General features: G+C 32.4%; 3 protein-coding genes and 1 pseudogene across 4 annotated transcripts; all 4 read left to right on the top strand.

Moving 5' to 3' along the window:
• Positions 1 to 100: 100 nt before the first annotated feature.
• On the top strand, positions 101 to 2,824 carry LOC100925376 (olfactory receptor 140-like). Of its 2 annotated transcripts, XM_023506393.1 has the most exons (2): positions 101 to 1,002; positions 2,794 to 2,824. In XM_023506393.1, exons 1-2 carry the CDS (start codon positions 101 to 103, stop codon positions 2,822 to 2,824), a joined length of 933 nt encoding a protein of 310 aa, XP_023362161.1. The 2 variants fall into 2 exon arrangements, with proteins under 2 accessions (XP_023362161.1, XP_023362162.1); XM_023506394.1 differs by lacking the exon at positions 2,794 to 2,824 and having other exon boundaries at positions 101 to 1,006.
• A 20,123-nt stretch (positions 2,825 to 22,947) lies between these two features.
• On the top strand, positions 22,948 to 30,746 carry LOC100927712 (olfactory receptor 4C15-like). Its single transcript, XM_012552637.1, has 3 exons — positions 22,948 to 23,848; positions 29,723 to 29,788; positions 30,643 to 30,746. The coding sequence occupies exons 1-3, from the start codon at positions 22,948 to 22,950 to the stop codon at positions 30,744 to 30,746; spliced, it is 1,071 nt and encodes a 356-aa protein (XP_012408091.1).
• A 6,699-nt stretch (positions 30,747 to 37,445) lies between these two features.
• On the top strand, positions 37,446 to 41,354 carry LOC100925637 (annotated as a pseudogene).
• Positions 41,355 to 49,650: 8,296 nt separating this feature from the next.
• On the top strand, positions 49,651 to 57,375 carry LOC100927965 (olfactory receptor 4C11-like). Its single transcript, XM_012552638.2, has 3 exons — positions 49,651 to 50,111; positions 50,221 to 50,338; positions 56,081 to 57,375. The coding sequence occupies exon 3, from the start codon at positions 56,117 to 56,119 to the stop codon at positions 57,038 to 57,040; it is 924 nt and encodes a 307-aa protein (XP_012408092.1). The 5' UTR covers positions 49,651 to 50,111; positions 50,221 to 50,338; positions 56,081 to 56,116; the 3' UTR covers positions 57,041 to 57,375.
• The last annotated feature ends 14,714 nt before the right edge of the window (positions 57,376 to 72,089 follow it).

The following is a 72,089-nucleotide window of genomic DNA, read 5'->3' as shown; positions in this document are numbered from 1 at the left end:
GTTTACATTTCAGAATTTCATCTGGCCATGGTCCTTGAGTTGATAATACTTCTTTCTTTGGACTACAGGTAACTCTATTACCACTGGTCCCTTCATTTACATGGAACAACAGAGAAATGTTACAGAATTTATTCTTTTGGGACTCTCAGAGATTCCAGAGGTACAAAAAATGTTGTTCCTCATGTTCATTGTTATATATGTCATTACCATAGCAGGTAACCTCCTCATTGTGGTCACCATTGTCAGTAGCCAGACATTAACTTCACCTATGTATTTTTTCCTGGCTTATCTATCTTTTGTTGACACTTGCTATTCCACCTCAGTGGCCCCCAAACTCATTGCAGATTGCCTGTATGACAAGAAAACTATCTCCTTCAATGGCTGCATGACCCAGCTCTTTGCAGAGCATTTCTTTGGTGGCACAGAGATCATCCTGCTCACAGTAATGGCCTATGACCGCTATGTGGCCATCTGTAAGCCTTTGCACTATGTTACAATAATGAATCAACGTCTATGTGGACTTTTGGTACTGGTGGCATGGGTGGGTGGCTTCTTACATTCCACAATTCAGATTCTCCTTGTCTTTCAGTTACCCTTCTGTGGTCCCAACTTGATGGATCACTTTGTTTGTGATTTTTACCCACTGCTGGAGCTTGCCTGTACGGACACCTATGTTACTGCTCTTTTGGTGATGGCCAACAGTGGGGTAATCTGCCTGCTGAACTTCTTCATGCTAGCTGCTTCCTATGTCATCATTTTGCGTTCTTTGAGGTTTCACAGTGTGGAAGGAAGAAGCAGAGCCCTCTCTACCTGCAGTACCCATTTTACTGTGGTCGTCTTGTTTTTTGTCCCTTGCATATTCACATATGTGCGACCCTTGTGTACTCTGCCTATTGATAAAATTGTGGCCATATTCTATGGCATTCTCACTCCCATGCTTAACCCCATGATCTACACCTTGAGAAACTCAGATGTAAAAAATGCCATAAGGAAATTATGGGGATAATATTTTAGAAAGACATCAGAAAGTAAAGAAAAATTAATATTTTTTATTGATTTAGAAGATTAAGGGTCTAGGCTTAATTCTTCATATGCTTCCTCATCCACATGTAAGTAGGCTGAACTATTTGATTTTTGAGATGCCCTTCTGCTCTGCAAACTGTATACCTCCTAGAATTATTTTAAATAAAGAAGTGATATAGCTGGAATATGAACATAGAGTTATGTTCTAACTCTATTTTTGCTAGTAATTTGGATTGCAAATAGATTCAAATGGATATATGCTTAGAACATGAGGGATTCTTCTGTTTTTCTCTTTTTGTCTCCATGCCCAAGCATAATGACCGATTTGTGGTGCTTAATATACGTTTGGTCATTAATTTTTTGGCAAAGAGTGGATCAGATGTGTGGTATTCCAAGCCAAGGAGATGTTCATTCTATATTTTAAAAGCAAATAAATGAAAACTGATTCTAAGTAAGAAAAAATTCTAATATTTTGGCCTAAAACTGGAATGAACCTTATATATTGTCTATTTTTTAAAATCCTCATTTCCTAGATGAAATAATACTGGTAAGTTGTTTTATAATGTCATAACTACTTACTAACATAACCAGGATAGAGTGGCTCAGTAAAATGATTGCTGAATTTGGAATCATTAAAATTGGATTTGAATCCTTCATCTGTGGCTTTCTAAATATGTGAAATTGGACAAGACACAACTGAGCCTCAGTGTTCTCAATAGTAAAATATGAGATTCTGGATACAGCAATATAACCATGATATGGTTATATTATTAGAACTTAAAAATCAGCATCACAAATAAATTTAGAAGAGCAAGAAAGAAATTATCTTTTATATCTATGGATAGGAAAAAGATTCATTACTAAACAAGTAATAGGAAGGCTTAAAGAATATAAAATGAATACTTTTGGTTATATGTGTGTGTAATATGTATAGATATAAACACATATTTTCATATATATATGTATATGTACATATTTGTGTATATGTATGTATACACATATATATGTTATATATATATACATACATACATTTCCCTAAAATATAAAGCAGTTTAACTTACAAGGTAATCAGGTAACTAGGAAAAATATTTTCAAGAAACCTCTGTGATGATGATTTATATCCAAGATATATAGACTGCTTCATGTATATGAAATTTAGAGCTATCTTCCAACAAATGAATCGTCAAAACAAATATACAGCAAGTTACTAAAAGAAGAGAACTACACTATCAATAACTACTTGAACAATGCTCCAAAGCAATATATATATATATATATATATATAAAATTCAAATGACAGTTTTCTTTATTCTAAGTAAATTGAAAGTTATTATAAACATAAAAATAAAGTAAATGATGCAGTGAGTGTGGGAAAATAGTCACACTTTGCATTATCACTGTAGCTATAAATTTGTCCAGACATTCCATAAAAAAGTACAGAAATCTATTCTGAATTACACTAAAATGTGCATGTATGCCCAGTTATGCCATTCCTAAATTTATGCCCCTAAGTATCCTAAAGAAAAGGATATATCTATACTTATAAAAAAACTTTTTAAAATAATAAACCCTAACTAGAAAGCAAGAGGGTATCCATCTATTAGAAAACCACTAAACAAATTATGGTATTTGAATATAATGAATATTACAGTGCTGGTAGAAATTATACAATAGTTTCAAAACAAATTGGATAAACCTCCATGGATTGAAGCAGAATTAAATGAGCACAATCTAAACAACATTAACTGCATTTTAGAGAAAAATAACTTTGAGGAAAAAAAAAAACTCTAATAAAGCATGAAATCAGATAACTAAAGGTGAAATATCCTACAATCTTATGCCAGAAATAGAAACAATTTAATGTGAAGAATGAGACACCTATTTACTTGTCTTGTGTAAGCAATTATTTTTTTGTTGAGCTGTGTATATTTCTTTTAAAATAACATTAGCCTTTTCTTTTTCAAGAGACATGCAAATATAATTTTCAACATCCTGAGTTATGTATATGTATAATGAAGTTTTTCTTTTTCTCCCATATTTCAATTTTGAGGAGACAGTGGGAAGGAGGATTAATAAATGCTTATAGAAATACTTAGACAAACCAAATGATGTATAAATATAATATATTTATATGTATATAAATATATTTAGATAGATAAAAATAGATAAGCCAAATGATAAATAAAAACATGAATGAACCAAATAGGAAGGAAGTGTTTTATCATCTCTAGAGTCCATTTCAACTTTAAATCTCTAATCCCATGTTCCTGTAATTCTATTTTAATTAATCTGACATCACTTTCATTTCCAGCCTTTCCCTGCCTCCCCTCCAATTACATGTCACATAAGTCAATAGGAACCATTCCCAATAAAATCAAGGGTGAAATAAGGTTGCCCACTTTCACCATTACTATTCAATATTGTATTAAAAATGTTACCTTTGGCAATAAGAGAAGAAAAAGAGATTAAAGGAATTAGAGTAGGTAATGATGAAACCAGATTATCACTCTTTGCAGATGATATCATGGTATACTTAGAAAATTCTAGAAAATCAACTAAAAATATTGGAAATAATCTACAATTTAGCAAAGTTGCAGGATACAAAATAAGTCAACATAAATCATCAGCATTTTTAAATCATTGCTAACTAAATCCAACAGCAAGTGATACAAAGATAAATTCAATTTAAAATAACTATGGATAGTATAAAATATTTGGGAATCTATCTGCCAAGACAAAGTCAGGAACTATATAAGCAAAACTACAAAACACTTTCCACACAAAGTCAGTTCTAAAGAATTGGGTAAATATCAAGTGCTCTTGGATAGATTGAATGATTATAATAAATATGACAATACTACCTAAACTATTTATTTAGTGTTATACCAATCAAACACCCAAGAAACTATTTTACTAACCTAGAAAAAATAACAATAAAATTCATCTGGAAGAACCAAAAGTCAAGAATTTCAAAGGAATTATTGAAAACAAAAAAGCAAATGAAGGTAGCCTAACTGTACTAGATCCAAAATTATATTATAAAGTAGTGGTCATAAAACCATTTGGTACTGGCTAAGAATTAGAAGATTTGATCAGTGGAACAGGTTAGGTTCAGAGAACAAAATAATCAATGGCTATAGTAATATAGTTTTTGACAAACCCAAAGACCCCAGTTTTTGGGATAACAATTCACTAGTCAATAAAACTGCTGGGAAAATTGAAACTAGTAAGGCAGAAACTAGACATTGATCCACACCTAACATTGTATACAGAGATGAGTTGAAATGTGTTCATGATCTAGACATGAATGACATTATGAAGAAATTGGAAGAACATAGAATGGTTTAATTCTCAGCTCTGTGGAGGAGGAAGGAATTTGTGACCAAAGAAAAACTAGAGATCAGTACTGATCACAAAATAGATAATTTTGATTATATTAAGTTAAAAATGTTTTCTACAAGCAAAAGTGATGCAGACAAGATTGGAAGGGAAGCAATAAACTGGGAAAATATTTTTACATTCAAAGGTTATGGTATTTCTAAATATATACAGAATTTCTAAAATATATAGAGATTTGACTCAAATTGATAAGAAGTTAAGCCATTTTCCATTTGACAAATGGTCAAAAGATATGAACAATTTTTAGATGAAGAAATTGAAACAATTTCTATTCATATGAAAAGAGGTACTCTAAATCACTATTGATCAGAGAAATGCAAAGTTAGGTAACTCTGAGTTACTACTACACAACTCTCACTGGCTAAGAAAACAGGAAAAGATAATGGTAAACTTCAGAGGGAATATGAGAAAACTGGTTAACTGATACATTGTTGGTGGAACTGTGAATGTGTCCAACCATTCTGGAAAACAATTTGAAAATATGCTCAAAAAGTTATCAAACTGTGTGTACCCTTTGATCCAGCAGTGTTTCTACTGGGTTTATATCCCAAAGAAATCTTAAAGGAGGGAAAGGTACCAACATGTGCAAAAATGTTTGTAGCAGCCCTTTTTGTAATGGCAAGAAACTGGAAATTGAATGCATGCCCATCAATTGGAGAATGGCTGAATAAGTTATGGTATATGAATGTTATGGAATATTATTGTTCTGTAAGAAATGATGAGCAAGATGATTTTAGAGAAGTCTGCAAAGACTTACATGAACAGATGCTAAGTGAAATGAGCAGAACCAGAATTTGATTGGATACAGCAACAGCAAGATTATATGATGATGACTTCTAATGGTTATGGCTCTTTTCAACAATGAGATGATTTAGGCCAGTTCCAATAATTTTGTGATGATAAGATTCATCTGTATCCATAGAGAGGACTCTGGGAAATGAACCTGGATCACTTACAGTATTTTCATTTCTTTTAATTGTTTGCTTGAATTTTATTTTCTTTCTAATTTTTTTCCTTTTTGATCTGATTCCTTTTGTGCAGCAAGATAATTGTATAAATACATATGTATATATTGCATTTACATATTTTTACCGTGTTTAACATATATTGGATTACTTGCCATCTAGGAGAGGTGATGGGGAAAGGGAGGGAAATTGGAACACAAGGTTCTGTGAGGTGTAATAGTGAAAAATTATTCTTGTGTATGTTTTGAAAATAAAAAGCTTCAATAATTAATTAATTAAAGAAAACACATCAACCTTTTTATGATACAACATTACCTGTTCCAGACTCATTCTTTAATTTATTCAAAGAAAAAGGAAAGACTTTAATATATCATACAAAAATATTTATAGTAGCTCTTTTTTTATGAAGACAAAGTATACACTTTTGAAGAAGTGCCCACAATGGGGGATGACTAAAAAATTTTGGAGTGGAATAGTATTATAATGTACTAAATGACAAAATGAATAGCATTAGAAAAAACTTGCTGAGAAATTAATGATCTTTTTTAGAGTGAGCTGATCAGAAAATAAAATTCCCTACAATAAAAATAATTTTTTCTCTCTTTTTTTAATTATAGCTTTTTATTTACAAGTTATATGCATGGGTAATTTTGCAGCATTGACAATTGCCAAAGCTTTTGTTCCAATTTTCCCCCTCCTTTCCCCCATACTCTTCTCCGCCATCTTGGCTCTGCCCCCCAATAAAATAACTTTAAAAAATACTTAATATCAAAAAAAGTGTTACACTTGAAATCATCTGTCAGGGTATGACCAATAAGTTTATAGAAGACTGATGCTAAAATAACCCTTGGACAAAGATTGTTAAATAAGTTCAGATTGAAATATATGATTTGTGACATTGCCAATAGTAGAATTTATTTTTTCACTAGCACTCATTTGTTACAAGAATTTATTTTCTTTCCAATGTAAGGCATAGAGAGATAGAGAGGCAATTAAAAAACTTATTTATTTTTCAAAGTACTAATATTAGGGATACATCTATAACAAGTTCTTTTGCTCTTAGTTTTCCTTCTAATAAACTGACACCATATGAATGCCTCAATGAAGTAGCTTTTTATTAAGTATTTATTCTATTTGAGATCCATAGCATTCTGCATCACTAAAACTCACACCTTGTATAGTTTCTCTTTGTATCCATCAGTAATAAAGTGGGATTTTTCCTTTCACATCCATGCCACTTCAAGATTATACTCAAGCCCCATAAACTTCTAAAACAAGTAGAGTAAGAAACAAAGAGAATTGCTTCAGAAAATCAAACGTGAGAGTAACATTTTTATTAATTAGTATTTTTCTTCTAATATTTAGATCATATCAGCAATTGCGAAATTTGTAGATACAAAATGAAAATTCTGTCTTCTTATAAAATTCCCATTAAAAATGAAAAGACTGAAAGCAGGGATTTTCTTGTGAGCCCCTTCTTAAAGGAATACATTAAAAGAATAAAAACTCAGTTGTAACAACTCACTTTGTTATGTAGATTATTCTGCCTAATTATAGCTAGATTCTATGTCAATAAACCACTTGCTATCAGGATCTAAAAAGATAAAGAATTACTTAAGATCCATTGATTAGCTACTTGACACTGAATGACCAACATAACTTAATAATCTGATTGTTGCACAATAATGATTTTTTTTTCCATTCACTAAACTATATTTAAATAGAAATTTAAATTTAGAACAAGTTTACTGTTGTAAAAAAGATTCACAGAAAGAATGAGAAAAAAGAGGCAACCATTTCAAACAATTATCCCATTCCCACTCACTTCAATCACCCTTTTTTCTTTTCTTCCTCTAATTCTTATTTTCCTTCTCCTCTTCCTGCTCCTCATTCTACTTCATTATTTTTATAATTATTTACATTAGTGTTGTTATTTTGCCAATGTTAGCTGTGTAATTCTTTTTTTTTTTTATTTTTTTTTTTTATTTTTTTTTTTTATTTAATAGCCTTTAATTTACAGGATATATACATGGTAACTTTACAGCATTAACAATTGCCAAACCTCTTGTTCCAATTTTCACCTCTTACCCCCACCACCCTCCCTAGATGGCAGGATGACCAGTAGATGTTAAATATATTAAAATATAACTTAGATACACAATAAGTATACATGACCAAAACATTATTTTGCTGTACAAAAAGATCAGACTCTGAATTATTGTACAATTAGCTTTGAAGGAAATCAAAGATGCAGGTGTGCATAAATATAGGGACTGAGGAATTCAATGTAATGGTTTTAGTCATCTCCCAGGTTCTTTTCTGGGTATAGTTAGTTCAGTTCATTACTGCTCCATTAGAAATGATTTGGTTGATCTTGTTGCTGAGGATGGCCTGATCCATCAGGACTAGTCATCATCTAGTATTGTTGTTGAAGTATATAATGATCTCCTGGTCCTGCTCATTTCACTCAGCATCAGTTCGTGTAAGTCTCTCCAGGCCTTTCTGAAATCATCCTGTTGGTCATTTCTTACAGAACAGTAATATTCCATAATTTTCATATACCACAATTTATTCAGCCATTCTCAACTGATGGACATCCATTCAGTTTCAGTTTCTAGCCACTACAAAAGGACTGCCACAAACATTCGTGCACATACAGGTCCCTTTCCCTTCTTTATAATCTCTTTGGGATATAATCCCAGTAGTAACACTGCTGGATCAAAGGGTATGCACAGTTTGATAACTTTTGAGCATAGTTCAAACTACTCTCAAAATGGTTGGATTCGTTCACAACTCCACCAACAATGAATCAATGTCCCAGTTTTCCCACATCCCCTCCAACAATCATCATTATTTTTTCCTGTCATCTTAGCCAATCTGGCAGGTGTGTAGTGGTATCTTAGAGTTGTCTTAATTTGCATTTCTCTGATTACTAATGACTTGGAGCATCTTTTCATATGACTAGAAATAGTTTCAATTTCTTCATCTGAGAATTGTCTGTTCATATCCTTTGACCATTTTTCAATTGGAGAATCGCTTGATTTTTTATAAATTAGAGTTAATTCTCTATATATTTTGGAAATGAGGCCTTTATCAGAACCTTTGACTGTAAAATATTTTCCCAGTTTATTGCTTCCCTTCTAATCTTGTCTGCATTAGTTTTGTTTGTACAAAAACTTTTCAGTTTGGTATAATCGAAATTTTCTATTTTGTGATCAGTAATGATCTCTAGTTCTCTTTGGTCATAAAACCTTCCCCTTCCACAGGTCTGAGAGGTAAACTATCCTATGTTCCTCTAATTTATTAATAATTTCATTCTTTATGCCTAGGTCATGAACCCATTTTGACCTTATCTTGGTATACGGAGTTAAGTATGGATCAATGCCTAGTTTCTGCCATATTAGTTTCCAATTTTCCCAGCAATTTTTATCAAACAGTAAGTTCTTATCCCAAAAGCTGGGATCTTTGGGTTTGTCAAAGACTAGGTTGCTATATTTGTTGACTGTTTTATCCTTGAACCTAATCTATTCCACTGATCAACTAATCTATTCCTTAGCCAATACCAAATAGTTTTGGTAACTGCTGCTCTATAGTATAGTTTTAGATCTGGTACAGCTAAGCCACCATCATTTGATTTTTTTCATTAATTCCTTGAAATTCTTGACCTTTTGTTTTCCATATGAACTTTGTTGTTATTTTTTCTAGGTCATTAAAATAGTTTTTGGGAGTCTGATTGGTATAGCGCTAAATAAATAGATTAGTTTAGGTAATATTGTCATCTTTATTATATTTGCTCGCCCTATCCAAGAGCATTTAATATTTTCCAATTGGTTAGATCAGACTTAATTTGTGTGAAAAGTGGTCTGTAATTTTGCTCATAAAGTTTCTGATTTTCCCTTGGCAGGTAGATTCCTAAATATTTTATATTATCAGTAGTTACTTTAAATGGAATTTCTCTTTGTAACTCTGACTGTTGGATTTTATTAGTGATATATAAGAATGCTGATGACTTATGTGGGTTTATTTTATAACCAGCAACTTTGCTAAAGTTGTGGATTATTTCTAATAACTTTTAGCAGAATCTCTGGGGTTCTCTAAGTATACCATCATGTCGTCGGCAAAGAGTGATAATTTGGCTTCCTCATTGCCTATTCTTATTCCTTTAATCTCTTTCTCAGCTCTTATTGCTATAGCTAGCGTTTCTAATACAATATTAAATAGTAACGGTGATAGTGGGCAACCTTGTTTCACTCCAGATCTTATTGGGAATGGTTGCAGTTTGTCTCCATTACATATGATGCTTACTGATGGTTTTAAATAGATGCTGCTGATTATTTTAAGGAAAAGTCCATTTATTCCTATACTCTCAAGTGTTTTTAATAGGAATGGATGTTGGATTTTATCAAATGCTTTTTCTGCATCTATTGAGATGATCATATGGTTTTTGTTAATTTGGTTATTGACATGGCCAATTATATTGATAGTTTTCCTAATATTGACCAGCCCTGCATTCCTGGTATAAATCCTACTTGATCATAGTGTATTATCTTGGAGATGATTTTTCTGTAGTCTTTTTAATATCTTATTTAAGATTTTAGCATCAATATTCATTAGGGAGATTGGTCTATAATTTTCTTTCTCTGTTTTCAGCCTACCTGGTTTAGGTATCAGTACCATGTCTGTGTCATAGAAGGAATTTGGTGGGACTCCTTCATTCCCTATTTTATCAAATAATTTATATAGCATTGGGGCCAATTGTTCTTTAAATGTTTGGTAAAATTCACATGTAAATCCATCTGGTCCTAGGGGTTTTTCTTGGGAGTTGTTTAATTGCCTGTTCTATTTCTTTTCTGAAATGGGACTATTCAAACAATTTACTTCTTCCTCTGTTAGTCTGGGATGTCTGTATTTTTGGGGGTAGTCATCCATTTCACTTAGGTTATCAAATTTATTGGCATAAAGTTGAGCAAAATAACTCCTTATTATTTCTCTAATTTCCTCTTCATTGGTGGAAAGTTCTCCCTTTTCATTTTAAGACTACTAATTTCATTTTCCTCCCTCCTTTTTCTAATCAGATTTACCAAAGGCTTATCTATTTTATTGGCTTTTCTATAGAACCAACTCTTAGTTTTATTAATTAGTTCAATAGTTTTTTACTTTCAATATTTTAATTTCTCCTTTTAATTTTAAATTTCAATTTAGTATTTGATTGGGTTTTAATTTGGTCTTTTTTAGTTTTTTTAGTTGCAAGCCCAATTCATTAATCTTTTCTTTCTCTGTTTTATTCAAGTAAGCCTCTAAGGATATAAAATTCCCTCTTATTACCGCTTTGGCTGCATCCCACAAATTTTGGTATGATGTCTCATCATTGTCATTATCTTGGGTGAAATTATTAATTGTATCTATAATTTGCTGCTTCACTCAATCATTTAATAGCCTTTAATTTACAGGATATATACATGGGTAACTTTACAGCATTAACAATTGCCAAACCTCTTGTTCCAATTTTTCACCTCTTACCCCCCCCACCCCCTCCCCTAAATGGCAGGATGACCAGTAGATGTTAGAATATATTAAAATATAACTTAGATACACAATAAGTATACATGACCAAAACATTATTTTGCTGTACAAAAAGAATCAGACTCTGAATTATTGTACAATTAGCTTGTGAAGGAAATCAAAAATGCAGGTGTGCATAACTATAGGGATTGGGAATTCAATGTAATGGTTTTAGTCATCTCCCAGGTTCTTTTTCTGGGTATAGCTAATTCAGTTCATTACTGCTCCATTAGAAATGATTTGGTTGATCTCGTTGCTGAGGATGGCCTGATCCATCAGAACTGGTCATCATCTAGTATTGTTGTAGAAGTATATAATGATCTCCTGGTCCTGCTCATTTCACTCAGCATCAGTTCGTGTAAGTCTCTCAGGCCTTTCTGAAATCATCCTGTTGGTCATTTCTTACAGAACAGTAATATTCCATAATTTTCATATACCACAATTTATTCAGCCATTCTCAACTGATGGACATCCATTCAGTTTCCAGTTTCTAGCCACTACAAAAGGGCTGCCACAAACATTCGATGCACATACAGGTCCCTTTCCCTTCTTTATAATCTCTTTGGGATATAATCCCAGTAGTAACACTGCTGGATCAAAGGGTATGCGCAGTTTGATAACTTTTGAGCATAGTTCAAACTACTCTCAAAATGGTTGGATTCATTCACAACTCCACCAACAATGAATCAATGTCCCAGTTTTCCCATCCCCTCAACAATCATCATTATTTTTTCCTGTCATCTTAGCCAATCTGACAGGTGTGTAGTAGTATCTTAGAGTTGTCTTAATTTGCATTTCTCTGATTACTAATGACTTGGAGCATCTTTTCATATGACTAGAAATAGTTTCAATTTCTTCATCTGAGAATTGTCTGTTCATATCACTTTGACCATTTTCAATTGGAGAATGGCTTGATTTTTATAAATTAGAGTTAATTCTCTATATATTTTGGAAATAGAGGCCTTTATCAGAACCTTTGACTGTAAAAATATTTTCCCAGTTTATTGCTTCCCTTCTAATCTTGTCTGCATTAGTTTTGTTTGTACAAAAACTTTTCAGTTTGGTATAATCGAAATTTTCTATTTTGTGATCAGTAATGATCTCAGTTCTGCTTTGGTCATAAAGACCTTCCCCTTCCACAGGTCTGAGAGGTAAACTATCCTATGTTCCTCTAATTTATTAATAATTTCATTCTTTATGCCTAGGTCATGAACCCATTTTGACCTTATCTTGGTGTACAGTGTTAAGTATGGATCAATGCCTAGTTTCTGCCATATTAGTTTCCAATTTTCCCAGCAATTTTTATCAAACAGTAAGTTCTTATCCCAAAAGCTGGGATCTTTGGGTTTATCAAAGACTAGGTTGCTATATTTGTTGACTGTTTTATCCTGAACCTAATCTATTCCACTGATCAACTAATCTATTCCTTAGCCAATACCAAATAGTTTTGGTAACTGCTGCTCTATAATATAATTTTAGATCTGGTACAGCTAAGCCACCATCATTTGATTTTTTTCATTAATTCCATTGAAATTCTTGACCTTTTGTTTTCCATATGAACTTTGTTGTTATTTTTCTAGGTCATTAAAATAGTTTTTGGGAGTCTGATTGGTATAGCGCTAAATAAATAGATTAGTTTAGGTAATATTGTCATCTTTATTATATTTGCTCGCCCTATCCAAGAGCATTTAATATTTTCAATTGAGTTAGATCAGACTTAATTTGTGTGAAAAGTGGTCTGTAATTTTGCTCATAAAGTTTCTGAATTTCCCTTGGCAGATAGATTCCTAAATATTTTATATTATCAGTAGTTACTTTAAATGGAATTTCTCTTTGTAACTCTGACTGTTGGATTTTGTTAGTGATATATAAGAATGCTGATGACTTATGTGGATTTATTTTATAACCAGCAACTTTGCTAAAGTTGTGGATTATTTCTAATAACTTTTTAGCAGAAACTCTGGGATTCTCTAAGTATACCATCATGTCATCGGCAAAGAGTGATAATTTGGCTTCCTCATTGCCTATTCTTATTCCTTTAATCTCTTTCTCAGCTCTTATTGCTATAGCTAGCGTTTCTAATACAATATTAAATAGTAACGGTGATAGTGGGCAACCTTGTTTCACTCCAGATCTTATTGGGAATGGTTGCAGTTTGTCTCCATTACATGCTGTGTAATTCTTACACAACACAATATAATATGAAGTGGTTCCATGCCAGTTAATTCTAGATTGCCCTGAATGAAATAACATCAGCATCATATGTTATATGTTAAGAAGCAAATAAAGCATTTGAAACTCTGATAATTTCCTGACAGAAAGATGTGACAAAATAATTAATTTAGAATGATTTAAGTTTTTGGAAACTGTTGCTCCAAAGCACTATAATTGCTGAAAGGAAATTGAAGCCTGGTGATGAGATGTTAATCTTTGTAGTCAGTCACTTCACATTAATCCTCAGTCATCTATCCTTTGAAAATTATATTCTGATGCACCTTTGTGTAGATATATAGTCATAGATCTCTTGGTATTATTTCCATGGACATTATTCAAGGTTCTTCTAGTCTAAATTCTTGGTTTTCCTTGCAAGACCTTTGAAGAAGTTATATGTTTGTGATACAAGAGATTATAATATATCTCAAATACATCCTAGTTGGATCACCCTCAGCCTATTTCAAAATGATGACCAACAGAACTTCATATTTTGCCTTATAACCTCCTCTGATTGCTCTATCTCAAAGTACTTCTTTATTCTCTGCATTTTATAACATTTATAAAGTGGAACTCATACATCATCTAAGGAAGGAAGGAAAGAAAAAAACAAAGAGAGAAACAAAGGAGGAAGGAAGGAAGGAAGGAAGGAATGGAATGGAAAGAAGGAAGGAAGGAAAGAGGGAAGGAAAGAAAGAAGGAAGGAAAGGAAGAAAGAAGGGAAGAAGGAAGGAAGGGGGCAGGGAGAGAGAGAAGGAAGGGGAGAGAGAAAGAGAAAAGAGGGAAGGACAAGAAAAAGGAGGGAGGGAAAGGGAGAAGACAACCAAAAAAAAGGGATTCTTAACAATTGCAGCTTTTCAGAGTTGAAATGGAATAAGAGGCTAGGAAGTAATTTGTCTCTATCATACTCCTCAACCGCATCAAAGAGAATCTTAAAAAAAAAACAAAAAACAAAAAAAAAAAAAAACTTTGATAAATCTTTATTGTTTATTTTTGAAGGAATTTTTTTTGGAAAGAAGCATGAATTAAATAAAGTTCCTTTTAAATAAGTTTGCATTTCTATTTTGGGGGGTTTTATATGCTAATCAGAATTACGAGGCACAAGGAAGGAGAACTGGATTTTACTTAAGATTTGATTTTACTGTCGTGATTTTTTTTCAGTTGTGTTCAACTGTTAGTGTCATTTGGAATTTTCATGGCAAAGATTCAGGAGTACTTTGCCATTAGCTCTCTAGCTCATTTTACAGATGAGGAAGAACCAAACAAGGTTAAATGACTTGATCAGGGTCACACAGATAGGAAGTGTTAAGTGTTTGAGGCCAAATTTGAACTCAGATCCTCCTGATTCCAGGACTGGTGCTCTATCCACTGTGCCACCTAGCTGCCCTATTATAAGTACTTTTAAATGTTAAAACGCCCACATTTTTTTTTCCCATTATAACTGAGATGACTGAGAGGAACTTAGAAGACAAAACCCACTCCCATACATACCAAGACAAATTGCTTTTAAATTGTTCCTTCTCTACTTCTTGGAGAAGAACCCTTCTCTTCTGGGCCCCCCTCCTACTTTTCTCCAGTTCCAATAGACTTTCTTGTAAGAAAGAAAAAAGTCTTGTGCTGATTCCTCCTCCATGCCAGCATAGATGTTTCCATATTCCAATGATTCCAGATTCCTAATATTTACTTAACTCAAGATTTCCTTCCTCTCTCTCTTCCAAAACTATGTGAGAAGTATGTCCCAGGAATTCCCACACCTTTAAATTCATTTAAATCCATTAAATTCCCCCATATTACTAACCTGACGGACTAACCTGACCAGCCACCAAAGTCAATACTAGATTACTAGATAATGTGGCCTGTACACAGAGTTGTAGAATATACCCTAATTTCCTTAGAGTAATAGACCTAGATGGAAATTGCCATTCATAGAGAAAATATATGGAGATTGAATGTGGATTCCTGGATTTATTAGTGACCTTACTTACCAACATGGTCCTGGGATCTTTGAAAGTCTATGAGTGGAAGAAGCCTAAGACAAGCCACGAGGCTGTTGAAATCAATGGGATGCATCTCCTTGTGCTTCCACAGGGCCACTCCAAATTCATAATGTCTGGATCCTGGAAAGATTCCCCCAATTTTATGAAACAAAATATCTTACAAAGAACTCCACTGACTCACTGATGAATCTAGGAAGACTTATTTTATATTCTTACAAGAATTGGTGCATGGGTAAGTAGACACCGTTTTGTTACCAGACAATAACCAATGTGACATAACTTATGCTATACAGTTATTTTTAAACATATTTCCATATTAGTCATGTTGTGAAAGAAAAATCCAAACAAACATGGAAAATCACAAGATAGGAAAATAAACCAAAAGAAGGTTAAAATAGTATCTTTTAGTCTACATTCAGTCTCCATATATTTTCTCTGACTATGAATGGCAATTTCCATCTAAGTATATTCCAATTATCTTGGATCAATATATTATTTAAAAGAGGTAAAACTATCATAGTTGATTATCACATGTGTACAATGTTCTCCTGGTTACATTCACTTCACTCAGCATCAGTTCATGTAAGTCTTTCCAGGCTTTTCTGAACACAACCTGCTTATCATTTTTATATAACAAAAATATTCCATTACATTCATATGCTATTCAGCTATTCCCCAAATAATAGGTATCCATTCAAATTCTAATTTTTTTTGCCACCACAAAGAAGAGCTACTACATTTTTTTTTTTACATCTTGGTCCTTTCCCCTCTTTTATGATCTCTTTGGGATATAGAAGCAGCAGCAGCACTGTTTAGTCAAAAGATATGCACAATTTTATAGCTCTTTGACCATAGTTCCAAATTGTTCTGCAGAGTGACCGGATCAGTTCACAACTTCAACAATAATGCATTTTTTCATACATCTCCTTTAGTATTTATCATTTCCTTTTCCTGTCATCTAAGCCAGTCTGATATGTGTGAGATGATACCTTAGAGTTCTTTGAATTTGTATTTCTAAATACAAATACAAAAAAAAAATCTAAAATCTAAAATCAATAATAATAGAGTATTTTATATGATTGTGTGAATGTCTTAATTTCTTTCTTTGGAAACTGTTTTTTTTTTAATATGTTGACCATTTATCAATTAGGGAATGGCTTATATTTTTATAAATTTAGATGCCTTCTCTGTATCTTTTAGAAATGAGGCCTTTATAAGAAACACTTGTAAAAGTATTTTTCCAGATTTTTGTTTCCCGTCTAATCTTGATTGCAAGTAAAATTTTACTTATGCAAAAACTTTTCAGTTTAATTTAATCACAACTATGTTCTCTATTTCTTGTTTGGTCATACATTCTTCCTTTTTAAAATCAAATTAACCAAAATCTTATAAATTGCATAAAACCATATAACCATGAAACCATACTTATTTTCCCATAAACCATAAAACCATAAAACCCATAAAACCAGCTTTTAGCTACAGCAAGGCTAAGTAGTAGAGACATAAGAATTAGCAACTTAGACAAAGTTGTAGTATATAAAGTAAAACCACAGAAATTATCATGATTTCCCAATATTACCAAGAATATTCAGTAGGAAGAGATAGAAAGAGAAATTCCATATAAAATAACTATAGGCTATAAAATACTTGGGAATTCTACCCCCCAAAAACACAATCAGTAACTCTGTATATACCATGACAAAACACTCTTTACAAATGTACACGTAAATAATTCTAAATATGTTGACTTCTCTTGGGAATCTAAATTAATATATTAAAAATGACAATACTATCTAAATTAATTTATCTGGTATCATTCCAATGAAACTGTCAAAAATTACTTTATATAACAAGAAAAAAAGCAATAATAAAATTAATCTGGGGTGAAAAGATCACTAAAATCAAGAGAATCAATGAAAACCAAAATGGGAAGGAAGGGGACTTAGAAGAACCAGTTTTCAAACTTACAAAACTGTAATAATCAAAATTACTTGATATTAGAATAAAAATGCAGCTTCTCAATGGAACAAATAAAGTAATCAATATGCTTAAATACATGTACAGGGTGATGTAATATTTAATAAGTCCAAAGATTGAAGCACTTGGGGCAAGAACTTACTATTTCACAAAAAGTGTTAGAATGACTTAGAAAGTAGTAATCTGCTAGAAATTCACTATACATGAATATCTATCTTATACTTTTACCAAAGGAATCTGAAAATGAGTACACGATTCAGACATAAAGCATATCTAGAGATAAAATGGATAATTTTGATTATGTAGAATTAAAATACTTTGGAACTAATGCAACAAAGGGAATTAAAATGTGAAGAAAAACAATAAGCTTTGGAGAAAATATTTGCAAGAGATTTCTCGGACAAAGGTCATAGATTTCATAAATATCAAATATCTAAAAGTCAAATAGATAATTAATGCCTGTCAGTTAGATGGATATAGTTAGATGGGTAACCACTCAAGTTGGAATGGAAACAATATATGGTTCCTTGGAAGAAATTATATGGAGCCATGTACATATATGTATACATGGTCTTTAGACTAAAATTAACACAACAAAAATGATTAATAATGAAGAGATATGTAAAATAACTATTTATTTAATAAGAAACTACTAAGTGGTCTTTATTAATTCAAACTACCTGCTCCAGGTGAATTATGTACTAAAATCTCAACCAGCATATGTGATTGCTAAACCACTGTCAATGATATTTGATAAGTATTCTATAAGGTAACAGCCCCAATCAAGTAAAAAAAGAAAAGAAGAATTTATATAATACCTAATGTGCCAGTTATTGTATTAAGCCATTTAGAGATATTGTTTTATTTGAATAAAGGGCAAATATTGATATTGTCAAAATAATAAGTAGAAGTCAACATAGTCTGAAAAAATATATTGTTCAGGGATCTTAGCATCAACTACTTCGAAAATTTTAGATCAAATCATTAAAAAGATTGTTGATGAACATCTAGAGAGGGAAGTGGTTATTGCAAAGAGCCAGCATAATTTTATCAAGAATAGGCCCCATCAATCTAACCTCATTTTTGTTGGGATAGCTAAACAAGTAGCTAAAGAAAAAATTTTGGTTATATTTTACTTACATTTTGACAAAGATTTTGACCTATTATTGCACATTATTCTTGTGAATAATTATGCATTAGAAATGAATACAATTGTTTTAAAGAATCAAGTTAAGATTTCAGTATTTTTTTTTCCAGTAGAGAGCATCTTTGTTGAGAATTGTACAAATTTTCTCACCAGTCCTAATTGACTACCAAAGATTGTCATTTTCAAGTTTAAAGGACATTTTATTCCTATTTTTGTGGTTTGTTAATAAGTGATTTGGAACTTCAAAAAAGGTAGAGGTTGGAAAAAAATAGTTGATACTGAGGTCTTCCATAAAAGCACATTATACAACTTCTCATTTGAAAAAAAAAAAAAGCACTAAATTTCTACATTTTTATACAAGTGAAGATATTTTGCATTGAAAGCGTATTGATAAGGAATGATAGCAAAGGTATTTTACTCTGAAAATGTCAACTGAACTCTTCAAATGCCCTCAAAAACAAAAGCACATGTAGAGAGAAAGTTCTACCTTCATTGGAAAGGAGGGAAGAATTATTGAAGCCAGGAATCACTTGCTTCTCATTTCTGCCAAGGATTGGCCCCTGTTCAGACAAGGACTAATTGGCTAGGTAGATTTGTTCTTGGACTGACCAGAGACAAGAATTGTTCTGTGTTGCCAGTGTTCTGGTAAGAGATATCCCTTAGTCCCCCGAAGGGGGAGAAACCATTCCCCAAGCCTTTGAAGTTGCCAATTTCATGAACAATTGGAAACTCATCTAGTTCTAAATGTTTATTGAATAGCCAATCATTGGAACAGAAGAATAGAATTATAGACTCACTCCTGTAATGGGACGATTGAAATGATCATGTGTTCTATATGGAGTTATGAAAACTGAAATGCAGAATATCTTGTCTTTCTCTCCAAACAACGTTATCAAATGTCTCAGATCTGTCTGGAAAGGAGCTTTGTGGGAGAGTCATGGAGTGCATCTTGACAAGCTGTTTAGCATAGAAGATGCCATTTCAGAAGTCTCATCCAGATGCCATATTCTCAAGAATGCTCAAGAGATTCCCCCAAATAAACAGATTAATATGGGAGAAGAAATTAATATTTGAAAGACATATTGGGTGTAAAGGCTTACAGTTGAGATGAATGGCAATTTTTTTTTATTGTTGTTTGTTTTTCTTTAACAGTCCAGATAGTTGTAGAACCTATACTGAACTATGCACATATTTTCTATTGAATGATTCTAGCTCTGGAAATTCTTCCATGATTTGCAGTTAGAGATAAAGCCAGAATGCAAATTTCTTCTTACCAAAGCTTCCACCAACCTTTAATATTCTCAGGCTAAGAGAGCTTGCAAGTTTTTAGAATAAGCCTCTGCTGCAGGAGACAAAGTCTTATACAGTGCTACAATCTGGTAAGTCAACATCCATTACTCTACTTTCTTGCAACCTTTAAGACTTTTCCTCCCTGTCCATATTAGAAATGGAATAAGAGATACTAGAACCAAAAAAAAAAATTGCTAGCCTAGAAGATCTAATGGTCTTTTTGTTCCGCTAAAATATTATGAAAGGGAACACTTAGATGGCATAGTGTATAAAGAACCAGCTCTCAAATCAAGAGAATCTGAGTTCAAATACAGCCTCAGACACTTTAAACTTAGCAGTTGTGTGACCCTGGGCAAGCCATTTAACCCAATTGCCTTGCCATAATAAAATAATACTTTATGAAAACATATAAAGAATTCAGGGTATAAATAGACTACTTCATAAGGGGATGAAATCCTTCCACTTGACTCTAGCATTTGTCTTCTGTTCACTTTCTCAGTAAAATTTTATTAAAATTTTTATTTTATTCATTTTCTGCTGTAATGTTAAGAAATATGAGACAGGTTTGAAGAATATACACTAATATCTGAAGAGCTAAAAAACATTCAGGATTCTTCTGATTTTAATAATTTAATCTATCATACAGGTATTCTATCTTTCATTGAGCTAGCAGCTAGCTTAATCTCTTTCCATGCATTGGTTTGATTTTCTGACAAGTCTTCTCATCTATCTATCTATCTATCTATCTATATATATATGCACTTACAGTTATATATATATGTATGCACATGTGTAAATGCAGATGTACATGTGTTTTATCCCACTATCTCCTGCCATAGAGACAATGAGAAAAAATAATCCTTGAGGTTAGGTATCACTTATGACACTTCTATTCCTTCTTCAGGTTGAAGAACAGTTTGATAGATCCTTCCCAGTAGAAAGCAGATGTCAGAGAGACTTTATGAGAGATTTATTTATCTATTTAGATGTTTTTATTTATTTATTTAGGTGTTTTTGACTAGGTGAAAAAGGAGATTCTTTGCCTTAATTGCTCCCTACCCTTAATCACTGAATGGGTGTAGCCTCAGTCAAGCTGAGATCTGTTGAAGACCTTAGCTTAAAAAGGCTAATTCTCCTCTTGCACCCAGAGTCGTCTCTAGTCCTCCTGATCTATATCTTGTGACTGTACCCAGAAGACACTGGAGGAGAAAGTGTGGCCAGTGAACTTGTATAGTCCATTTTCCTTAAATCCAATTCTCTTCCATGTCATGACAATGCCTCTTTAATGCCATAGCGCTGTTTGAGAAAGAAGGAGAAACAATACTGATCATTAAGACAAACTAAGTCATTATATAGTTGGGGAAAATAATTTGTTAAAAAAAAAAAAGAAAGAAAGGCATATACAATCACACAGTTGATTAGTGACAGAAATGTGATCAAGATTCATAGGTTCTTTTGTGTATGTGTGCTTGTCTGTGCATGTGTGTATGATTCAATTTCTAGTGGGTTAATGGGTTGAAGAAGCTGCTATATTGTTTTGTCTTAGTAATATTCACTTTCCCTCTTCCAGAACAATTGTTCAGTGGTCAATAAATGAATTAATGTTTACACTTTTTTATATCAGCTCACTTTTTTTGGTAATAGTAAGTGTAGAACTAATGTCTAAAAATCAAGATATGATTATTTCCTTTTTCAATAAATAAGAAAAAAAATTCTCTTTTTTTTATAGATTAGGAAAGTGAGAACCACATCAAATAGATAATCACCTCAATCCAAACTTAAACTGTATGTCTTTGTTAATTTTTTTTTTTTTTGGTTTTGTTAAGCTCACATATAATAATTCAATTTAAAAACATTAAATTGTTTTGGAGTATGAAATATTATGAGTTTTCTCTTGTAAGAGTTATTAAAGATCCACTGAAATCCCTTCTTACTCAAGTTTTTTGATTCTGTGATATAAATTCAGTCCTGTTTTTAGTCTGTGGAAAGCTGTTAGGACTGAATGCTGTCATCTACTATGTTATCCTGCCCCAGCTCTATATCATTTGCAAATCCATTTAATATGCTCCTTTTAGCCTTATCAAAGTCAGTAGAATGGAAAATCAAAGCCATGGAAATTCCACAAGATCCAGAGATTCAGTAAATAATATTTATTAATTTTTTTTAGCTTGTGATTTGGAGGATAAATTTGTTCATTTTTGTGAATAAAACCAAAACTACTCCCATCTTTGGATACACATTTCCTTTTTTAAATGCCTTTTTTCTCCTCTCTTTTCCCTTAACAATTATATGATTTTAATAAGCAATAAATTAATTTATTTTATGGAATAAATGGGTAGTTATTTTAAGTATTTATCTGTTTCCTTTGAATCATTTTTGCAAAGAAAGTATTTGCTATAGCAATTAAAAGCACATAGAATTTGATGGTACAAAGAGACCTTCTAGTACAATTCATAAATAATGTGAATCCATACTTCAACATTGCCTCAAAAAGTTCACCTTTCTTTATAATTCTCTAAGGATATCATAAATGTATCAGCATATTATGCTCTGATTTTGAATAAGTTCATTGTGAGGAAATTTTTATTAAATCAAATGGGAATCTTTTACTGAAACATTAACCTTTTGTTCCTGTTTTTTTCTTGCAAGGCTAACAAAATAATTTGAATCTCTCTTATACTTAAGGATATTCAGATCCTTAAAATCATAACAGGATCCTAGTTCTTGGGTGCCCCAATCAAAACTCTTAGTTTCTTTAACTAATCCCCCTGGGGACTAAATTTGAGGCTGCTTTTTGGCCTGTTCTCAATGGCCTCCCTAAAATGTGTTTAACAGAATCAAGAATGACCTTGTTGATGCTGTCTTGAATCATTTTCTAATGATAGTATTTCAGGGAATACTATCCCTGAAGTATAAGTGAATGTCGATTTACCATAAACAACAACAACAACCAAAAAAAATGTATATTTTTTGGATTTCAGACTTTTTATTGTCTTTTAAAATCTTTTGTGTAGATTAGTTTTTCTATTTGTGATGAATACAGAATTTGTTTCATCCCAACTAAATATCTGAAACTATAGAAATGTGTACATGTCTGGGAGATATACTATATATTTGAACAATTTTTCCTCTGGCAAAATCTTATTCCCTATATGCCATATTCACAAACCAATTTGTATACATTTACCTTGTGATTATATAAACATGCATATAGCACCAAAGCCAAAAGAACCATTTAGAAAAGATCTCAGACCATAAAGGATTTAAATATCAATTTGTTTTCTTGTTATTACAATATACACTGAAAAGATCCCTTTTTATCTTTTGGTTACAGTTCATGTATATTCAATAAGACACCAATCTCCACGTCAAAATTATGGAAAATCAAAGCCAAGTGACTGAGTTCATTCTCCTGGGACTTACCCAAAATCCAGGTGTTCAGAAAATCATATTCATTGTGTTTTCGTTGTTCTACCTTGCAACCCTTGGGGGAAACCTGTTTATTGTGGTAACCATTACTAGCAGTCCCTCGCTCTTTGCTTCCCCCATGTACTTCTTTTTGGCCTTTCTGTCTTTCCTGGATGCATGTTTCTCATCAGTTATCGTACCCAAGGTCATAGTAGACTCTTTCTATGTGAAGAATACCATATCATTTGAAGGGTGCATGACTCAGGTTTTTGCAGAACATTTTTTTGGTGCTGCTGAAGTGATTGTCCTGACAGCCATGGCCTATGACCGGTATGTGGCCATCTGCAAACCCTTACACTATGTCACCATCATGAGTAAGCGTATATGTTTATTACTTTCAGGGGTGGCATGGATAGGAGGATTCCTGCATTCTATCATTCAAATGTTCTTCATTTTACCATTACCATTCTGTGGCCCTAACATAATCAATCATTTTATGTGTGACTTGTATCCTTTGCTCGAATTGGCCTGTACTGATACACATGATCTGGGATTTATGGTGATAGCCAATAGTGGGTTCATTTGCATTTTAATTTTTTTCCTCTTACTTATTTCTTATGGGGTCATCCTGTATACCCTGCGAACATATAGCAAAGAAGGACGACAGAAAGCTCTTTCTACTTGTAGCTCCCATATCACCGTTGTGCTTATGTTATTCATTCCTTGTATATTTGAGTATGCAAGGCCTCCCACCACTTTCTCCTTTGATAAGATGGTAGAAATATTTTACACTGTTCTGACACCTTTTTTAAATCCCTTCATCTATACCTTTAGAAATATGGAAGTAAAAAATGCCATGAGGCAGTTGTGTTGTAGTAAAGTATTTTCAATAAAAAAACAAATTCTTTGAAATAAAATTTTGATTTTTCAATGTGTCAGCAGTACCAAAGAATATTATTTTTAAAAAGTTCATGTCAAACTCCCAATGAACACACATATGTATATGTACCCACATATATAAGAATATGAACGTATATTATATAGTTGTACATGTATACATGTATACATGCATATTTATATAACTTTACTTATACATGTGTGGAATTATATTATATGTAGATTTGAAATAACTCAGTGAAATTGAGTAAGAATTGCAAAGGGATAAGGAACATTTTCATTATCTTCTATAGTAAGTATCTGAGACAGATTTGAACTCATGAAGTGGGGTCTTTCTGACTCTGAAACTGGCTCCCTTTACACTGTATTGCATACATGGCTCTCCTTCAGAATTGGAGCTATCTTTTCCCTTCTTTTCTATCCCTAACAACATAGAAACATTATCGCATTTTTATGTATTTGGAAATGAATGTTCCAATAGAGAAAACAGAAAAGAAAATAAATTCTGTAAATTCAAAATGCATCTTCTTTGATTTATAGATATAGTTTTTGTAATATCAGAGACAATTGCATTTGTGAAATAAACTCTAATGCCACCAAAAAAGAGAAAAAAAATACTTATCAAAGAAAAACATTGATTAGATCCCACTTCAGTGAAGGGTTGGCTTCAAAACACACCAGGATTAATAGCTTTTGTTGAAAAATCTAATTTGCTTTGTGTAGAAAATTTTCTTGTTGGGCAAATCATGGAGACCTAGAGATCATTCCTCCAGTTTCTGGACTTTGATAAAAATGTCATCAACTCTATATTTGATTTACAGACTTTTTTAAAATTCTAATTGTTTCAGAAGCATGGCTTGGGACAGATAGATGAAACCTCAGAAATGCTGTCATAGCACATGAGAAATTTATCCCCCTTTTTGATGAAAATTTGAACATGAAACTGAATATTCCAATTTCATATCTAGACAATGCAAGTAATTCCTTGGAAAATTTATCTTGGACCTTCTAAGAAGGAAATTTTTAAGTATTATCTTGAAGCACTTTTTATTACTTTCTATTGTTAAACTTAGTAGTTAGTTTTATAGAAGAACAATTGACATATGTTCTTAGAAAGCTTTACAAAACTTTTTCTGTTAAGCAATCAGAAATTAAGGTAGGAAAAATATGTTTTATGGTATCATGGAAATGTTATTTAAATGGCAACTTCTTCAGAGCCAATATATTTTAAACATTAGTGAAATCAGTGTTCCACAACATGTCATTAGTGCAGTGTAAAACTGGAAATCTTATAATCAATACAATATAGCAAATTTGTACAAACTGCTGTCTGCATGGTAACTTTCTTAGATTGTGAAAGATCTGTGGGAATGCAAAATAGAAAAAAAATGGAAAACATTGCTAAGACCTATTATCTACTTTCCTTGTAGCTTATTCTTATATTTGTAGCCCCTGAAACTATTCCATAGTGGGGAAGAAATGGCAGAAGTAATAGGATTCCTTTGAAAAATGATAAAAGTAATCTTTTAGCTTGAGAATTTCCTCCTGCTCCTTCACCTCCTAATTGTCCCTCAGTCTTTCAAAATACTTCTGTTGCTTATTATTTGCTTTTTACTCAAGATGATTGTTTTTGCATACGTAATATTCCCTTTATTCTTGCACTTTTCATCTATGTATGCTGCCCCCTTTAGTTTTTAAATAGTTTAAATATAGAACAGCTAACTTTGGTAATAAAAGATATTTTGCAATCACTTTCACAATCATCATTATGCATCATTTAAAAAATAGCTTAAATGTTGCAAAGTGATTAATGCATATTATTCCATTCAATCGTCACAACCAACCTGAGAATTGCTATTTTTTTAAAACAAATTACAAAACTAAATCTAAAAGAAAATGGTTCATTTGCCTTCTTTCAAACAGTTGAAAAGTTTCTGAAGTTGAATGGAAACTCATAGTCTAACCCCAAGTTGTATGCTTTATTGACTACAGTAAGCTATCTTCTAAATGAAAAATGAAATAGAAGCTGAAATGGAAGATTAATGCCTACATTTGAGCCACCATGCGTGACATAGTAAGGATAACAGAATCTACAGTCATCATTGGTAGCAACTATTAATTTTTCAGCACCATTTAGTAACCAACATTTGATGATTATGAACAACAAAGGAAAAAATTGAGATCTCACCTTCTTGAATTTAACCATTACATTTAGGGTTGATCTTAGTTTTATACTTTAAACCTTAAAAGCTCTGGGAGAGGGTGGTTATGATTTTATATAACTTTTTATTCCATAAGAAACAAACTTAAGGTATTGTCAATATACATATATAAAAAGTATACACATAGAAACATACATATACTTATGGGTTCATACATATATATATATGTTTGTGTATGTACACATATATGTATATATATATATATATATTTATGTGTTTTTATATGTATATAGAAATAAAAGTCATCAACTCAATTTCCATTTTTTGCCACTGAAAAAAGGGCTGCCACAAACATTTTTATATATGTGGGTCCCTTTCCCTCCTTAAAGATCTCTTGGGGATATAAACCCAGTAGAAACACTGCTGGATCAAAGGGTATGCTTAGTTTGATAACCCATTGGGCATAGTTCCAAATTGCTCTCCAGAATGGCTAGATATATTCACAATTTCACTAATAATGCTTTAGTATTCCGGTTTCCCACATCCCCTTCAACATTTGTTCTCTTTTACTGTCACCTTAGCCAATTTAAGAAGCATGTAGTGATATCTCAAAGTTGTCTTAATGTGCATTTCTATGATCTATAGTGATTCAAATCACTTTTTCTTATGACTATAAATGGTTTCAATTTCTTCATCTGGAAATTTTCTCTTCATATCCTTTGACCATTTATCAAATGAAGAATTTCTTGAATTATAATAAATTTGAGTCAGTTCCCTATATGTTTTAGAAATAAGGCCTTTATCACAAACCTTGAATATAAAAATGTTTTCCCATTTTATTGCTTCCCTTCTAATCTTGTTTGCATTACTTTTGTTTATACAAAAATTGCCTATTTTGAGTTCATTAATTGTAATGGGCCAAGATTCTGGAGAAATTCTCACAAGGTGTTAACCCAGTGGAATTGATAAGACAATGATGATTAATAGTTTTCTAGTTCAGTACATATACTTAGTACTTAATATAGTTCTACAAGATTCACACTTACGATGATATAATTATAATAGAGTATATAAGCTGGGACAAACAGCCAGAGACATTCATTCCATCTCCCACCTTTGTGGTGGCTGGAGGCTGGAGGAGAAGTCCTCAGACTCAAACATTCATTCCATCTCCCACCACCATGGGAGACCAGAACAGACTTGGGGAAGACAGAGGACTGGAGGCTGGAGCACAAGCTCTGGGAAGGAGGCAGACTTCAATATAGAGATCATCATGGTGGTCCTCCTGCTTCCTCCACAGAAACTAAGACACATTCTAGAGGATCTCCAGAAAGCTAGCTGATCCCCAGACAAGGAGACAAGACTTTGAAGGAGATAATAAAGAATTTGGACTTTATCTCTGGCTGTTCTCCTGGTGATTACTCTGCTGAAACAAAGGTTGGTCCAAAGACCTCCAGAAAACCAACCAGAATCTTAAAATTAATGATCCCTAGTTCCTCTTTGGTCATAAATTTCTTCAATTTTCACAGATCTGAGATCATTGTGTATTATCCTGGGGATGATTTTTTGGTAATCCCTTTGCTAAAATTTTATTTAAGATTTTTGCATCAATACTCATTGATTTTGTATGTATCATCATGCTTTAAATGTGTTTCTTCTAAACAGTATATTGTAGGATTCTACCTCTTAATCAAGTCTGCTGCCCACTTCTGCTTTATGGGGAGTTCACCCTATTCACATTTAAGGTTAAAACTACTAATTCTGTATTTCCTGCCATCTTATTAACCCCAAATTATACTTTTTTCTTTCCTTTTCCCCTTTCCCTCCTCCCCAGTATTTTGCATATGAGCAATACTTGCCTGAAACAGCTCTCCTCTTTTAGAGTCCCTCCCCCTTTCCTATATCTTTTCCCTACAAATTCTGTTTTCCCTTCTATTTAGCCTACACCATCCTTCTTCCTCTTTTCCCTCCCACTTTTCTATAAGGTGAGAGAAGTTTCTTGGTCAAACCAAATATATCTAATATTTTCTCTTTGAACCAAATTTGATGACAGTATGATTCACATAATGTTCATCCCCCTCAGTTCTTTCCCTCAGTCATAATGTTTGTTTGTTTGTTTGTTTTTTTGCCTTTTCCTGAGATGTAATTTCCTTCATTTTACCTCCATGTTCTTCTTCTTTTTTTTGTACAATCCCCTTTCCACCTCTAGTTTCTTTTTTATATAAAAATAATAAATCAAATTATACATGCATTTTCTATGTATACCCATAACAGAATTACAATTCTCAAAATTTCTTTTCTTTTTACTTTTTTATGCTTCTTTTGAATTCTATATTTGAAGATCATTTTTTAAAAAATTTAGCTCTGGTCTTTTCATAAGAAATAAATGGAATTCATGAATACATCCAGCCATTCTGGAGAGAAATTTGGAAGTATGTTCAAAAAGCTATCAAACTGTGCATACCCTTTTACCTAGCAGTGTCACTACTGGCCTTATATCCCAAAGTGATTTTAAAGAAGGGAAAGGGGCCTGTATGTGCAAGAATGTTTGTGGCAGCCCTATTTGTAGTGGCCAGAAACTGGAAACTGATTGGATGCCCATCAATTGGAGAATGACTGAACAAGTTATGGTATATGAATATTATGGAATATTATTGTTCTGTAAGAAATGACCAGCAGGATGATTTCAGAAAGGCCTGGATATACTTACATGAACTGATGCTGAGTGAAATGAGCAGGATCAGAAGATCATTATATCCTTCAACAACAATACTACATGATGATCAATTCTGATGGACGTGACCCTTTTCAACAATGAAGATGAAGCAAATCTGTTCCAATAGAGCAGTAAGGAACTGAACCAGCTACACCCCGGGGAAAGAACTCTGGGAGATGACTATGAACCATTACATAGAATTCCCAATCCCTCCATTTTCGTCAGCCTGCATTTTTTATTTCCTTCACAGACTAATTGTACACTATTTCAAAGTCTGACTCTTTTTATGCAGCAAATTAATTGTTTGGACATATATATATATATATATACATATATATATATATATATATATATATATTGTATTTAACTTATACTTTAACATATTTAACATGTATTGGCCAACCTGCCATCTGGGGGAAGGGATGGGGGGAAGGAGGGAAAAAGTTGGAACAAAAGGATTTGCAACTGCCAATGCTGAAAAATTATCTATGCATATATCTTGTAAATAAAAAGCTATAATAAATATAATATTAAAAAAAGAAATAAATGGAATTCACTTGTTTTATTGGATGTCCATATTCTTCCCTGAAAGAAAATGTTCAGTTTAGCAGGGTGCTTTATTCTTGGCTGTATTCCAAATTCCTTTGCTTTTTGGGAATATCAGATTCCAGGCACTTTGATCCATTAAGGTGGAAGTTGCTAGATCCTGGGTAATCCTTATAGTGGCTTCTTGGTATTTGAATTATTTTTTCCCTGGATGCTTGTAATATTTTATTTTTGGTCCAATAGTTCTGAAATTTAGCCATGATATTCCTTGGAATTTTCATTTTAGGATCTCTTTCAGGAGGTATTCAGTGAATTCTTTCAAAAGCTATTTAACCTTATTATGCTATGACATCTGGGCAGTTCTCTTTGATGATTTCCCAAAAAAATAGTGTCTAAGCTCTTTTCTTCATAATGATTTTCAGGGAGATCAATGATCCTTAGACTTTCTCTCCTAGATCTATTTTCCAGGACAATTGTTTTCTCAATAGGTAATTTACATTTTTTTTAACCTATTTGTTCCTTTTTTTTTTTCTTTTTTTTTTTTTTTGGTTTTGCTTGACTGATTCTTGATGTCTCATTAAGTCATTCATTTCAATTTGTTCACTTCTGATTTTTAGGGAATTATTTTCTTCCTTTTCTTTTTGTGCCTTTTTTTTATTTGTACAAATTAATTTTTAAATGAGTTGTTTTGTTCTATGGATTTTTTTCCCATTTCACGAATTCTTTTTTTCAGGGAGTTGTTTTACTTTTCCATTTTGTCAAATTTATCTTTTAATTAATTATATGGTGTTTTTCCATTTCTCTAAGTCTATTCTGTGTTTCCTTTTCCAAACCCTATTGTAAAGTTCTCATTTCCTTTCCCCATTTTTCTTCCAGTTGTCTTTTAACATCCTTTTTAATTTCTTCTGGAAGAGCCTTGTGTGATGGGGACCAATTTGCATTACCATTCGGGGCTTTATCTGGAGACAATCTGCTTTTTGTCTTCTCAGGGTTTGAAATCTGAGAAGATTTAACCATAAAAACTATCTATGTTTAGAGCTCTTTTTACTTTCTTACTTATTTTTTTTAAAGTTAAGATCTGTTTTTAGGACAAGGGAAATTGTCCTAGCTTCCTCTACAAGCAGCAGCAGCTTCCTCTAGAAATAGCATTGGCTGAGCTGAGTTATTGCTGACTAACTCCTGGTAATAGTTGGGTGTGGCTATGTCTGGTGAGATTCTGGCATTTTGAAGTTCACTATTTTTTGTGTTTGTGTTGGATGTTTTATACCTTTTTTGGTCTACTGATCTACTGGTTTGCAACCAGGAAAGAGTAGCCAACACTACTGTGCATTCCTCCCCATAGATTCTCTGATGCAAGATCTCAGGTCTGTGCTGTCTGTGCTGTCTGTGCTGGAGTCTTTGCTTGGCCTGCTTGCACTTGGCCTGCCTCCCTCTGTGTCTGATTGAAACAGACCTTTTCTGGCAATCTTCTAATTTATCTTCTGCTAGTAATTTGTTGAACTCCCAATATTCATGGATTCTGCCAGTCCAGAGCTAATTCAGAGTTTAATTTGTCTGAGAGTTGTGGAAGAATACCAGAAAGAAATATATGTCCTCTCTGCCATCTTGGCTCTGTGCCCCAATGATTATTTTTTCTAGGTCTATAAAATAATTTCTTGGGAGTTTGGTTTGTATGGTGCTAAATAAGTAGATTAATTTAGGTAGTATTGTCATTTTTATTATATTCACTCAGCCTACTCATGAGCACTTGATATTTTTTCCAACTGAGTAGATCTGACTTTGTGTGGAAACTGTTTTGTATTTGTGTTCATATAGTTCCCGACTTTCCCTTCAGAGCTAGATTCCCAAATATTTTATACTATTGACAGTTATTTTGAATGGGATTTCTTTTTGTATCTCTTACTGCTGTTCTTTACTAATATTTTAGTTAAGATTTTTGTATCAATATTCATTAGGGAAATTGATCTATAATTTTATTTATCTGTTTTCATCCTACCTGGTTTAAATATCAGCACCATATCTGTGTTATAAAAGGAATTTGGTAGAACTTCTTTCCCTATTTTTTCAAATAGTTTTCATAGTATTGGAATGAATTTTTCTTTAACTCTTTGGTAGAATTCATGTGTAAATCCATCTGGCCCTGGAGATTTTTCCTTAGGGAGTTGATTAATAGCTTGTTCTATTTCTTTTTCTAAAATAGGATTATTTAAGTAAATTATTTCCTCTTCTGTTAATCTGGGGTATCTATATTTTTGGTAGGTATTCCTCCATTTCACTTGGATTATTAAACTTATTGACATAAAGTTGGTAAAAATAACTGCTAATTATTGTCCTAATTTCCTCTTCACTGTCAAAAATTTCTCCCTAATTTTTGAGACTACCAATTTGATTTTCTTCTTTACTTTTTCTAATCAAGTTAATTGAAGATTTATCTATTTTGTTGAGTTTTGTCATAAAAACATCCTTAGTTTTATTTATTAATCCATAGTTTTGATACTTTCAATTTTATTAATCTCATTTTTATTTTCAGAATTTCAAATTTGGTATTCAATTGGGGATTTTTAATTTGTTCTTTTTCAAGCTTGTTTAGTTGTAAACCCAATTCACTGACCTTCTCTATTTTATGCAAGTAAGCAAACGAGATATAAACTTTCCCTTTATAACTGCTTTGGGTGAATCCCACACATTTTGGTATGTTTTCACATTATTGTCATTCTCTTAGATGAAATTATTACATCTATGATTTATTCTTTCACCCATTCATTCTTTAAAATTTGGTTATTTAGTTTCCAATTCATTTTTGGTCTATTTTCCTCAGGCTTTTTATGGAATGCAACTGTTATTGTACCATATCTGAAAAAAAATGTGTTTGCTATTTCTGCCTTTCTGCATTTGATTTTGACATTTTTATGTCCTAATACATCGTCAATTTTTGTGTAGGTTGCATTAACCACCAAGATAAAAAAAAAAGGATACTCCTTTCTGTCTCCATTCTATTTTCTCAAAAAATCTATTATAACTAACTTTTCTAAAATTTTATTTATCTCCTGAAATTCTTCCTTATTTATTTTGTGATTTGATTTATCTAGTTCTGAAAGATCAAGATTGAGATCTCCAGAGGGATGTTTATTATTTTCTGTTTCTATTCAATTTTCTCTAAATATCTGTCATACTTAACTCTTCTAAGATTCTATTTATCTCCTTCATTTTTGTCTTTTTTTGTGGTCAACCAGGAATAATGACCCAACAAAACATCCAGAACTGGAAGCTAGTACAAATGGGAGAAGTTCAACAACAAGTCCTTTTGTAAAACCAAATCCAGGTTCCAGCACAGATGGCCAAGAATCTCATTTTAAATATCATCAGGCTGCTGGAGCTTTACCTTTGCAATTTGGAATAACAAAAGAGGAAGCTAGAAGCATAGCAAAAACCTGTAAAGCCTGCCTTCCTTTCCATGCTCCCACACTCCCTCCAGGGAAGAACCCTTGTGGTTTGAGACCCAATGAAATTTGGCAAATAGATATGATCCATTATAAATCTTTTGGTCTGTCTTTTATCCATGTTGTAGTAGACACCTTTTCAGAATTTCAGGCCACTACAATTAAATGTAGCAAGTTAGATGTGTATAAATTATGATTACTGATATGTATATATACATATTTAAAGAGATGTGTGTATAAGTTATGAATATATACATATATCTGCCTATATATGTCTGATGAAAGGGAAATTTTATCAAATAAAACTCTGAAATATTTTAATAATAGAAAACATAAAATTGACTCTAGTGGTACATAGGAAAGTAGCAAAGATAATGCCAGTTTTCAGCAAGTATTAATTTAATATTCTGTCCTTTTATTGACCTAGAAACTTATTCTTTCATGAACATGCTCAAGTAATATGGGTTATGGATAGCAATAGATTATGGGAAATATGTTATTAGCAATATTCTATGTAAAATTTAAAGTATATAAGTAAAGTAGCTGGATTGAAATACTTAAGAAAATACAATGATCCTGTGGCAGACACTTTCTTGGTGAACTAGTTTTTATACAATGGCTAGTTCTCACATGTACCTTTCCCATTTTTTTGAATACATAGAAATGAAAAACTACATGATTGAATTCATACTTCTTGAAATGATACAAGATCGAACAAAACAGAAGATAAGTATGTTTCATATTGGTTTTCTACACTGCAACTGTTTTCAGAAACCTGCTTGATATTTTGGCCATTAAAAGCAATCCAACTCTTGAGGTCCCTGTGTACTTCTTTCTGACCTACTTGTCCTTTGCAAATTCTTGTTTCTCTAGTAATGCATCACCCAAACTAATTTTAACTAACCTTTCTAAAAAATCCCATTGGACTTTGGACAGAAAATATCATCTGCATCCAGAAAAAGGAGACTGAATATAAATCAAGACATAATATGTTCACTTTTTTCTTTTTTTTTTTTTTTTTGAAATCTCTCCCATGCTTTTTTTCCCTTTTGCTCTGATTTCTCCCTCCCAACATGATGCATAAAGTAATGTGTATTAAATAAATTTACTACAATTAAAAATATTTATTTGTTGTGTTCCAATCAAATTGCCAAAAATTACTTTATAGAGCAAGAAAAAATAATTACAAAATTAATCTGGGGAAAACATTAATATAAAAAGGATCAATAAGAACTAAAGTGGGAAGGAAAGGGACTTAGAAATACCTGATTTCAAAGTATATGACAAAATTGTAATCATCAAAATAACTTGATATTAGATTTAAAAAGTGGCTGCTCAATGGAACAGAAGAAGTAAACAATATGCTGAAATTTATGTACAAGAACATGTAACAAATACAAAGATTGAAGCTATTGTGGCAAGAACTCACTGTTTCACAAAAAAGATTAGAATAACTATGAAAGTAATAGTCTGACAGAAACTCAATCTAAATGAAAGTCTATCTTATTCTTTATAACAAAAGATTATGAAATAGATTACATGATTCAGACATATAGCAGATCTGGAGAAAAATAGATAATTTTGATTCTATATAATTAAGATATAATGGAACTCATACAACAAATGGAGTCAAAATTTGTAGAAAAACAAGATATTTTTGAGAAAATGCTTGCAGTAGATTTGTCTGACAAAGGTCATAGATTTTAAAATTATCAAATATCTAAAAGTGAAATAGATAATTAAAGTCCATTGGTCAGTTAGATGGTTATAGGTAAATGGATAAAGAATCAAATTGGAATGAATCAATATATGGTCCCTTAGAAGAAATTTTGTGGAATCATGTACATATATGCATGCATGATCTTCAGACTAGAAAAAGATCAATAATAAAGAGGTATGTAAAATAAATATTTATTTAATCAGAAAGCACTTAGTTCTCCTTATGAAGTCAGCCACCTGCTTCAAGTAAATTGAGTACTCAAGTCCTAAAATAACTGGCAAATGTGATTGCTAAACCACTATCAATGATATTTGATAAGTAATTTACAAGGTAACACCCCAAATGAAGAAAAAGGAGAAAATAAATTTTTATTAAAAACCCATTATATGCTAGGTATTATACTAAGTCCTCTAAAGATATTATTTTATTTGATTAAAGGGCAAATATTGAAACTGTCCAAATAAAAAGTAGAGGTGAACATAGTTTGAAAAAATATATTGTTTAGGGAATTTAGTTTCAACTACTTTAAAATTTTTAGATCAAATCATTAAATAGATTGGTGATGAACATCTAGAGAGGGAAGTGGTTATTCCAAAGAGCCAGCATAATTTTATCAAGAACCAGCCACAAGAAGGTAACTGCATTTTGGGGGGAATTACTTAAACTAGCAATTAAAGTAAATTCTGGAGTTACATTTGCTTACATTTTGATGAAGATTTTAACCAAATATCGCATGTTATTCTTGTGGATAATTATGCACTGGAAATTAAAACCATCAGGTACTTTCAGAACTATTGACATTCATACAATTGTTCTAATGGTTCAAGTTAAGATTTCAGGTATTCTTAGTTGCTCCACAGTCATAATTAGGTGACCAGTAGGGATCGCCATTGACTCAAATTTGAAGAACTTTTCATTTTTGTTTTTGTAGTTTGGTAATGAGTGATGGAGAAACGATCACATTTAGAGAGATGTTTCTATCTTCAATGGAAATGAGGAAAGAATTATTTAAGCCAGGGATTACTTGCTTCTCATTTCTACCAAGAGCTGGCCCCTGTTCACAAGAGGACTAATTGGCTAGGTAGAATTGTTCTTGTACTGACTAGAAACAAGGGATTGTTCTGTTTTGCCAATGCTCAGGTAAGGGATATTCCTTAGTTCCCTAGAGGGGGAGAAGCCATTTCCCAAGACTTTGAATTTGCCAATTTCATGAACAATTGGTGTTTTTGTTCTTTAAAATATAATAATAGTTCTCAGAGAGAACTATTATTATATTTTAAAGAACAAAAACTCCCCCTCTGGGGGAGAGGGTTTCTTGGAGAGGTTTTCTGAAGGCAGCCTTAGTTTCAGTTACAAGTAAATAATTACTCCAAAATCGCAGCCAGCTGATAAAAGTTCAGATCTTTTATTGTGTCCTTCAATATAGCCTGGTTAGCTCAGAAGCCTATCTCTTTGCTTGGTTCCAATAGCTCTTGCACCTTTGTCCTTGGCTTCTGCCTCTGCTTTCTTCAGCTTCCAGCCAGCACCAAGTTGGAAGATGCAATGAATCTCTCTTGCCTCGAAGATAGGGCTTGTGGGCTTCCTCCCAGAGTGCTCCTTTCCGACCCCAGTCAATGTTCCGGAGAAATTCTTTTAAGCTCTAAGAGCTTCCTTCATATATATGATCTCCCAAAGGTTAACTCCTCCTTCTGGAAGCAGGGCTTAAGGGAGGTGTAAATTCGGATATCTCATACTATACCCTGAAGTCTCCCAAACGTGTGAACTCCATTGAGTACTTAAATACTTATGAGCTCTCTAAAGGTATGAACACAAGCATTATTTCTATCAGTTGTACTTAGTATCTTGTTTCAAGTTCTGGCCCAAAATATCTCCTTCTAAGATCAAATCAATCATATTGAACCATGCTAAATTAGATAATTATTGTCTCTATCAACTCTAATGGCTTAACAGTTTGTAAAGATTCCAACATAAACCGAAGAATGTGGGGAAGGAATTAATATTTGCATGATATATTGGGTGTAAAAAGTCCCAGTTGAGATGGTTAGCAATGTTTCATTTATATTTAATAACCCTGGTAATTGTAGAACCTATTCCTCAGCTATGTGGATATTCTCTCTTGGATGACTTCAACTCTGGAAACTCTTCCATGATCTGCAGTTAGAGAAAAAGCCAAAATGGAAATGTCATCTTTCCCAAAGCTTCCACCAGCCTTTAATATTCTCAAACTTAAGAAAGCTTGCGAGTTTTTTTTTTAGAATAAGCCTCTGATGCAGGAGGAGAAAAAATCTTACACAGTGCTTCAATTTGGTAAGTTAACACCTATTACTCTCCTTTCTTGCAGCTTTTAAGACTTTTGTCCCCTGTCCATATCAAAAATGGAATGAGAGATACTAGAAACAAAGCAATATGTGCTAGTCTAGACAATCCAATACTCCTTTTGTTTAGTTAAAATATTATGAATGAACAACTAGATAGCATAGTGAATAGAGCACTGGCATTCAAGTCAAGAGAATCTCAGGTCAAGTCTATCTTCAGACACTTACTAGCTATGTAAGCTTGGCAAGTCATTTAACCCAACTGCCTCCCTAAAATAAAATATTATGAAAAGATATAAAGGATTTCAGGTGTAAATTGACATGTCATAAGTGTATGAATTCCTTCCTCTTGACTCTAGCATTTCTCTTCTCTCCCTCTTCTCTCTAAAATTATATCTAAAATTTTATTTTGTTCCCTTTCTGTTTTAATGTTTAGAAAGGTGAGGTAGGTTACAAAAAATATACATTAATATCTGAAAATCTAAAAAAACTCAGGATCCTTCTTATTTTAATATTTTATTCTATCATCCATCTATGCTATCTATCATTGAGTTAATGAGCTAGCTAACTTTCCATGTGTTTGTCTAATTATGTGAGAAGTCATCTATTCATCTAAATGTATACGTGTACATGCAATTATGGGTGTGCACATACATAAATGTAGATGTAGATGGGTTTTTATCTGACTACCTTCTCCCATGGAGATAAAGAGAAAAATATCCATGAGGTCAGGTATTACTTAGTATGCTTCTTCAAATTGAATGTGGTAGATGCTTCCCAGTAGAAAGTAGATGTCAGAAATGACTTTATGAGGGGCTTCCTCTCCCAGATTTGTAAATTTATTTAGATTTTTTTTGACTAGGTGAAAAAGGAGATTCTTTCCCTCAATTGTTATCTACCTTTTATCACTGAACGGGTACAGCTTCAGTCAAACAGATTTGTTGAAGTTCTTAGCTTGAAAAGGGTATTTCGTCTTGTATCCAGGGTCATCTGTATTTCTCCTAATCTATATCTTGCCACTGTACCCAAAAGATTCTGAGGAGAAAGTGAGGCAGATGAATTTGTATAGCCCACATTCCTGTAATTCTCTTCTCTTACATGTCATGGCTTCACATCCCAGATATCATGGTACTCTTTGAGAAAGCATGAGAAACAACATTGATCATTAAGACAAACCAAGTCATTATACAGTTGGGGATAATAATTCATTGAAAAGGAAAGAGCTGTATACAGTTACAGAGTTGGTTAGTGACAGAAGTGGGGAGAAAATTCATATAACTTCTTTTGTGTATGTATGTGTTTGTGGGTACATGTGTGTAATTTTATTATTGGTGGGCTTAATGGGAAAGAGAAGCTGCTATATATATATGCATATATGTATGTGTATATATATACACATATATATTTGTTTGTTTCTTCATTTTCTCTCTTCCAGAACAATTTTTGCTTTGACAATAAATGAATCAATGATTACACTTTTTAAAATTAGCTCACTTTTTTTTTTTTGGAAATTATAAGAGTAGAATCAAAGTCTAAAAATTGAGATATATTATTTCCTTTTTCAATAAATAAACAAGAAAGCATTGTTCATTTTTATAGTTTAGGAAAGTGAGATCCAGATCAACTGCTTAATTACCTCACTCAGAACTTGGGCTGGATTTCTTTGTTCATTTGTTTTTTGTATATTTTGTTAATCTCAAATAGAGTAAATTACTTTAAAAAGATTAAATTGTTTTGGGGGTGCTATATTATGGATCTCTCTCTCTTATAAGTTATTAATGATCCACTGAAATCCCTTCTAACTCAAGTTTTTTTTTGATTCTCTGACATAAATTCAGCCCTGTTTTTAATCTATTGGAAATTCTTAGACCTGAATGTGCTTATCTACTATGTTATCCTTCCTACTTCTGTATCATTCACAGATTCATTTAATATGCCTCCTTTTTCTTCTCAAAGTCAGTGCAATAAAAAAATCAAAGCCATGAGACCATTTTTATCCTCTTGGAACTTCATCAAGATCCAGAGACTCAGAAAACAATATTCATTATTTTTTTTCTCCATTGTGATTTGTGAGATAAATTTGTCTTTTTTTGTGAATAAAACCAAAACTCCTTTCTTGTTTGGATCAACATTTCTTTTTTTAAATGCCTTGTTTCTACTCCCTTTTCCTTCAACAATTGTATGGTTTAATTAAGCAATAAACAAATTTATTCTCTGGAATGAGTAATTATTTTAATTATCTATTTAGTTCTTATTTTGTTTCTTTTTTTTTTCAAAGAAATATCTACTAGAGCAATCATAATTTGATGATACAATAGGACCTCCTTTTACAATTCATAAATAATGTGAATCCTGACTTCAACATTCCCTCAGAAAGATCACCTTTTCTTTATAATTCTCTAAGGCAATGTAGTAGTATCAGTATGTTACATTCTAATTTTGAATAACTTTATTGTAAGGAAATTTTTATTAAATCAAACAGGAACCTTTCACTGAAACTTTCAGCTTTCGCTCCTAGTTTTTTTTTTGTTTTGTTTTTTTTTTTTTTTTCCTGCAAGTCTAAGCAAAACAATTTGAATTCCTCTTGGACATGGCCCTCTTCAACAATGAAATGAATCAAATCAGTTCCTATAGAATAGTAATAAATTGAACCAGCTACACCCAGCAAAAGAAATCTGGGAATAGAGTATGAATCACTACATAGAATTCCCTATCCCTCTATTTTTGTCTGCCTGCATTTTTGATTTCCTTCACAGGTTAATTGTATTATTTCAAAATCCGATTCTTGTTGTACAGCAAAATAACTATATGGACATGTATACATATATTGCATTTACATATACTTTAACATATTTAACATGCATTGATCAACCTGCCATCAGGGGGAGGGGGAAGGAGGGGAAAAATTGGAACAAAAAGTTTTGCAATTGTCGATGTTGAAAAATTACCCATTCATATATCTTGTAAATAAAAAGCTATAATAAAAAAAGAATATTCAGATCCGTAAAATCATAATAGGATTCTAGTTCTTGTAGGTCCCAATCAAAACTTTCTTAGTTCTTTCAACTAATTTTCCTAAGAACTAAACTTGAGGTTCTGTTTTGGGCAACCCTCTTGTGTTTCTTCTCCAAGTCTTAATAGTCTCCCTGAAATGTCTTTACAAGAAGCAAAATAAGCTTATGTGTTCTCTCGAATCATTCTGTAATGGTAAAATTTCAGAGAGTTTTATAAAATATGCATCCATATCCATTGATCATAAACATAAATTTATAAATGTATATATTTTTTGGATTTCAGACTTTTTACTGTCTTTTAAAAACTCTTCTACGGATAAATTTTTCTATTTTTGGTGAATAAAAATTCTGGTTCCTATCCAACTAAAGACCTGAAACTAGAGACGTTCTGTATATATCTGGGATAGTTTGCTATACAGTTAAAAAATTGCTTTTCCTCTGGCAATATCTTATTCTTTCTCTGCCACATTCACCAAACCAATTTGTAAACATTTGTTCCACAAGCAAGCATATGACACCAATGCCAAAGGAACCAAAGAAAAGATTTCAGATGATAAAGGATTTAAATATCAGTTTGTTTTCTTGTTATTATTATCTACACTGAAAAGATCTTTTTTATTTCATGGTTGCAGATCATGCATGTTCAATAAAAGACCAACCTCCATGTCAAAATCATTGAAAATCAAAGCCAAATGACAGAGTTCATTCTTCTGGGACTTACCCAAAATCCAGGTGTTCAGAAAATCATATTCATTGTGTTTTCATTGCTCTATCTGCAACCCTTGGGGGAAACCTGTTTGTTGTGGCAACCATTACTAGCAGACCCTTGCTCTTTGCTTCCCCCACATACTTATTTTTGGTCTTTCTGTCTTTCCTGGATGCAAGTTTCTCATCAGTTATCATACCAAAAATCATAGTAGAGTCTTTCTGGGTGAAGAAAACCATATCGTTTGAAGGCTGCATGACTCAGATTTTTGCAGAACATTTTTTGGGTGCTGCTGCATTGATTGTCCTTATATCTATGGCCTATGACAGTTATGTGGCCATCTGCAAACCCTTACACTATGTTACTATCATGAATAGGCATATATGTTTATTACTTACAGTAGTGGCATGGATAGGAGGATTGCTGCATTCTATCATTCAAATGTTCTTCATTTTACCATTACCTTTCTGTGGCCCTAACATAATCAATCATTTCATGTGTGATTTGCATCCTTTGCTGGAACTGGCCTGTACTGATACACATGATCTGGGATTTATGGTCAATAATGGGCTTTTTATTTTAATTTTTTTCCTCATACTTGTTTCTTATAGGGTCATCCTGTATGCCCTGTGGATATATAGCAAAAAAGAACGACAGAAAGTGCCCTCCACCTATAGCTCCATATCACTTGTGCTTATGTTATTCATTCCATGTATATTTGAGTATTCAAGACCTTTCATCACTTTCTCCCTTGAGAAGATGGTAGAAATGTTTTACACTATTCTGCCACCTTTTTTTAAACCCCTTCATCTATACCTTTAGAAATATGGAGGTAAAAAATGCCATGAGGCAATTGTGATGTAGCAAAGTATTTTCAATCAAAAAATAAATTCTTTGATTTTTCAATGAATATAAGAATATTCAATGAATATTCAATAAGAATATAATTCAAAGAATATAAGTCAGATAATTTTCTATTCTATAATCACATATCAAAATTCCCAATGAACATCCATATATATATATATATATGTATACACATATATGTATATGGATTATATATTATATACTTTATACATGTGTACATATATACATGAACATTTAACTTTATATACACATGTGTGGGATTATATTATATATTGTTCCGGAATAGCTCAGTGAAATTTAAAAAGAAATATGAAGTTATAAGGAAAAATTCAACTATCTTATCTAGTAAGTTTCTCAGACCAGATTAGAACTCATGAAGTTGATTTTTCTGATTCCAGGCCTGGCTCTCTTTCCACTGTATCACCTCCCTGACTCTCCTTCAGAATAGGGACTATCTTTTGCCTCCTTCTCTATTCCTAGCATAGAACAGTACCAGAAAGTTTGCCACATTTTTATGTACTTGGAAATGAATGTTACAATAAAGAAAACATAAGAGTAAAGAAATTCTGTATGTTTCAATGTTGTCTTTTTATTTATAGAAATATTTGAGTTATAGCAGGTATAAATTTATGGAATAATCTCCAACTCCCAAAGAAAAGAGAAAAAACATATTTACCAAAAACATTGCTTACATCACACTTCAGTCAAGGGATAGCTTCAAAACAGGACAGGATTAATTGATCAGGGACTTTAGGTTTGCTGAAAAATTTAATTTGCCTGTGTAGATAATTTTCATGTTGGGCAAGCCATGGAAAGTTAGAGAATGTTTCTCCAGTTCCTGGATTTGATAAAAATTTCATCAAATCTCTCTTTGATTAACAGAAACTCTTTTTTATTCTAACTAATCATTTCAGAAGCACAGCTTGGAAAAAGATAGATGAAAAGATAGAATCACTGCCATAGCACTTGAGAATATCTCATTTTCTTATGAAAATTTGAAAACATGAAACTATATATTCCAATTTCATATCTAGAAAATGGAAGCAATTCCTTGGAGATTCAATCTTAAAGCTTCTAAGAAGGAATCTTTTAAGGATAACCTTAAAGCAGTTTTTATTATTCTATATTTTTCAACACAGTAATCTTATAGAAGGATAATTGATATAATATGTTCTTAGAAAGCTTTATAAAACATTTCTGCTAAGTAGCTAGAAATTGAAGTGGTACAAATGGCATGTGTGTGGTATGGTAGCATGGGAATGTCATATAAATAGAAACTTCTTCAGACCCAATACATTTTAAACATTAGGGAAATGAGTGTTCCAAAACATGTCATTAATGTAGCATAAAACAGAAAATCTTATAGTCCATGTAATATAGAAAATTTGTACAAGTTGCTCTTCACACTGCCACTTTCCTGGATTCTGAAAGACCAGTGGGAATTCATTTTGGAAAAGAAAAAGGGAAAATTTATGAGACTCTCAACTAAATATTTGTTGATTACAACGCAGTATCTATTTTCCTTGTTGCTTATTGTACTTGTGACCTCTGCAACTATTCCATAGTGGGGAGGGAATGGCAGAAATAATGGAATTCCTTTGGGGAATGATAAAAGTCTTTCTTTACAATGTGAATTTCCTTCTGCTCCCTCACCTCCCAATTGTCCCTCAGTCTTTCAAAATACTTATATTGCTCATTATTTGGCTTTACCCAAGATGCCTATTTGTGCATAGTTAATATTCCATTTATTCTTTCACTTTTAATTCATGACTGATGTTCCCTTTTCTCTTTCCTTATTCAGCTTAAATCCCATCAGGATGCTGATAAAAGATCTTTTGCAATTACCACCATAAATCTGTTTATCAATCATTTAAATGTAACTTAATTTTTAAAATATTAACATAGTATTTCATTCAACCTTCACAACAAACCTGAGAATTTTTTTTTAAGTAAATGAAAAAAAAAGTGTGAAAGAAATCTTTTGAGGTGTCTAGGGTCAAACAGTTATAAGTTTCTGAAATAGGATGGAAACTCAGGTCTAACTCCAAGTTGTAGGCTCTATTGACTACACTAAGGTATCTTGTAAATGAAAAAATGAAATAGAAGCAAAAATGGAAGGTTAGTGCACACATTTGCAGCTCCATAAATGGTAATGTAAGGATAGTGGGATTACAGGGTTACTAGTGGTAGCTTTTATTAATTTTCCAGCACCATTCAATAACCAACCTTTGATTTGTTACCAGGTTTGATACTACAGAGGATCATCAGACAACAAAGAAAAAAATGGGCTCCCAACTTTTGAATTTAACCTTTGCATTTATGAATGATCTTCATTTTGTTCTTTAAACTTGAAAGCATTGGGAGAGGGTGGTTATGATGTTATAGAACTTTTCTTACATAGGAAATAAACCTAGGATGTTGTTAATATACATATATTCATAGTATATGCATAGATACACATTTACATATACATATGGGTACATGGCTATACATGTTTATATGTGTGTGTATGTGTGTGTAAATATACATGCATATATTTGTATATATGTGTATATATACATATGTATTTGTATATGTGCATATAGGTGTGTATTATATATAAATGTATAGGCTCATGTATATATGTATAAATATATCGGCAGATACACATACATATAGAGATATAAAGATATGGACATATGTGTATATGTATTGAGAGGTGTGTGGGGGGAGTCCCCCCCTCTCTCTATATCTATATCTATAGATTTAGCTATAGAGAACAAGAGCCATATATATATATATATATATATATATGTGTGTGTGTGTGTGTGTGTGTGTGTGTGTATGTGTATACACACTATTTATATGTATGCTGTGTATAAGTACAGGATTTTATTCAGATCCCATTATTTTATACAAAATTCAAATCTCTTTATCTGTATGTTTGTCAAAAAGTTCTCTATTTCTAATTTTATTTTTATAGCAATTTCACAAGGTAGTTTATTCAATTATCTATATCTATAATTCAGATTTTTAATTCATGAATGAGACTTGAGGCAGAGAGGCTTCCTGAGAGATAATTAGATATAGTACAGGTACAGATGAGGAGTGCTTGACATAGAGTAGTGACTGTGTAAATGAATATAGTAGCAGAAATGAGTTAGAATTGTGGCTATATTAATAGAGAGAAGGGTAGGTATCAAAGAGAAGTGTTTTATATATATATATATATATATATATATATATATATATATAATAATATATATAATATATATATATACACCATACATAAAAATCTACTTAATATATTCCATCAAGTCACATCCCCTACAATAATTACATTAAGTAATAAGAGTATCTTGTAGGCAGGGACTAACTTTTGCCTTTTTTTTTTTTTTGCATTTCTAGAATTTATCACAGTGCCAGGCACATGGTAGTGATTTAATATTTACTGATGATAGAAAAAGAGGAGGAAGAGGAAGAGAAAAACAAGGAAGGGTAAGGAGGAAGAAGAGGAGGAAGGAGGAAAAGACAATGATGATGTTGATGATGATGATAATGATGCACAATAATTCATAGATTTTAATGTGAGGGAAATTATTTGAATTGTACTATTTCAAAATGATTGGAGTCACATAAACCATGGAAAATTGATTTTGTAATGAATAAAGAATAAAAGTAGTTAGAAATGTAATTGTTCTAGAATTTAGAATGAAGCTACCAACTGGGGTGTGAGGAAAGATATACAGATATTTATTAGGAAATCTGGTCACAAATCTCAAATCTTTTAAAGACAAGGCATGTGGCTATGGACAATCCATGTTATATATGGACATGCAATGATATTTATATGAGCAATCTAATAAACATATATTTCTATATGTGTGTTTCATACATGTATACCTTTTTCTTGTACATATACACATCAAAGCACACATACAAATGTAGGCAATTCTTTTAAATTTTCTCTTAAATTCTGCCATTCAGGTCACCTGCTTTGTGGTTATGATAGAACACAAATGACAACTGCTACACACACACACACACACACAAACTCACTTCCCATTCAAATTATTGCCATGTCTTTGAATAAATGCTATATATAGTGTGTATATATATGTTATCATATTCAGTATTAACCAAAACTCTAAGTCCATTTGCCAGTATGTATATTTCACAAAAGAAAAATGAAATATTTTTGAAGGACTTTTGCATATGAAAGTTTCAATTACTTTGGTAATAAATAGAATACTAAGTCATGTGAAAAAGATGTCTCTTTGCCTTCTGATTGCAGACTATTCTTGTTCCTGAAGACATGAGATCCAGTGACAAATAATGCAAAATCAAAGTCAGAAGACTGAATGGATCCTCCTGGGAAGTGCACAAAATTCAGAGCTTCAGAAAACATGATACATATTCTCTGATAACATTTTTCACTTTATGTGTGACTTGTTTCCTTTTTGTACAACTGGCCTGTACTGATGCCTATGTGCTTTGTCTCATGATGTTGGCCAACAATAGGTTTTCTCTCTCTGTTTTCTCTCTTATTCATTTCTTATGGTATCACCCTGAAATCCCTGATAATATATAACATAGAAGGGTGCTATGAAGTTCTCTCTACGTGCAGCTCCACTGTCACAGTTTAGGTCCTGTTATTTGTCCTGTGTATATTTCTGTATACACAAATGCCCTCTATTTTATCTTTTGACAAAACATGGAAATATGCTATGTTATTCTGACTCCTTTTCTAATCTTTTTGATCTATATCTTTACAAATACTAAAGTAAAAATGCCATGAAGAAATTGTGGTGCATTATCTTTTTTTAAAAAAATCAATAAACATGGCAATAATTCTTAAACTATACTAGAAAAATAAAAATTATATGAAAAATGCTTGTGATTTACTAACAATGAGAAAAATACAAAGCAAAATAAGTTCAATAATTCCACAAGCAATTCTTGACTATGTCAAGAAAAAATGTAATTTTGAAAACTTTGATGCATTTTATTGCTAGAGGATCTAAAGGATGTCAGAGATAGAAGCAAAGAATATACAAAAATATTAATAGCAGAACTTTTGCAGTAGCAATGACTTGACAACAAAAGATTATTAATCTGGAGTAAGCTGTTATTAAGTATACGAAAGAAGAAACAATTCTGGATCACTGAAGACAATCCAAGGGTCAGATATGTTCAAGTAACCTTTCTGACTTACTCAGAAAGTCAGACTTCCATTAAATCCTATAAATTTGCCAATATGGAGAGAATTTGAATACCTCTAAAAATAAAACCACGAACTAGTAAAAACAGTATACTATAAAGTCTAAGACAAGGGATTTTCCTTTTTCTCAATATTTTCCTTTTTCTCAACAATATTAAGAGCAGTTCCCTGCTCCTGATTCTACTTCTCAAAGACAAGCCTCTCTGTGAAGGAAGAGGCAGTGAATTTTGTGGAAAGGAGAAACTATAAATCTGAAAGTAAACTAATTGTAAAGGAAATTTTTCCCAGAAAAATATAGGGTTAGTGAGTTGTATAAATGTGCTCAATAAGTCTACTTTTTGTTTGATGATTATTGGTCAAATTAGTTTGTTACCATTCTTGGTATAGTTGAGTTATTTATGTGTGTGAACTTGTCCTCCCGCCCTCCCTACCCCCCTCTCCCTCTCTCTTTCCCTGTCGTCTGTCTGTCTCTCTCTGTCTCTCTCTCTGTCTCTCTCTCTGTCTCTCTCTCTCTCTGTCTCTCTCTCTCTCTCTCTCTGTGTGTGTGTGTGTGTGTGTGTCTTATCTTTGTCTGTTCCTCTTCCTAACAAGCTAAACTCTGACCCCCCAAAAAGACCTTGATTACATTCCTTCTCCCTCCCTTCTTTTCCTCTCTCTCTTCCCTTCCTTCCTTCCCTCTCTTTCCTTCCTTCATTCCTTCTCTACCCCCTTCTCCCTCTGCCTCCTTTCCCCCTCCCTCCCTTCCTTCTTTCCTCTCTCCCTCCTTCCTTTCCTTCCTTTCTCCCTCCCATGCTTCTTTCTTCTCTCCCTACCTCCCTCCCTTCTTCCTTTCCTCTCTTCTTTTCTTCCTTCCTTCCTCCCTTCCTTCCTTCCTCCATTCCTCCCTCCCTTCCTCCCTTCCCCATTTCCTTCCTTCCTTCTTTAAGGTTTTCTTCCTCAACATGACTAAGATGGAAATGTTTTGCATGACTGCACACATATAGTCTACCTCAAATTGCTTGTTTTCTCAATGAAGTGTAATGGGAGAGGGTGAGGGTGAGAATTTTGAACTCAAAAAAATAAAAAAAATTATTACACATTATCAGAAAAATATTGAAATATGTTTTAAATAAACTTTGCTAACTGCTCTGTAACAGTCTTTCCATTCTTAAAACAAAGTCTGAGGTCTATTTTTCTTGTTATTGGCTAATTTATGAACAGAATAAGAAAGAATCTATTAAAAAAGTGCTATGTGCCACCCGCACTACTAAGGATTGTAGATAGCAAATTATAATACAAATACACTGTAATTAGTAACATGAGAAATTCCCTGCTTTCAAGAAGTTCACATTCTAAATGGAAGACACAACAAAAGAATGAGGGCTCAGTTTCATAATAGCTATAAAGCCTATATTGTGATTAGGAACTGAACTGCAATTAAGGAGGAAAGATAGCCAGCCATTAAGAAACTTGGGAAGATTTGACAATGTCCATAAGCACAAATGGGTCACTGTAAAATTATAAGTAATGAGTACAAGGGTCAGAGTGGAGTGGATTCCTGGGTTACTTCTAGCAGAGAAAAAAAATAGAGGAAGGGGAGGGATCAGAATTCTACTGAGAAAAGACAACCAAAATCAGATCTGAGATGGATAATAGAATTTGGTTTGAGGAAATGAAAAATTTCTGACGTTTAAGGACAGAGGCTCATAGTGGAGCTCATAGTGGGGATGTCCTTTGAAGAGATGGGACTTCACATATTTAGTTGTCTTCTCTAATTTTAATACCACCTAAATATAAAATAATCCCTCCTACACATTCAGGCAAATTCAGAAATATGCTGAAAAAGTAATCTGAATGTGTATTGGTGTGTTTGTGTTTATGCTGAGGGATATAGAATAATTTATACACATACTGCACAAAGAGATTATTATTAAGAAGATTAGATTATTTAATTTAGGTGAATATTCATGATTTGATTTTTGTAACTCTTTGGTGTTAAAATTCCTAATGATCAATCAACAACTATTTGTTACCCACTACTATGCAAATGAAAATCTGCAATCCAGCCCTAGGGAGCTAAAAAGGGATGGTGAAAGTTTATTGCTTTACCCATGAGCAGATATCTGATGTGTTAGAAGAGGATCTTGAAATTAGGTTTTTTTTTTTTTTTTTTGGCTTCAATATCAGCCCTCTCCCACGATGTATCTTTCAAAAGAATAATGAATTATAGTCTATGACTGCCTTAAAAATTAAATAGTTCTTTCAACTATTTGAAAAAACTATTTAATTTTTAAGGCAGTCATAGATTGTAAATCTTTCATCTATTTGAAAAGGGGGACTCAGAATCTAAGAGAATAAACCTCTTATCCAAGCTCATGAAAAAAGTTACAGCCTGCATTTGAAACTATGTCCTGACTCCAAATTCAGTTCTGATTTCATTTTATCATAGTTGTCTCTTCATTCAATAGCAACTTATTTTTGCATGATAACATTATTTTAAGAAGGAGAAAGTGCTACTTCAGTAAGATTAAGAATCTTCATCACTCACATTGTAGTTTAAACTACCTGATAATGATAGTATTTGGAATATAGTTAAAATTAATCAAAATGGAAAAATTATGCATAATTTACAATTTCATTCCTTATGGAAGAAGTCATATTGCCATTTGCCTTTATTGTTCAGGGTGAGGGGAGAATTGTGGAGAGCACAATTACTACCACTTTCTTCAAACTGAAACATTTAAAAACTAATTTTTATAAAGGAAACATATATATTTTCTCTCCCATTGATGTTTTGAGAGCAGGCTACATTGTGTTTGTTTTTACTTTTCATAATCATCACTTAGTTCAGTTCCTGACTCATAATATCACTAAAATTTATGGATTTGACCTGTTCTGAAGAAACTGTATGCTAAAAGGGACCTAATAAGCCTTTCAGAATACAGTATATAACCTCACAGATAATAGCATTCATGTGGTGGGTGCTAACTGCCCGAGAGGGGACAGAAGTGTCACTGAAGACCCAATTTGTTTCCTTTATGAGTTTAGCCAAGTAAAGCTAACTCTTGCATAGATTAAAGTTGAAAAAGCAAGTTAATTATTTCCTGCTGTACGTGATGTCCCTCAGTCCCTTGGAGGCTGAAAGTTCATTCCCCAAGTTCCCGAACTTTGATGCAATTACTATAAAAGCTTGATTGACTGGAAGAGACACAGTTAGCTCTAAGTATATGTGTGGATAAGGAGCCTGGGGAGAGTGAGGGATGGGAACTAAGGGCCTGCCTAGAAGTGCAAAAAACCTTTAGTTCTTGGAGAAATTTTAAGATGTGAAAAGGAAAATAGTCTTAGTTCCTTTCCTAGAAAGGATAAGAATCTTTTGTAGCATCTTTTCTGGAAAGTAGCCTTAGGATAATAACTGGACAGTGATCCCAGATTTAAAGAGAGCTGTTTTAGATCTCTTTATTAAAACAAGCAGGTGCTGAAGCCACTGAAGAAATTATGATGTGTCCACTAAGCAGTTTAGACCTGGAAGAGGATATACTGGAAGTGATGTTTTTCTGCTAACATGGAGGAGTGAGTTTTTAACTTTTTGAAGTTTTTTTCTCTACTTGTTCTGCTTCCCCAAGTAGTATCGATTCTGTACCTGAAAGTATAAATATGTATCTGTCTTTTTTGCCAACAGAGTCTGTGTAAACACTTACAGGACCCAAAGATCTGGTTCAGAATTCCATCTGTGACCCTGAAGAAGTTTAGGCAGATTTTTTTCGCTACTGTCTAGCAATCAGGACTAAGGGGAAAGTGTGAGTAGTCATATTCTACTATATTATATTCTTCTTGTTGTTTTTTATCATATTTCTGGATTGGATATGCATATCAATAATTTTGGATAAATTGTGATTCTGTTATTATTCTTTTGTCCTCAGTGTTCAGTTGGATAAAATACTTGCCTTTTTATAGGTGAGTAAAAGAGGGATTTAAAGCTATCCTCTATTAGTAATTATTATTACTATTTATTAATAATATATATTATTAGTTGTAATAATTATATTTATATTTCCATATGCCTTTAAACATATCATGTGTATTTTCAAATCCATGTGAAAATATGATGATGAGGGAGAAATGACTTGTAGATACAGTTCACACAGGAATGAAAACTTTCTCTACTGACAAATTTAGTCTGATTTAATTGATTTAATCTATCAGTATTCCCAGTTAAAATGATTTTCACAGCAACCTAGACTTGCTTCAAAACCTAAAGGAGCTAGAGAGAGATTTGTTATTTTTTTATGATATCTGCATTGGTTATTCTCTCTTTATTGCCCTTTCTTTTCATGTTTTAAACTTTTGAGATGTTTATGGGAGAGGGAAGGAGCTTAAAGTTATAACCTCCAAACAAAAACTTAGGGACAACCCATTTCATTGCAGTTCAGCCAGAGGGTACCTAAGTTAAGGAGATTTAAAAAGTTTGAAATATTTTTATAGAACCATAGAAATTATTCTTCTTCAATGGTTTTTCCCCCCTATTCACTATGATCAGATCACTTTTTTCCCCCCAGGATATTCAGTATTTGTCTATTTAGAACTCTATATTTGGATTATATTCCACTTATTCCCTATTTTTCTATTATATCATTTCAGAGGTTAAATTAACACTGGGAGACTATGGTTGCTTGCAGAAATTGTCTCCATAGAGGGAGATATAGAGGATATAATGGGAAGGAAGATAAAGGTCAAAAATGCAAAACCAAAATCTATATTTTATAGACAGTGAAGATCAATAAAGCATTAGGAGAAAGGAGAGAGATGGTAGAAACAACGATTTGAACAATTTATTAGTTACAGCTAATTTTTCTAAATGACTATTGTTTGCTGACTTTTCAGATAAATTTGATGAGTTTCTACATCAGCATAAAATCCCTGTCGCTTTTGCTCTAAATTTGCCTGTCTCTCTACCTGTCACTTTGACTTTGTGTATATACTTCTATCTCTTTTAGTTATCACAGCCTCTGTGTGTATATAAATATATAAATATTTATATAATCTAGACACACACATATATATGTATGTGAAATATACAAACATATATATGAATATATTTGTATGTGTAAATTCATATAAATATAGATATGAATTTAAAAATAAGTATAGATATATAAAATTTTGATTATAATAAGAGATAGAAATGTATATGTATATATATATACATATATATATATAAAACCAAACTATATATATTATGTATTTATAAACATACATGTATATATATACCACATAATAATGTAATATAACACATAACATAAGTGTATTTTACATGCATACACATAAGCACATGTGTATGCATATATGTATGTACACATTTATGTGTGTGTATATATATATATATGCATTGCATTTATGTTGTTAGCAGAGGTATCATTATTTTTATCCTACATATATATTGGGACAATTGAGGCACAGCTAGATTAAGTAACTTGATTAACTTCTCAAACCATTTAACAGATTCATAAATCCCTGAGATTTCTCTCAGATTCATGTCATTTTCTCTATATCTCCAATTTCATCTTTAAGAGGACTTCACTGACAAAGGCAGAGTTGCTTTAGCAAAGACAGTCCCTACCTCTCTTATAACCTAAAAACTAGTTTACAGACATTTCTATTTTAATAATTCTTTGTATTTAATAGGTTTTCAATTAATATTTGATGTTTCTAAGACAACTCTAGAAAGGAAGATTTTATCTATAGAATATCACAGATGCTCAGAAAACTAAATAAAGTAAAAGACATAGAGAAGAAGACACACTTCCATCTTCCATTTTTATTTGTGAGAACTAGAATACTTCCATTCAGTTTCCCTTAAAATGGAGAACAAGGAATGTCATATTTTAATTAACAAATATAATACACAAAAATAATATACAAAGTTATATTTTGTTGAGAGGAGGGAGAGCACTAAAGTGGATGGTGGAAAAATGTATATGTATGTATATATTATGCATGTGTTTCTATATCTGTCTTTTTTGGGGGGTGTATCTCCCTCTTCCATCTGTGTGAATATGTGTGTATGTTTGTGTGTGTAAATGAAAGGAGAAAGGAAGAGGAAATACTCTGAAAATGGGTGAGAAGAAAGAGAAAAAAGTAAAATGACGTGTAGACACTGAAAGATAAGGAAAGAGGAAGACTATTGCAACAGCTATGTAAGTTCCCTAGCTGAGTTTACAGGATCACAAATTTATTATTGGAAAGGATGCTTGAAATCATCTGGTGAGATTTTCTGCTTTCCAAATGGGGAAAATGAGATTTATAGAAACTGAGGAATCCACACTAATCACAGAAGTAAGTCACTCCAAAAAGTCATGTCCCCTAATTAGCCCTCCTCCACTGTTTTGAGACTGTAACCAGGATGACAAAAAGACTTCTCTCAATGGAATATAATATTTCTTGGACTGAAGAAGAAATTATAAGTAGCTGATCAATTGTATGAGAAGACAGTGACTAGGAGGTTGGAGGTAGTAGAAAATGAATAGTCAAACTCTCCATTTCAAGTATCATAATTTTCTTATTTTCTTAGCTCCTTTTATATCTACCCCTTTCCTTAAGTACCTTATAGTATCTCTAGCTTGTTCAGGAAAAAGTAGTAAGGATCTAGGACTTAAGTAGTTGCCTGATTTTTATCCCTTGGGTCAAAAATACTTAAGTTTCAATTTGAAATTAAAAGATATTCTGAAGATTTTTTCATTTACAAACTATATCTGTTATCATTTCTCCCTCACTTATTTCATAATGTGAGCTCTCTGATTTTCCCCTACAATTGTTTCTCCTCTTTTGCCATATTCTTATTTTTAGAATACATATTTGTCCCGCTATCTCTCTCTCCTATTTCTTTCTATTCTGACCTTTTTTTCTTTCTTTCTTTTTTCTTTCTCTTTCTCTTTCCTTCCTTCCTTCCTTCCTTCCTTCCTTCCTTCCTTCCTTCCTTCCTTCCTTCCTCTCTCTCTCTCTTCCTCTCCCCCCCATCTCTCTGCCTCTTTCTCTATCTCTCTTTCACTATATATGTATCCCTGTCTCTGTCTCCATCTTTCTCTCTGTCTTTCTCTCCTGTCTCTTTTTCTATCTGTTTCTCTGTCTCTGTCTCCATTTCTCCTTTTTTTCTATTTTACTTTCTCTTTTGAATTCAAAATATGATATCACTGTACTATTAATCCCTACAAAACTTTTCACTCAATCTTTTTTTAATTGTCTAGAAAAGATTGAATTCATATTTTAAAGAAATAAAAATGAAACAATGGTTGATGACAATTGTTTTTTTTTAGATTACATCAAATTAATATAATTAATTAGGATTGTAGATTTGGAAAATGGGGTAGTGTCTTTGAAGTCTATTTGCTTGACAGTTATGTTCCCTTGAGGAAACTCAGTCATGCAGAGATCAAGTAACAAGGTCAAATAGGTAGTAAAGGACAGAACTAAATTCTGAACCCAGAGCTGTAATTATAATTCAGAGTGAAACTTTTCTGGGGGGAGGGGGTGGTGAGGGAAGTGAAGTGCAGAATGTATGTTAAATGCCAATTTGCTTTTATTTGGATATGCGGATTTGTGATTTCTGTACAGAGTGGGGCTTCTAAACTGTTTCCACTTGCAATCAATTTTTCTCCAAAAAAATGTGTACATGATACTAGGTATATATAGGGATATAAAATAGCTATACAAATCAAATATTTACTGATTAAAAATCATAATTTCACAACTGCTGTGTTCAGTTATGAGGCCCCTTATTGGAGTCTTGAACCACAGATTAAGAAGCTTTAGTATAGAGAACTTTTATTGTAGAAGCATCTTAAATTTATGCTTGTGGATGAATCAGTTTAGAGAGTTTTGGGGAGTGTTGAGAGATTAAGTGATCTGCCCCTCATTATACAGCTACAGCTTATCAGCATTGAGAATTAAAAAAAACATCTTGCTGATGGAGATTTGTGCCTATGATAACTAAGCCACCCCCTCCCTTGCCTTTCACAATATTAACATATAAGGACATATGTACCTGTATATAAGGAGAAGGTAGCTAAAATCCATTTTGATGGCAAACATGTTTCATTGTTAGCATGCACATACACAGAAAACACATCCAGTCATTCGTTGACTGGTACTTCTGAATATTAAATAATGCTGGACATTTTCAGGCAGCTAAGTGAAATAGTAGATAAAATACTGGATTTAAAATTACGAAAATCAGAGTTCGAATCTTGTTTTGGAAACTTACTACATCTATGTCTTACATAAGTAACTTCACTTTTTGTCAGTTTGTTCTTTAAATACAAATCAGATAGATCAGCTCAGTGGGATGCCCATTTTTATATTCTTTCTCTGGCATGTCATAATTAGAAGATATAAGGAACTTTGTGTACATGTATGTTCACGAAGATGTGTTCTGTGTTAACATCATAAATTCATATAAACATACAATGACCTTGATTGCTGGAAAAAATTTAGAATTTTGTGTACAAAATACATGGAATGTATAGTGTAGAATATAATAGACTATGATTGTCTTCCTTTTGAACCCAAAACAGTTAAGCTGTTGAAGATTATAGATAAATACATCAACATAAATATTGAAATCAAGGAATAATTTCCTATTGTGTGACTTTACATGTTCTCCAATGTTTTTGTTAAAACTCTTTTGTTAAAAATCTCTCAGTTCTTTTTGTTTTTACCTCTAAAATATTTTGTATTATCTTATGTATATATTTTTTTCTTAATTGTGAATGTGTTAGATTTCCTGTCTATAACATAAACTCTATGAGGTCAGAGATAGCTTCCTACTTTGTCTTGAACATTTTCCTTTTCATAATTATATGTATTTTCAACAGTATAATCAACTACCTGTATGGAGACTAATTAAACAATGCAACAATGCATATTAACAAATTGTGTATAAGTTCATAATGTTTTATACATTTAGAAATTTATTGTTTGTTCTTCACTCTAGAAGAACAATATGACATAAGGAAAGTAATGCTATATTTTGTGAGTGAATTGGATTTAAGTGAGAGAGGGTTGTACAAAGTAACTCATTCTCTCCTCTAGAGCCATCTGGGTCCAGTGGCAAGATATAGATCGGGAAGAATAAAGTCGTTTATGATGCTTAGAAATTAAAGGAAGGAATCAAAGAAATTATTGATTGTAATCCTCTTGCTTTGCATGTGAATGAACTAAGGCACATAAAAGTAAATTAATCTGTCTAATCTTACAAAAGTAGTAAATGATTTAGTTAGTTCTTGAACTTACTACATTTGATTTCAAATATAGCATGCAGTACCATGCAATTAGAGATTTTTTTTTTTTTAGTGAATCAAGAATTTTAATGTTTGTCTCATGATTCATCACAGAATACTTAAACATATGTCTTCCTTACCTCAAGGTCATTACTCTCTTTACTACAATTATGTATACAATTATATTTTTCTCACCTTATAATTAATAATCTGTTAAAGTCTTTGAGTTTGTTTTCATGATGCTTTTCTTTGAATTTTTCCTTTTAGGTAATTTTCACTTGGATCCTGCCTATATCCACAAAAATGATGAAAATACAGAACAACGTGACTGAATTTGTCCTCCTTGGGCTGACTCAGGACCCACAAAAGCGAAAAGTTGTATTTGTTGTTTTCTCAGTTTTCTACCTATTTACTATTTTGGGGAACCTTCTCATTGTTGTGACCATCAAGAGCAGCCCCACGCTTGGATCCCCTATGTATTACTTCCTGTCTTACTTGTCTCTTGCAGATGCCTGCTTCTCTACTACCACAGCCCCCAGGCTTATAATAGACAGTGTCTCTAAGAATCAGACCATCTCTTTCAATGATTGCATGACCCAGGTATTTGCAGCCCATTTTTTTGGCTGCATGGAGATTTTTCTCCTTGTCCTCATGGCATATGATCGCTATGTGGCCATCTGCAAACCTCTGCATTATTCAAATATCATAAGTCGTAGAGTCTGTGTCATATTGGTGTTCTTGGCTTGGGTGGGCTCATGTATTCACTCCACAGCCCAAATCTTTCTTGCTTTAAGTTTGCCCTTTTGTGGCCCCAATTTGATTGACCATTATTTCTGTGACTTGCAACCCTTACTGAGACTGGCCTGTACAGACACATTTGTAGTAAATATCCTTATCATCTCCAATAGTGGAGTTATATGTATGGTAAGCTTTGTGTTGCTAATGATATCCTATATTGTTATTCTATACTCTCTGAGAAATCAGAGCTCAGAAGGAAAGCGCAAAGCCTTGTCTACCTGTACCTCCCACATCATTGTAGTCATTATTTTCTTTGTACCGTGCATATTCATATACACTCGGCCTCCAACCACTTTCCCCGTGGACAAGTTAGTATCTGTATTTTACACAATTGGTACTCCCTTACTCAACCCTTTGATATATACTCTGAGAAACAAGGATGTAAAAGATGCCATGAAGAAGTTATGGAAGAACATTAGAGGAACTTAGATGAGTGACCACCTAGCAACCAATATATGAAAGTCTTAAGTCAGTTCTTTTTTGAGATAAAAGATTTGCATCTACTTGGCTGGGCAGGCTTGAGGGTAATTTTGATATTCAGGGAGAAATGCATGCAACTTTATCTCAGTGACTTTATATCCAGATCTTCCCAGAAGCTGGAAGACAATTTGTCAGGTTTGATCATTATTTCAGGGTCAGGTAGTGATATGAGGTATCAGAAGGAATAATTGGATATTAAAGTCCTCTAGAATTCATATTCATATTCTCTCTCTCTTTCTCTCTTTCTCTCTATCTCTCTCTCCTTCCCTCCCTCTATTTTTATGAGACTTATGACAAAAATATACATTTCTTTTACTGTTGTGTGATGCCAATTTTTTCTCATTTCAAAGTATCCTTGGGTAATCCTTGATTTACCTAATTGCTAATAAAACAGTTTTTGACTCTTTAGAGTCATTTTTTTTATAATATAAATAGAGATTGCTCTCTGAACCAAGCAAAACGAGTTTGTCTTCTTCAGAGATAAATGGTACAGAACACTGTATTATTCACTAAAACAACCAAATAAAAAACAAACATGAACATCACATGTGTTATCTTCTTTAATGCTTATAATTGCATGCTACTCTATATGGCATGGTTTATGGACTTATCACAATTTGAAATGTTCTTTGGTTGGTTCATGTTCATAGTATCAACATTTTGGAGCTGGGAACTTCAAGATCATCAAGTCAAAAATTTTTCTTTATACCAATAAGAAAATAGGAAGTCACATGATCTGTATATATTGGAGGAATTACTTTAACCTCTATCTTCCTACTCTAAGATTATAAAACCTTGTTTCTTAGCCTTCCTGAATTTCTTTTTAAGTGCTATAATTATGATTTTTCTATAAGCCTCAGCATTTATAAGAAGATTTGATTTTCGGGAGATACTAAGTTCAGGAGGGAACTCCCATCTCAAACCTTTTCAAACTCCCTGAAAATGTACCTCCAAACAGAATTTTAGCACTTGCTTATCATAAATGAATGGAGGGTTACTTTAGGTCTACCTTGTGAAGACCGCGTATTTTAAAATCAGCTGGAGTCAGGAATTCAGGTTAGGGGAAAATCGTCAGTCTTTATTCTCAGTGAAGAAAGATCAGAAATGGAAGAGAATGGGCAATAGCAATGTGTGCAGCTGAGTCAAGAAGCTAGCTAGACCAGAAGCCACACGACCAGCAGCTACGAGCATAGAACCCAGGCACAATCTCTCCCAGCCTCTCTTCCTGTCTCCCTGCCTCCACCCACCAAAATCATCATTTCCTATACAACACATCAGGACTTACACAGAGAGTGGGCGGGGGCCATTCTTTATCCAAGCATATATATTAATATAGTCCAATTACTATTTAGCCTCACGTACTTGGGACCTCAGTGCATCAACTCAAGCCTCAATGCATTACACTACCTAAGCAACCTAATTGAGCAAATAACAAATAACAAATATGGGCTATGCCCATAGATGTGTATGTGTATTTGTATATTTATGTGATTCTGTGTATGTTTAGAAGTGTATTTTTTTATATAAAAGAGTTTACTGGGAAGATGAGAGTGAAGGGGATCAAATATAGGGGTACGCTGAGGTTATATGAACTAAGCATATGGAAAACCTGAATTTCACTGAATATTTCTGTGTAAAAATGCATAAATAGTTTCACGATAGCATTAGATTATTGAGAATAAATAAATGAGGTGATTGGGATACATATTCCCTAAGATTATTTGAATATTTAAAACTATGGTTCTTAAACAAGAGTATTCTCTTAATGTTTTTCATTATTTTGGGGATACCAGATTTATCCTATTTCCATTAATAATTTATTAAACATAGCTCAAGCAAGCTGTTGATAATTTATTATTAAAGTTTCAGTATGAGCTTGTAAGCCTCAGAAATCTGCAAATACCATAAATCACATCTTAATTCATTTTTGGTTGTCTAGACTAAATAAAATCATGGAAAATATCTATATTTCAGATCACATTTTTTCTCTTTTTTATAATAAGTTTTTTTTTCAAAATACTTGAGAAGATAGTTCTCAACATTCACCCTTGCAAAATCATGTGTTCCAAATTTTTCTCCCTTCCTCTCTCTCCCTCCTCCCCTAGACAGCACATAATCCAATATAGGCTAAACACGTGCAATTCTTCTAAATATATTTCCCATCATACTGAACAGTAAAAATCAAATCAAAAGGGGAAAATGTGAAAGAATAAAAAAGCAGGCAAACAACAACAACATTGGTTAAAAAAAAAAGTATGTTGTGTTCCACATTCAGTCCCAATACTCCTCTCTCTGGATGCAGATGGCTCTTGCATCACAAGTCTATTAGAATTTACTTGAATCACTCATTATTGGAAAGAACAAAGTCCATCAACAGTTGATCATCATATAATCTTATTGCTACTGTTTACAACGTTCTCTTTGTTCTACTCACTTCACTTATCATCAGTTCATGTAAGGTTCTCGATGCCTTTTTGAAATCATTGTGCTACTCATTTATCAAACAATAATATTCCATTACATTCATAAACCATAACATATTCAGCCATTCCCTGATTGTCATCCACTCAGTTTCCAGGTCCTTGCCACTACGAAAAGGGGAGCTGCAAACTTTTTACACGTGTGGGTTCTTTTCCTTTTTTCTGATCTCTTTGGGACATTGGTCCAATAAAGACACTGCTGGATTAAAGGGTATGCACAGTTTGATAGCCCTTTTGGGCATAGTTCCACTTTGCTCTCTAGAATGTTTGCATCAGTTCACAACTCTACCAACAATATATTAGTGTCCCAGTTTCCCCACATTCCCTCCAACATTTACAATTATCCTTTCCTGTCACCTTGGCCAATCTGAGAGGTGTGTGGTGGTATCTCAGATATGTCTTAATGTCCATTTCTCTAATAAATAGTGATTTAGAACATTTTTTCATAAGACTAGAAATGGCTTTAATTCTTTCATTTGAAAATGTTTTGTTCATATCCTCTGGCCATTTATCAATTTGATAATGGTTTATATTCTTATAAATTTGAGTCAATTCTCTATATGTTTTAGATATGAGACATTTATGAGAAATTATATATGTAAATTTTCCCCAAGTTTTCTGCTTCCCTACTAATCTTGCCTGCACTGGTTTTGTTGTTACAAAAACTTTTTAAAATTTAATACGGTGAAAAATATTTATTTGACATTTCAAATGTTCTCTAGTTCTTCTTTACTTACAAAATTCCTGTTTTCTCCACAGATCTTAGTGGCAGAATATCTGTATTTCTACTAATTTGCTTCTAGTATCACCTTTATGTGTAAACCATGAACCCTTTTTCATTATAATTCAAAATTAAAAGTGCCTGGTGTATATATCGTTTTTATTTCTCCCAGAGAGCTACTTAATCATTTATCAACACAATGCTGTTCCATTTAATTTAATTAAATTTCTCCTCAAAAAATCTCATAAATCCTAATTCCAAAAGTTTTATAGGAAGAAAGCTGTGAAATGTCCTGTCTATTTCATAGAAATAAACTTGTGAAGAATGCCATGTGATGAGAGAAGGAATGGAGATGGTTCTTGATACGACTTTTTCATAATTTATTTAATTAATTATTCCATTCTCATAAATATGTCTTATGTCAAAAAAGTCTGTATGCTGAAGAACAAGAATCTTCATTTTCTAACTTTTTAAAGGACTGAATTAGTCCAAAATTTATAAAAACACAATTTCAAGTATTGAACAGAAAGCTATTTTTGGAATTGGTCTTACTATTTATTCTGGGAGAAAAAAAAAACAATACATTGAAATTCACCTGAAGTGAGGAAAGATCCAATTGCATATATGAAATTATTAAATTGGCAGATAGGCTTGTTCTTTATATTCACAGAGTAAACTTCTTGAAATACCTGTTTTGGAGGCTAATTGTGATGATGATGGTGATGATAAAACAGCCAGAGATGTAAGTGTTGTATTTACAAATCCTTTATTGTGATATATGTGATCCATGCAACTCTATGAGAAATTGTGTTATCATTACCATTCTCCTCCTCCTCCTCATTCCCTTTTTTCTAATGAATTGACTAAGGCAAACAGAGGGTACTTTTGTGTTTTTATTTTTAACATACCTAAGGCCACAGAGCTTATAAGTATCGGTCAAAAGATTCAAACCCAAGGCTTCCAGACTCCAAGACATTCACTGTGCCACCTAGGACCCTACTATAAAATCTTCTTTGAAAGTCATATTACTGGATTTTTTGAGTAAGAAAGACATCATCTGAAACATAGGCAGGCACTGAAGGCCTCCATGGAATATTTCTTCCTTTTAAAAAGAATAAAACAAGACTAATCAGGAAAAAAAAAAAAAAAACACTAGACATAAAATGGCAGTGAGTTAGTTTCACAGGAACAAATCCTGCTTGATTACAAAGGTTCCAAAAAAACAATTAACTTCTCCCCAAAGTTGATACATCTTACCTATAGATCAGTTTGTGGTACAAAAAGTGATATTTCCCAGTTCCCTTTTGCTTGATCTCTATCATTTTCCTATTGTCTTTGATGACAGTAGAAATTGGAGAGCTAGATGCCTTTCTGCTTTTTTCCTGCACATCTTCCTGGTCTCCAGTATTTTATAGGAAGAGGATAAACACTCCATTGTATTAGGCTTTCACCACTAACATAAAGGGGAAGACATAATTACATTAAATTTCTGACCTTATTTACTGCTTTGGGGAAAGAAGAATATCAATATTCATGTTCCAAGTTTTTGCTTCTTCACAGACTGCCCAAGGCTCTGAAAGAATTCCACTATAATTTCTTGTATAAGTGACACTGAAAATATCTCTAAACTTTTCACTTAATAATTAATAAACTCTTCTCTGTTCATACTCCCTTAATCCCAGTGATGCTGAATTACTATAGGTCATCATTCAATCCTCATATCCTGCCTCCCATTACTTGATTCCCAATTGGTTATTGTTACATCACTGCTTTCCTCAACGCTACTGATAAATGACCCATTTAACTAAAGAAATTTACTTAATATAATGTATGATCAAAGAATCACACACGTAAAACCCAAAGATACTCTAGACATTGTTGAATATAATTTCTTCCTTTTACAGATAAAATAATTGAGACCTAAAAATATAAAATATCCAAATTCTCCAAAGTATCAGGACTTGCACTGGAACATAGGTCTTCTAGCTCAAAATGTCAAACTCTTTCCACTGAAATATACAGTTATTCAGCACGACAACTCTGACTCTTAGGGGAAAAGGGAAGGGAATGAATGAGGGGATTTGAAAACACATTTACAATAAAATTTTTTTTAAAAAATGATAAAATGTTGTTAAATAGTAATGTATGAGTTAATTTTAGTTGATTTAGCTAAACATATTTGGTTGATATGTATCACTATATTTATATCTATCCTATATTTATATCTATCATGTATCTATCATTCCATCATATAAATATCATATTTATCATCTTTTATTCTATGTATCTATCTGTCCACCCATTTCTCTATCTTTCTTATTGATACTTTCTATTTATCTCTCTCTCTCTTCACACACATACACACACACACACACACACACACACACACATATAATGTATATTTCCAACTATGTTTTAGATGTGAACTATCAATACAATATTCCACTAAGTGACTCAATTGATAGAGCACAGTACCTGGAGTCAAAAAGACCTAAGAACAAATGCAGATTCAGACATGATCTGTGTGACACTGAGTAAAACAACTTAATTTCTATCTGCCTTACTTTCTACATATATATAAAAATAAAAGCAAGTAGTTCCTAGAAATTTTAGATTTAGTAAAATGATATATGTAAAGTGCTTTCCATACCTTCATGCATAACATAAATATTAGTGGCTATTATTAGGCATCCAACAGCATGTATTGAATGAAATTCATGACTCCACCTTTATAATTAGAATAAAATAAAACAGAATAAAGAATCAAATAAGGAAGAACAAAAACGAACTTATTTTAGGCAATGCTTTTTCCTAAATAGAAAAGTACTATTTGTTATGTTATATTGTAAACTCTTCGAAGGCAGGAACTCTCTTTTACCTCTTTTTCTATTTTTAGTGCTTAGAACAGTGTCTGCCATATGCCTAGTGTTTAATAATTGCTCATTGATTGATTCATTAATGGATTGATAATATTACAGTCTTACACAGAACCGCATAGGTCATCTAGTTCAACCAAAGCTGAGCTAAATCCCATAACTAATAGTTCTTAAACTTTTGGATCTCAGGGATCTTTTTCTGTCATAAAATGTATTAAAATCCCTAAAGAATTTTTGTTTATGCAGGTTATACCTATCAATATTATGGCACTGCAGATTTAAACTGATAACTTAAAACATTTATTAATTCATTTGAATATAAAATAATAAATCTACTGCATGTTAGCATAAATATTTTAAATGAAAATTATATTTTGCAAAAAATAAAATAAAACAAAAAATAGTGAAAATTTAATATTGCTTCCTCGCCCCAATCTAATTAATGGCTATATTAATAGAAGAAATTAAATTCTATCTACTTCTTTATCCAACCCACAGGGACATATTTTTGTGGTTGAAGTATTTGACCTCACACAGTAAGCAGTTGCAAAAGGAAGAAGTATTTTATTTTTCTAAATTTGTGACTCCCCTGAAGGAGTTTCCCAAACCCCTAGAGTCCATATGCCACATTTTAAAACCCAATGCCCTATGTACAATAACTGAGAGTAGATCATTTAGACTTTTCTTGAAGATGCTAAGTAAAGCAAAATTCACCATCTCCCAAACCAATCTAGTTGGATGTGGGATAGCTCTAATTGCTAATATTTCCTTGGGGAAGGACATGTCCGAGGTTCCTCATGTTTTATTTCATCCATTTTAAATATACTTGCAGGTGATACTAGAAATACTAGAAAAGCATCCCTGCAGATTTGGTGATGGAAGGAATTTGAAAAGAAATGTATAATTCAGTTTGGCTTTTATTAAGTTAGTAAGAAAAAAAAAAAAGACTTTGCTCTTTTTCAGAGTAAAGATCCTAATTACACCATGCTTTCGAAGCTGAAGATCCTCCTCATTTTGCCAATTTCATGACCTATTTTTTCAGGAAGAAACAGAAGAATTAAGGATACCCAGCCTCGGAAGATATCTGGTGAGGTGAAAGAAATTACATGGTGAATTATGATATTGTAAAAGGAGGCTAAAAACATGTATGGTTTGGAACTAATGGCATTTAAAATCTTTTTTCATCCCTAAGATAAAATTATTTTGGAGTAGAATTGCATATTGGTACTCTCGTTTTATTTTTTCTCAAATTCACATAAACATTTTAACATATGTTTTATTAAAATTTGAATTCCAAATTCTCTTCCTCTCTCTCTTTTTCCTTTCCTCCTTGATAAGGCAAGTAACTTAATGTAGTTTAAATGTATGTGGCATTATGCAAAACACATTTCCAAATTGGTCATATATGGACAAAATAAGTAAAAAAAAATTAATATATTTTGATTTACATTCAAATTTTATCAGATTTTTCTCTAGGCAGAGACAACATTTTTCATCATGTCTTTTAAATGAATAATTTATTTTAAAAATGCTTCCCAATGATATTCTTTTTTCCTGTAAAAAAGCAAGTGGTGGGAGCTCTGACACTCCAATCCAGAATTTTTAAAATTCTTTTTCTTTCTCATTTATAGAGAGAAAATGTCATATAGTACATAGAGTACTGAGTTTAGAATTAAGATCTCAATTAGAATCCCATTCTTGAAACTTATTATGGTCAATGATTAGGTCATTACCCAATAACCTAATCATTCTGATTCTCACCTTTATCATTTACAAAATTTTATTTCTAAAGTTCTTTCCCTTTGGGTCATTGGGAAATCAGAACAAGTGGGATCTCTTTTGAAAGACAAATTAATGGTATATTTTTTAAGAAGTCATGTTTATTTACCAAGATGATTTTTTGACAATTAATTTTAGATTGTAATCCATAGAAATGAAATTTTTGTTTCAGATTGATATAAAATTTATTATACAATTATTTTCATGTGGATATGATGATGATTTTAGATTTGATGGACTAAAAAGTAAAGATAAAAGAAATTACATACTTCTCTACTTAGTGCTTTTATTGAAATCAAGACAAGACTGGGTCTCTAGTATGGATACTTGTAGACAGTGTTTGAAAATGAATAAGTTGGTAATGAAAGAGCAATCTAAATTGTAGGTCCCTATCCATTCAATCAGTAAATATATAGTGAATATTGACTACATCTAACATTCTATACTAGGCACAGAAGAGACTACAAAGTGTCTCAATTTCTTTTTGAGGAGATTGTAGCATGTACCCACAAAACTAAGAACACAAAAGCCTAATAACCACAACAAATTGATTCTCCTATAGTCTATGCTACTCCTGAATCTTTGTGTGCTGAGTACATTTAGTCTAAAGTCTCATATATTACATCAATTCTTGGTGGAAAGAAGTGGGAAATTTTAAAATATATATATATATATATTTAGCTATCATATCAAGCTAGAAAATTGCCATATTGAGATATCCAAGAGAACTCCAGCCTGTCTATATACTGATAAAATTTTATAAAGGAATAATTAGATTATACTGAAAATTTCATTTAAATAGAACAGAGAGAAGATAGATGGAGAGAGAGAAAGAGAGAGAGATAGAGAGAGGGAAGAGGGAGGGAGGAAGGGAAATAGAGATGAAGGGAGGGAGGGAGAGAGGGATAGGAAGAGAGAGGAGGAGGAGGAGGCAAGTTTCAAATCTATTCATGGTTCATTTTATATTGTAGTATTACTGAATTAATACTGAATTATCTTATTTATCAGAATTTAGTGAGAACAAGCTTCTAAATTTCTAATAAAAGGCAGTGGGGTAATATGACAGAATTTCAGTTAATATGTAGCCTCCTATAGTATCTACATCAAAGTTTTCTACAAAGGCATTATAGTATGTAGAGAGAGAAAAGATAATCTCAGTTTTAAGCATTTTTGGAATCAATACATAGTAGCAATGTGACATTGTAAAAGTCACTTAATTATTTTTATTGCTCTGTGAAGTTTTATGTCTTTTTATTACTCTCTAAGGACAAATTGTCTTGACCTCTATTTTTCCAGGGAGATGATTTAAGCTAATATTATCTACCTCAAATGTATGTTGTGAGAATCAAATGATTTAATGTATTCACATTTTTGTAAACTTTATAGAGCTATAAAAATAAACATTATTATGCTTATTTCTCTTATGATATTGGAAACATGCAAAAATAAGTTTGAATGGTAGCTTTTTATACCAAGTATAACGAACAAGTAATTTTGTATAATTTGAGATTTACCACTGATAGGACTGCTTTCTCATGAAATAAAATAAGTGAAAGGGAGAATTCCACTGTTGGCTTCCAGCAGCAACTTTTCTTCTATTTTTAACTTTGACTTCATCATCTCTCCCTAAAAAGTACTATATGATAGTGAACCAATCTTCTCCTTTCCAATATCTTACTTTTAATCAGTTTAGTTTCTGGTAGATAGATATATAAATACATAGAGATAGATACATAGATACTGGATAAATACATAGATAGATGACAGATACAGATATTAAAAGCTTATTATTTTAGTAATTTATTGTATATAGTTGCTAATATTTTATTCACAACAAATTTTAATACATGATTATAAGTGTATTTACAACATCTTAATTCTTTTTAGAGAAAAGGGAGGAAATTTATGATAAAACAGCAGGACAAAAGAACTGAATTGAAGAGTATTTTAATTTCTGCTTGTCATTTGCCTGTGTATCCCACCAAGTGAGGTGGATATAATTTGACAGGCATCTTACCTGATTTTGCAGACATGGCTAATTACTGAAGAGTTCAACTGAGCAGTTTATAACCTGAGTGTTGGTTATTGACCAAAAGTTTAAAAAAAGACTGAGATCTTTTGAGCTGTAGTGAGAACAATTAAGATCTTTATTCATTATTCTTTAAAAAGAATGGAAAGGAGATACTGCCTCAGATGGCCTCAGGTGGCCTCAGCCAGGGAAAAGTTACCTAGGCAGCAAGAAACAAGGTCAAATGTCACAGGGGAGAGCAAGAGACCCAAAGTCCCCTGAAGCATCCCTTTCAAGAGAACAATAATGAGCAAGGCTTCTGTTTCTCTTGGTTTCAATCAATTGCTTCTCCTCTCTTTATCTGCTAAGGCTATTGTACCCTCTAATCACCTTCTATTCCATTTTGGCCTAGCCAAACACCTCAGCATTTATTTCTCAAACAGGTAGAAGTAGGGTCAGACATGAATTTTTCATGATGACAAATTCAAAATAAACTCTTCAGTGTAAGGGAAGCAAATATAATGTAAAGAGCCTTGATTTGAAATAAACAGATCCATTTTGACTTCTAGATATGAAACATTGCTTTCATTTGACTGTCAGTTTCTCCATCTATAAAGTTTAGATATAATATTTATGCTAATTATCTTCAGTGATGAAAAATCTATCAGAATCATTTTTTTTTTGCACTAGGTAATTATTTTGTGCTTTATTGGACCTTTGTTGTTGTTGTTGCTAAATACTTGCTCAATGAAATTTGGCTACATTTTCAAGTGTGTGTCTGTTTATATATATACATATACATGTATGTATATGGGGGGACACAAGTATGGATTAGAATGAATAGTCTTTATTTCTGCTTTTATCTCAGATATGAGTATTTGTGTCCATATGAGTGTATAGTGTATGTGAATGCATATATGTATCTATGTGTATATTTGTGTGTGGTGCAGTTAGAGATAGGAATGAATGGTCTCTGAAAAGATTGTGTCTGTGAGGTGTTCATACATATAATGTGTGTGTGTGTGTGTGTGTGTGTGTGTGTGTAGTAGAGGTAGATATAGATTGAAATAGTTTCTCAGATCCCTTAATCTCTGAAACAATTGTGTGCGTGTGTGTATATGTATGTATGTGTCTGTATATGTGTGTGTGTGTGGGATGCAGTATATGTGTGTGTGTGTGTATGTGTGTGTGTGTGTGTGTGTGTGGAGAGGTGTAGAGTGTATTAAACCAATTTTTGTTTTAATCTTATGAGATAAAAATTTTAAAACTTTTATGTAAATCTTTAAATATTTACACTTGAAAAGATATGATATCTATCAAAACCATATTGAATTTTCTCTGTTGCCAAAAAACTGGGCCATATATTGCTCACTTTTTATAAAGATAAAGCAAACCAAAACCCTTACTTGATCCTACAATTCCCAGAGCTACTATCCAGAGCTAAAGTCCTACAAGGAGAATTTTATGTTCATTACTTCAAATTCCTTGACTTCTATGCACTTCCCCCATCTTTGTAACCTGGCTTGCTCCCTCTAAAGATCAATTCATCTTTTATTTGTTATAGCCAATGATATTTTGCCATTCATTCTATTTTTACCTCCTGTCAAGATAGATTGATGGCTTTTGCTTCTGGATATTTTCTCTTTCCTGGGATTTTGTAATACTATCCCCTCTTAGTTATCCTTTCACCTGGCTGACTTGCTCTGAAAGGCTATCCCCCAGGGCTTTATCTTGGACCTTTGTTTCTCCACACTTTCCCTCAGAGCAAATTCACTGGATCTCATGGGTTCAATTATCATCTCCATGTAGGTGACTCCCAAATCTATACATCTTATCTCTCACATGAACTCCCATTCCACATTATCTATATACACCTGCCTGGTCATCTCCTAGGGATACAATCAATATATTGTTAAGAAAACTCATTATCTTTCCTATTTGCTGCACATAAGGGATACCTTTTTTGTCTATAGAACTTACACTACTTTATTTTCTCTACTTCCCAACATTAGAGCTGGCTTTGCCTTTTAATTTTCCTTTATCCCTATATTCCATCCATCCCTTGTAAAACATTGTTAGTTTTGCTTCTATAACATGTTTAATATCAGTTCATTTCTCTTAATTACACTCTTACCACATGAGTTCAGGACCAAATCATAAATTACTTGGTACCCAAGTGCCTATAAACAGCCTCCAAATTATTAGTGCTTCATTTTTTTCCCTGTCTCCTTTTGCCAAGTATCCTCTGTCAAGTTCCAAAATCATATTCATAAAGCACAGACTTGGTCACACTATTTTCTGGTTTGAGATTTTATCCTGATTACTTCAGTAAGAAAATATAAATGTGTTTATTGGCAAATTAAAGGTGGTAAAATCTGACTCTAAACTATTATTCAAGATGGATTTCACATAACTCTTAGTCCCTCATTGTACATTTCAGTCAATACATCCTGTTTAATATTTTCTGTAAATGACATATCATGTCCTGTATGTTTGTGCTTTTGTCAGATAGATTCTCTTTCCCTGTTTTTCTGCCTTAAAAACTTTTAGCCATGTTTTCAATGATTGTGTCAATTTTCTTACATGAAAATTGTTTTGAACTTCCAAATCATTAGTGTTATTTCACTTACATAATTACTTTTTATTTATATTGTGTACTTTTTATATGTGCTGACTTTTCCATATGCCCTTCATCAAATTTCATACATTTAAAGGGAATATAATCTTTTCTTTTCATTTTATATTCTCAGGAATATCTGGCAGTCAATGGTTTGCTTATTTAAGTGACATCAATTGAACCTTTTAAAAAAATCCATTGTGTACAGAAAGGAATAATGTTAAACATCAACCTGTGAACTTGAATGTACTATCACTGCTCAAGCCTATATTTTCTTTTATATAAATGGGTAGATAGATAGATAGAAATAGAAATAGAAAGATAGACACACCTAGGTATTTCTATATTTCTATCTAAAGATAGTTAGCTATCTAGATAAAGATATATATATATATATATATATATATATATATATACATATACATATGTGTGTGCATTTGTAGACTTAACTATTGATAAATATGCTTACAGTATTTTTGTCCAATTTTATGCAATTTCCTCTTTAGTCTTCTTTTCTTCCCAAATGTTCTCAAGCCAAAGAGCAAATAAATTCATGCTGGGTTTCTCTGTGAATTATATATGTTATTATGGAAAAACCTATGAGGCAATCAGAATAACTTGGTTTGAATCAAGAATCTTACATCAAATGTTTTTGTGACCAAATCCTTTCCTTATTTATAAATTAGAAATTTATGAAAAATAGTATGGCAGAAACTAGGCATTGAGCAACACCTAACATCCTATATATACCAAGAAAAGGTTGAAATGGATTCAGATTTGGACATAAAGAGTGAAGTTATATGCAAATTAGAATTCTACCTCTAAGATCTATGGAGAAGGAAGGAATTTGTGGTCAAAAAAGAATTAGAGTACATTGTGAAATGCATAATGGATAATTTTGATTACATAAAGTTAAAAAGGTTTTGTACAAAACAAAACAAAACAAAACAAACAAACAAACAAACAAAAAAATAAACAATGAAGACCAGATTAGAAGGGAAGCAGAAAAACTGGGAAAGCAATTTTAAATATGATTTATATAAAGGCCTCATTTCTAAAATATATGCAGAATTGACTCAAATTTATAAGAATGCAAAACATTATCAAGTGATAAAAAGTCAAAGAATATAAACAGACAATTTTCAGATAAGGCAATTAAAAGTATTTCTAGTCATATGAAAAAAATGGTCTAAATCACTACTGATAAGAGAAATGCAAAGTAAGGTACAATTATATACCTCTCAGATTGTTTTAGATGACAAAAAAAATGATATATATTGGAGAGGATGTGGGGAAACTAGTGCATTGTTGGTGGAGTTGTAAAGTAATCCAACTATTCTGGAGAACAATATGTAACTATGCCCAAAGGGCTATCAAAGTATGCATATCCTTTGATACCTATTTGGGCCTGTATCCCAAAAAGATCATCAAAAGGAAAAAGGTACCCACATGTGCAAAATTATTTCTAACAAACCTTTTTGTAGTGTCAAGGAATTGGAAATTGAGTGAATCCCCATCAGTTGGGAAATTGCTAAATAAGTTATGGTATATGAATGTTATAGAACATTATTATTTCATATAGAAACCATCAGCAGGATGATTTCAGAAAGCTCTGCAGAGACTTATAAGAACTGATGTTAAGTGAAGTACGTAGAACCAGAAAAATCTTGTATACAGCAAGAACAAGATTACACATTGATCAATTCTGATGGAGGTGGCTTTTTTCACCTAGGAGGTGGTTCAGGTCAATTACAATTATCTTGTGATGGAGAAAGCCATTTGTAATAAGAGAGGACTGTGGGGACTGAATGTGTATCACAACATAGTATTTTTACCTTTTTTGTTGTTTGCTTGTTTTTTGGTTTCTTTTTCATTTTTCCCTTTTTGATCTGATTTTTCTTCTGTGGCATGATAAGTATGGAAATATGTTTATAAGAATTGCTCATGTTTAATATATATTGGATTACTTGATGTTTAATGGAGTAGGGGAGGTCAAGGGAGAAAGAAAAAATCTGGAACTCAAAGTTCTGCAAGGGTGAATGTTCAAAAGTGTGCATATGCTTTGAAAATAAAAAAGCTGATCTACTGGGCTTATATCCCAAAGAAATCTTGAAGAAGGGAAAGGGACCTGTATGTGCACAAATGTTTGTGGCAAGTCTCTTTGTAGTGTCCAGAAACTGGAAACTGAGTGGATGCCCATCAATTGGAGAATGGCTGAATAAATTATGGTATATGAATATTATGGAATATTATTGCTCAGTAAGAAGTGACGAGCAGGATGATTTCAGAAAGGCCTGGAGAGACTTACACGAACTGAGGCTGAGTGAAATGAGCAGGACCAGGAGATCATTATATACTTCAACAACAATACTATATGATGATCAATTCTGATGGACGTGGCCATCTTTGGCAATGAGATGAACCAAATCAGTTCCAATAGAGCAGTAATGAATTAAACCAGCTACACTCAGGCAAAGAACTCTGGGAGATGATTATGAACCACTACATAGAATTCCC

The sequence above is a fragment of the Sarcophilus harrisii genome, chromosome 6, assembly GCF_902635505.1.
Source record: "Sarcophilus harrisii chromosome 6, mSarHar1.11, whole genome shotgun sequence".
NCBI classification, from domain to species: Eukaryota; Metazoa; Chordata; class Mammalia; order Dasyuromorphia; family Dasyuridae; genus Sarcophilus; species Sarcophilus harrisii.
The sequence above is the reverse complement of the archived record's forward strand: the minus strand, read 5'-3'. Positions and strand labels throughout refer to the sequence as shown.

Bases quoted from the DNA above. Each gene is read 5' to 3' on its own strand.
- LOC100925376 (XM_023506393.1), top strand. From the start codon at position 101: ATGGAACAACAGAGAAATGTTACAGAATTTATTCTTTTGGGACTCTCA. The intron at 1,003-2,793 runs ATAATATTTTAG...AAAAATAACTTT, and splicing joins GCCATAAGGAAATTATGGGG to GAGGAAAAAAAAAAACTCTA.
- LOC100927712 (XM_012552637.1), top strand. From the start codon at position 22,948: ATGGAAAATCAAAGCCAAGTGACTGAGTTCATTCTCCTGGGACTTACC. The intron at 23,849-29,722 runs GTTGTAGTAAAG...AATGATTTTCAG, and splicing joins AAATGCCATGAGGCAGTTGT to GGAGATCAATGATCCTTAGA. The intron at 29,789-30,642 runs GTAATTTACATT...TCCTCCCCATAG, and splicing joins GACAATTGTTTTCTCAATAG to ATTCTCTGATGCAAGATCTC.
- LOC100927965 (XM_012552638.2), top strand. From the start codon at position 56,117: ATGATGAAAATACAGAACAACGTGACTGAATTTGTCCTCCTTGGGCTG.